The 60,948-nt window shown below is 46.7% G+C and overlaps 1 pseudogene; it reads right to left on the bottom strand.

The window, feature by feature from the left end:
• Positions 1–869: 869 nt before the first annotated feature.
• On the bottom strand, positions 870–8,920 carry LOC148136874 (uncharacterized; annotated as a pseudogene).
• Between the last annotated feature and the right edge of the window lie 52,028 nt (positions 8,921–60,948).

Here is a 60,948-nt window from a genome sequence, read left to right as displayed (position 1 = left end):
CTCTCTGACTCTTTCACTTTCCCTCTGTGTGTTTATCTCTGCTTTTTTTTTCAATGAATGGGAATCAGAAACATCTTTCCAAAAGCTGTCACTGGGGTAAAATAAGAAAGAAGTTCTGAACCACAAATACTGAAGGAGTGACAGTTGAGATGAATAGGGAATGCGATTTCTATGTCTGGGGGTTGTAATCAGCTTGGTTAATCAAACCTACATTGAAAAATGAATCCAGTCATTGGGTTGTATCTGACAAAACTAAAGACGTAGCCTCATTTACCAAATTATCACACCTGCTGTATGTGTCATAGCAGGGTATGAAACCATTCATAGAGAATAGCTGAGTTTTTATTCAGTCATTTAGCAATTAGTCAGGAGAGATAACAGGTTCTGCATTTATATAGAGCTTTCAGGAGAGGCACTGGTGGGGGAGATGGTGGCAATGTCACCAACTAATCTTCCAGGCACCCAGAATAGTCGCCAAGGAAATGTGGGTTTGAACAGAATTCGAATTCAGTGAATAAATCCGGGATTGGAATTGAGTCTCAGCAATGGTGACAGTGACAGGCATCGTCGGTCATTGTTATCAAAAAGAACCCTGTCTGCAGTTAGGGAAGTAAATCTGCCGTCCTTACCTGGTCTGGCCCCCAGATGGCGTGGCCCTCTGAAATAGATGAGCAAGCCATTCCGTTCAGAAGGCAATTAGGGGCATGTAATATGTGCTGGCCTGTGTCGGCAGTCCCTACATACTGAGTTGAGGGATCTTTACTTTCAGTTTAACCATATAGAAGAGGCTTTACTCTGTGCATACCTGTTTGAGGAATGTTTCACAGGAACAGTATAGAGGGAGTTTTACTTTGTATCTAGCACCCATGTTAACCCTGCATTGGAAGTGTTATATGGGGACAGAGCAGAGGGAGCATTACGCTGTATTTAACCCCATGCTGTATCTGTCCTGGGAATATTTGATGGGGGACAGTGTAGAGGAAGCTTTACTCTGTCTTTAACCTCATGCTGTCCCTGTCCTGGGAGTGTTTGATGGGGACAGTGTAGAGAGAGCTTTACTCTGCATCGAACCCCATGCTGTCCCTGTCTTAGGAGTGTTTGATGGGGACAGTGTAGAGAGAGCTTTACTCTGTATTTAACCCCATGCTGTCCCTGTCTTGGGAGTGTTTGACGGGGACAGTGTCGAGAGAGCTTTACTCTGAACCTAACCCCATGCTAACCCTGTCCTGGGAGTGTTTGATGGGGACAGTGTAGAGGGAGCTTTACTCTGAATCTAACCCCATGCTAACCCTGTCCTGAGAGTGTTTGATGTGGACAGTGTAGAGGGAGCTTTATTCTGTATTTGACCCCATGCTGTCCCTGTCCTGGGAATGTTTGATGTGGACAGTGTAGAGAGAGCTTTACTCTGTATTTAACCCCATGCTAACCCTGTCCTAGGAGTGTTTGATGGGGACAGTGTAGAGAGAGCTTTACTCTGTTTCCAACCCCATGCTAACCCTGTCCTAGGAGTGTTTGATGGGGACAGTGTAGAGGGAGCTTTACTCTGTATCTAACCCCATGCTAACCCTGTCCTAGGAGTGTTTGATGGGGACAGTGTAGAGGGAGCTTTACTCTGTATTTGACCCCATGCTGTCCCTGTCCTGGGAGTGTTTGATGGGGACAGTGTAGACAGAGCTTTACTCTGTATTTAACCCCGTACTGTCCCTGTCCTGGGAATGTTTGATGGGGACAGTGTAGAGAGAGCTTTACTCTGTATTTAACCCCGTACTGTCTCTGTCCTGTGAGTGTTTGATGGGGACAGTGTAGAGAGAGTGTTTCGCTGTATTTAACTCCATGCTCTCCCTGCCCTGGGAGCGTTTGATAGGGGACAGTGTAGAGGCAGCTTTACTTGCAGTTTAAAAAAGTCGAATCAGCCTTACTGTCAGATTAAGAGTAGAAGGTGCTATATTTGCAGTTTTAAAGAGTAGAGGGAGACTAACTCTGTATCTAACCCTGTGCTATCTCTGTTCACAGAGAGGGACTGTGTGTTCTTTATAATCAGTGCACGCTCTTAGTAAAATGGAGCAACGCATGGAAAAGGGGATGTGATGCATGATATATGAAAGCAAACAAGGGAAGGGGAGCTGTAAGATTGCTAATAGTCAATCTCTTCATTTAGAAACAGCTCCTCCTAAACAGTAATTAGTGATGAGCTGAAAACTGACTCAACTCCAGGAAATTGGCAGTGGTATTTCGGGGGGAAGAGGACTGAGTCACCCTGAACTGACCAGATGTTCATTGCCAGCGACAAAGGCAGCAACAACAATCTGCATTGACCTAACGCCTTTAATGATGTGGGAGAGGACGTTTTTGAATGTTCAGGGAGATGGGGGAGGCAGATCAAGGATAGGGAAGAGTGGAAAGATGGGTATTAGAATCCAAAGAAATACTGAACTGACTAGCATCACAGCACGCAACAAACAGATGATGTACACACCAGAAGAGGTTTTCCAACAAACAAAGAGACCTTGGAGTGCAGGTTCATAGCTCCTTGGAAGTAGGTAGATAGGATAGTGAAGAAGGTGTTTGGTATGCTTTCCTTTATTGGTCAGAGTACTGAATACAAGAGTTGGGAGGTCATGTTGCAGCTGTACAGGACATTGGTCAGGCTACTGTTGGAATATTGCATGCAGTTCTGGTCTCTCTACTATAGGAAGGATGTTGTGAAACTTGAAAGCGTTCAGAAAAGATTTACAAGGATGTTGCCAGGGTTGGAGGATTTGAGCTACAGGGAGAGGCTGAACAGGCTGGGGCTGTTTTCCCTGGAGCGTCAGAGGCTAAGGGGTGACCTTTCAGAAGTTTATAAAATCATGAGGGGCGTGGATAGACAAGATCTTATTCTCCAGGATAGGGGAGTCCAAAACTAGAGGGATTAGATTTAAGGTGAAAGGGGAAAGATTTAAAAGGGATCTAAGGGACAATATTTCCATGCAGAGGGTGGAACATGTATGGAATGAGCTGCCAGAGGAAGTGGTGGAGGCTGGTACAATGACAACATTTAAAAGGCATCTGGATGAGTACATGAATAAGAAAAGTTTAGAGGGATATGGGCCAAATGCTGGCAAATGGGACTAGGTTAAGTTTGGATATCTGGTCAGCATGGATGAATTGGACTGAACGATTTGTTTCTGTTCTATATAAATCTAAGCGAGAATCTCGAACTAGGGGTCACTGTCTAACAATCAGGGGTCACCCATTCGAAACAGAGACAATGCTGACAGTTTTCTGAGGGTTGAATCTTTGGAAGTCTTTTCCTGGAAGAAGAGACCTTGAATATTTTTTCGGACCCTAGTAAATCGCATCTTGCTAAGCAAGGAGGTGAGAGGTTATCAGGACAGAAAACAGTACTGATTTAAGGTTCCAGTCAGATCAGCCGTGATCTTACTGGATGGAGGAACAGGTTCAAGGGGCTGAATGGTCTAGTCAGGTTCCTTTATTCATACATTTGCGAGGTTATGCTGAATATATTTTTAATTCACTTACGGACGTTGCTGGCTGGGTCAGTATTATTACTCAGCCCTAGTTGCCCCCTTGAGAAGGTGGGGCTGGGAGGGAGTTCCAGGATTCTGACCCAGAGACACTGAGGGAACTGCCGATATATTTCCAAGTCAGGATGGGGGGGACTCAGAGAGGAATTGGTGGTATTACCATGTATCTGTTGCCCCCTTGTCCTTATAGATGGTATTATTTGTACGTTTGGAAAGTACTGTCTAAGGAGCTTTGGTGAGTTTCTGCAGTGCATCTTGTAGCTAGTACAAAGGGTCAGTTAGACTCAAAACGTCAGCTCTTTTCTCTCCTTACAGATACTGCCAGACCCGCTGAGATTTTCCAGCATCTTCTCTTTTGGTTTCAGATTCCAGCATCCGCAGTAATTTGCTTTTATTTGTAGCTAGTACACACTGCTGCTACTGCGAGGGAGTGGATGCGGTGTCAATCAAGTGGGGTCTGCTTTGTCCCTGGATGGTGTCTAGCTCCTTGAGCGCTGTTGGAGCTGCCCCATTCCAGGGCAAGTAGGGAATATTCCCTCGCACTCCTGACCTGTGCCTTGTCGATGGTAGGACAGGCCTTGGGGAGTCAGGAGGGAGTTACTTGCCAGAGGATTTCCAACCTCTGACCTGCTCTTGTAGCCTTGTTCTGCTGTTTGGTCAATCCTTCTTCTTTTGGCTGTGGCTCATTGAGCCACATACATCCCTCTGAGTTGGAAGGTTCAAATGTGCAGAGAACAGGAGTCCACTGCCCCCTGTGCAGATTGAGGAGGTACTGCACTGCATTTACCTCAATCACCCGACCAATAAAAATCATAGAGTCATAGACATGTACAGCACAGAAGCAGACCCTTCGGTCTGACTCGTTCATGCCATCGTAACCTAATCTAGTCCCATTTGCCTACACACGGCCCAAATGCCTCTAAACCCTTCCGATTCAAATACCCATTCAGATGCCTTTTAAATGCTGTCATTGTACCAGCCTCCAACCAATTCCTCTGGCAGCTCATTCCACACACACACCACCTTCTGTGTGAAAAAGTTGCCCTTTAGGTCCCTTTTATATCTTTCCCCTCTCATTCTGAACTTACGCCCTCTAGTCCTAGACTCCCCAACCCCAGGGAAAAGACTTTGCCTATTTATCCTATCCATGCCCCTCATGATTTTATAAACCTCTGTAAGGTCACCCCTCAGCCTCCAACACTTCAGGGAAAACAGCCCCAGCGTATTCAGCCTCTCCCTGTAGTTCAAACCCTCCAACCCTGGCAACATCCTTGTAAATCTTTTCTGAACCCTTTCAAGTTTCACAACATCCTTCCATTAGGAAGGAGATCAGAATTCCCGATCCACCAACTGTTAAGAGCTTAGCATCACATCCTTACTGCATCCCGATGGGCCGAATGGCCTGCTTCCACACTGTAGGGATTCTATTGTTCCAATTCAGCGCTCACCAAACACAGTTCTGCGGCATAGACCTTAAGGAAGTGTTTTATTCTGGGTAAATTACAGCTCCTTGAGCAACCTCAGCTAATTAAAAACACACTTAAGGTATGGACACTGTTAAAATGTGGGAAATCTAGTTGGTGCAGTATATTGACCAAATACAGTTGACTGCAAAAATCTGTGAAGAGGTGACTGTAGGAAATGTAGCCAGATGCAAGGACACGTGCACAAATATTCTGTGACATTTCAGGTCTGGTGTGACTCTTCTTCAGAAATATAAACCATGAGGCTTCTGGAGCAGGGAAGAGGCTGGGAATCCTGCAGCGAGTAACTCCCCTCCTGACTCCCCTAAGCCTGTCCCACCATCAACAATGCACAACTGAGGAATGTGAGAGCTTGCTCCCCACTTGCCCTGCCTGGGGGCAGCTCCGACAACACTCGAGAAGCTCAACGCCATCCAGGGACATGCAGCCCCCCCGGCTTGATTGGCACCACACCCACAGACATCCACTCCCTCCACCACCGACGCTCAATAGCAGTAGAGGAGGGATGAAGCAAGCTACTGGAACATACTGGTCAAACACTTCTCTTTTACTTCAATACAGAACTCCAGTAAGACCAGTATGTTCATTTCCCAGTATTAACATTTTGGTAACTGGACTTTTCCCCACAAGATGCACTGCAGTAACTCACAAAGACTCTTCTAACCACATCTCAAAACCTCAGAGCTCTACAAACTTGAAGGATAAGGGTAGTGGATTGAGTCATTGAGTCATACAGCACGGAAACAGACCCTTCGGCCCAACTCGTCCATGCAGATCAAGTTTCCCAAACTAAGCTAATCCCATTTGCTTGCGTTTGACCCATAACATCAGTCCCTTTCAAGTTTACAGTGGTGTCTACTCCTTAAATCTTTTTTTTGATTGACTAAGGTTGCTCCAGTTGCTGAACCCCTCACCCTCCTGACTTGGAAATACTTCGGCAATTCCTTCATTGTCACTGGATCAAAACCCGTGGAACTACCTCCCTAACGGCGCTGGGTGGGTGTCAAGAAGGCAGCTCACCCACCTTTTCCAGAGGGCAATTTGGGACGGGCACTTCCCGTGAATGAATTCTTTTACAAATCGCTGCTCCTTGAGAAAGACTGAGGACATCTAAGTGAATTCATCCAGGACTCAGGGGGTTAACATGTGAGAAACAAGTCGAAGGACCCGTGCTGTGAGGTAAGACGCCAGGGGGTACTTTCCCAGCTGTAGAGGATGACAGTGTATTGATGCATCGAGCTGAATGCAAAATGGTCTGGTGCCAAGAGACATTTCAATGCCAAGCTGGCAGTCTCTCTCACGGCTTCACACAGGCAGAACTTTCCAGACATTTGACCTCCTGTAGTCATCGTTTACTGACACTTCAAAATCACCAACCAGCAGCTCCCTCATCCGGCCTTTTGTCGAGGCTTTACAGCGTGTTCTATGGGCAGTGTGAGGATCCTGAGAGATGGTCTGATCAATTGAGACCGACCTCTCTGACAGCAAAGACATGTGCTCCTCTAGTTTATCATTAATTCACTCATGGGATGAGGGTGTCGCTGGCTAGGCCCAGCATTTATTGCCCATCGAGGGGGCAGTTAAGAGTCAACCACGTTGCTGTGGGTCTGGAGTCACGTGTAGGCCAGACCAGGTAAGGATGGCAGCTTCCTTCCCTCAAGCACGAGGACATCTGCCCTCAACCTACCCTCCCCCTCACTGCATTGACCCCCCCCCCCCTGCTCCACCCTCGCCAAACATCTCACACCACACCCCACAACCACGGCATGCCTGTCATGAAAGGGTTGGCTTTTGTCTTGGATGGTGTCGAGCTTCTTGGAGCTGCCCCCGTGCAGACAATTTGGGAGTAATCCATCACACTCCCGATGTCAGCTGACAGGGCCCTAACCTCCAGAAAGCCCTCCCTAAAGCCCCCCCCCCACACCCAGGAAGCTAAATATTGGAAGAGAAACAGGCAAACCCCTGAGGGAAAATATAGAGTCATAGAGATATACAGCACAGAAACGCACCCTTCGGTCCAACTCGTCCGTGCCAACCACATATCCTTAATTAATCTAGTTCCATTTGCCAGCATTTGGTCCATACCCCTCTAAACCCTTCCTATCCATATACCCATCCAGATGCCTTTTAAATGCTGTAATTGCACCAGTCTCCACCACTTCCTCTGGCAGCTCATTCCATACACGCACCACCCTCTGTGTGAAAATGTTGCCCTTCAGGTCCCTTTTAAATCTTTCCCCTTTAACCTTAACTGAGCTGAAACTTTATTGCTGGAACAGCACAGCAGGTCAGGCAGCATCTAGGGAACAGAAGATTCGACGTTTCGGGCACATGCCCTTCTTCAGGAATGCAGCAGGAGAAGATAAAAGGTAGGGAGGAGGGACTTGGAGGAGGGGCGTTGGAAATGTGATAGGTGGAAAGAGGTCAAGGTGAGGGTGATAGGTCGGAGTAGGGTGGAGGCGGAGAGGCAGAGAGCTTCTTCAAGGAAGGCATCCTTGTAAGAGGATTCGCAGTAGGTTGAAATCTTCGAGGAGAAAGTGAGGTCTGCAGATGCTGGAGATCAAAGCTGAAACTTTATTGCTGGAACAGCACAGCAGATCAGGCAGCATCTAGGGAACAGAAGATTCGACGTTTCGGGCACATGCCCTTCTTCAGGAATGCAGCAGGAGAAGATAAAAGGTAGGGAGGAGGGTCTTCTCCTGCTGCATTCCTGAAGAAGGGCATGTGCCCGAAACGTCGAATCTTCTGTTCCCTAGATGCTGCCTGACCTGCTGTGCTGTTCCAGCAATAAAGTTTCAGCTTTGATCTCCAGCGTCTGCAGACCTCACTTTCTCCCCTTTAACCTTAAACCTAGTGTTCTGGACTTGCCTGTCCTTGGTAAAGGACCCTGGCTATTCACCCTGTCCATTCCCCTCATGATTTCATTAACCTCTATAACCCCTCAGCCTCCAACACTTCAGAGAAAATTGCCCCAGCCCGTTCAGCCTCTTCCTATAGCTCAAACCCTCCAGCCCTGGCAACATCCTTGTAAATCATTTCTGAACCCTTTCAAGTTTCATAACATCTTACTAGAGCAGGGAGGCTAGAATTGAACGCAGTATTCCAAACATGGTCTGACTAATGCCCTGTACAGCCACAACATGAAAGAGGAAGCAGTACGATCTGCAGACCTACGGGCAGTGGGACTGCCTCAGTCGCTCTTGCTGTAGGCCAGAACCTGCAGGATGGGAAGAACAACCTTCCCTTGGGCCAGAAGAATTATTTTCACATAGAGGGTGGTGCGTATATGGAATGAGCTGCCAGAGGAAATGGTGGAGGCTGGTACAATTACAGCATTTAAAAGGCATCTGGATGGGTATATGAATAGGAAGGGTTTAGAGGGGTATGGACCAAGTGCTGGCAAATGGGAATAGGCTAATTTAGGATATATCATATCATCAAAAGAGGAGTCTAATGGCTCCGTAATGACCTGACTTTGGGAGTAAGTCGATAATTGTTGAAAAAGAGTGTAGGTAGTTTCAGACTGTTGTGTCCAATGCTTTCCTTTAAGGGAATTCTTTACTTCTGCAACAATCTATTTTATTTACAGAATTTGAGCTCTATCTTGTAAAGTTGCTTGTGCCCAGGGAATCCATCCCTGTGTAATGCATGGCCGATTGTCACCTGGGACCCCTGTCCTGCCTTGTCTTGCTGCCTCAGTCTCCTTCGCCTTACCACCACCTCTCCCGAGGCACCCTCAAAGCCATGTTCTTCATCACTAGGAGTTTGGCCACTGCAATTTTCTTTGTTTTTCTTCCCAATCAGGTAAAGATCCAATTCTGTTTTGAACTCGATTGACCCTCCCAACCACACTCCCAGCAGCACACACCAGAGCCGAACCACTTGCTCCACAAAAACGTTTCTCCTCATGTTGCCACTACCTTTTTGGTCAACGAGCTGAAATCAGTGCCCCTTCCAGCTCTCGATCCAACCGATGGGGACAGTTTCTACCTGATTACTCTGTCCAAATCCCTCCCAATTTGGAATAATAAATGTGAGGGGTTGCATTTTGGGATAGGCTTAATGGTACACTTAATGGTAAGATCTTGGGGAGTGTTGCTGAACAAAGAGACCTTGGAGTGCAGGTTCATAGTTCCTTGAAGGTGGAGTTGCAGGCAGATAGGATAATGAAGAAGACATTTGGTTCACTTGCTTTTATTGTTCTGTGCATTGAGTACAGGAGTTGGGAGGTCCTGTTGCGGCTGTACAGGACATTGGTCAGGCCACGTTTGGAATACTCATTTCTGGTCTCCCTGCTATAGGAAAAATGTGGTTAAACTTGAAACGGTGCAAAAAGTTTTATGAGGATGTTCACAGGGTTGGAGGGTTTGAGCTATAGGGAGAGGGTGAATAGGCTGGGGCTGTTTCCCCTGGAGTGTCAGAGGCTGAGGGGTGACCTTATAGAGGTTTACAAAATCATGAGGAGCATGGATAGGGTAAATAGCCAAGGCCTTTTCCCTGGGGTCGGGGAGTCCAGAACTAGAGGGCACAGGTTTAAAGTGAGAGGGGAAAGATGTAAAAGGGATCTAAGGGGTAACTTTTTCACATAGAAGGTGGTGCGTGTATGGAATGAGCTGCCAGTGGAAGTGGTGGAGACTGGTACAATTACAGCGTTTAAAAGGCATCTGGATGGGTATATGAATGAAAAGTGTTTAGAGGGATATGGGCCAAATGCTGGCAAAAAGGATGTTGTGAAACTTGAAAGGGATCAGAAAAGATTTACAAGGATGTTGCCAGGGTTGGAGGGTTTGAGCTACAGGGAGAGGCTGAACAGGCTGGGGCTGTTTTCCCTGGAGCGTCGGAGGCTGAGGGGTGACCTCAGAGAGATTTATAAAATCATGAGGGGCATGGATAGGGTAAATAGGCAAAGACTTTTCCCTGGGGGTGGGAGAGTCCAGAACTAGAGGGCATAGGTTTAGTGTGAGAGGGGAAAGATATAAAAGGAACCTAAGGGGCAACTTTTTCACACAGAAGGTGGTACGTGTATGGAATGAGCTGCCAGAGGATGTGGTGGAGGCTGGTACAATGACAACATTTAAAAGGCATCTGGCTGGGTATATGAATAGGAAGGGTTTTGGGCCAAGTGCTGGTAAATGGGACTAGATTAGGTGAGGATATCTGGGCAGCTTGGACAAATTGGATCAAAAAGTCTGTTTCCGTGCTGTCTATCTCTCTGACTCTATAAATGGGACTAGATTAATTTAAGATATCTGGTCAGCATCGATGTGTTGGACTGAAGGGACTGTTTCTGTCCTGTACATCTCTGCAACTCTATGAAAACGATGAGATGTGCATTATGACAGAGCACCTCAAACGTGGAACACAGAGATTTAATCGGGAACTCATCCACACAGTCATAAAGGAATTAACAGGAACTCAGTATGACTCGAGCAAGACACAGAGGTGAGATAAGGAAGAAAGGATGATAAACAAGTAAACATTGCGATTGCCTATGGCTGGTGTTTTCAGATGTGACAATGTAATCACACAATTCCCTCCAGACCTTTTCCTCACATATATCTTTCAACAATATTTTCAAAAGGAACTTGCATTCTTGAGTGGCCTCACCTTGGTTTCTCTCTATAACCTTGCCATAGATCAAACACAACTCACCTATTCTTAGCCAATAGTCCACTGCAGTTAATTTACTTTGGGGGTAGTGTTGATCGAAGAGTAATTATTGTTCTGGGGATTAGAGATGCAGTCATAGAGTCATACAGCACGGAAACAGACCCTTCAGTCCAACCAGTCCATGCCGATCATTTCCCCAAACTAAACTAGTCCCACCTGCCTGCGCTTGGCCCATGTCCCTTCAAACCTTTCCTATTCATGTACTTACCCAAATATCTTTTAAACATTGTAACTGTCCCCACATCCACCACTTCCTCAGGAAGGTCATTCCACGCGCGAACCACCCTCTGTGTAAAAAAAATGCCCCTCATGTCTTTCTGAAAACTTACTCCTCTCACCCTAAAAATGTGCCCCCTGGTCTTGATATCTCCCACCCTTGGGAAAAGACACCCACCATTCACCTTATCTCTGCCCCTCATGGTTTTATAAACATCTGTCCTCAGCTTCCTATGCTCCAGTGAAAGAAATCACAGCCTCTCCTTATAACCCAAACCCTCCATTCCTGGTAAATCTCTTCTGAGCCCTCTCCAGTTTAATAATATCCTTCCAATAACAGGGTGACCAGAACTGGAGACAGTGCTCCAGAAGAGGCCTCATCAATGTCCTGTCCAAACATGCCCTTGTCTTTTTTTGAAAAGTGTCATGGGGATTTATTTTTATTTTTTTGTGGGATGTGGGCATCGCTGGCTGGGTCAGCATTTGGTGCTCCATCCCTGAATGCTCCCCCCACCCCCGTGAATGTGGGGGTGAGCTGCCTTCTTGACCCGCCACAGCCACGTGTTGTGTAGGGGCACCCACACAGCGCCGTTAGGGAGTGGGCTCCAGGATTCTGACCCAGCGACACTGAGGGAACAGCCGATATATTTGCAAATCAGGATGTTGAGTGCTTACGAGAGGAACTTTCAGTGGGCTGGCGTTCCTGTGTATCTGCTGTTCTTAAACTTCTCGATGGTAGAGGATATGGGTTTGGAAAGTACTGTCTGAGGATCTTCAGTGAATTTCTTGGCAATGGTACAGTGCAGCTACTGAGTGTCAGTGGTGGAGGGAATAGATGTTAAAGGGTGGAGGCAGATACAATTTTAAAAATTTAGTGTCATAGAGTCCTACAGTATGGAGACTGTCCATCCACACTAACCCCATCTCCCTGCACTTGGCCCATATCCTTCTAAACCTTTCCTAGCCATGTATTTGTCCAAATGCCTTTTCGTTTTTGTTAATGAAGCTGCCTCAACCACTTCCACTGGCAGCTCATTCCATAGGTGTACTATCATCTGTGTAAAACAGTTTCCCCTCAGGTTCCCTCCCACGGAGCCACACAGTGGCTCAGTGGTTAGCACTGCTGCCTCACAGCGCCAGAGACCCGGGTTCGATTCCCGCCTCAGGAATCTGTCTGTGTGGAGTTTGCTCATTCTCCCCGTGTCTGCGAGGGTTCCCTCCGGGTACTCCGGTTTCCTCCCACAGTCCAAAAATGTGCAGGTTAGGTGAATTGGCCATGCTAAATTGCCCGTAGTGTTAGGTGAAGGGGTAAATGTAGGGGAATGGGTCTGGGTGGGTTGCACGTTGGAGGGTCAGTGTGGTCTTGTTGGGCTGAAGGGCCTGTTTCCACACTGTATGGAATCTAATCTATTCTATTCTAAAGTGCGGCCTCACCAAAGTCCTGTACAACTGCAACATGACATCTCAACCTCTAAACTCAGTGCCCTGACTGATGAAGGCCACTGTGCCAAAAGCCTACTGCATTGTCCTGAAAATTCACCATCCAACTTGTAGAGCCTCCCCGCTCCATTCCCTTTGAAATAAAGGCCAACAGTGCACTTCCCTTCCCGATGACTTGTTAATCTTGTGTTCGTTGATATAATATATTGAGGGATGTCGTGAATAGGTAGATGTGTCAGTCTGGTGGGTACAAGGTAAGTGGAACAAGGTTATAGTTGCTAAAAGCTTTGGGATCATGCTGATTGCATAATGACATCTTATTGAGAGAGATAATGAGGTAGCATTAATGGAGCAAGGCATAAACTGTGTTTGAATGACTCAGCGTTTTCATTTTCTTTATACAGTCTATAAGATCTTGTAGCTGCAAACAAGATAGGTGTCAGAAAGGAGCTGGGAGATCTGTGTGACACATACCCACCCACCCATTATAAAATAGAATAAATGAAAGCCATTTAGCTTGAGCTGTGCTGTACCATTTCAACGCAGAAGCAGCTCCCTATTTACGAAAAAGCAAGGGGTCTGGCTTCAGAGAGTGACAACATTTGTTCCTGGATAGAGAAACAGACCTTAATCTACAACAGAAAGACGGGCTATTTGACCCATCTGTTTGTTTATATATCATGTTCATGATAATCATTCAATGATCAATCACGCAGGAGGGTTTGACTAATGCCACTGCATTTTAAATTGAAAGCATTGAAACACTTCACAAGTTGAGAAGCAGACGATACTGTGCACCAACTTTGTCCATTTCACGGGAGTTCAGAACTTAGAATTTCTACGCAACAAACTGATTGAAGGAAGTGGTGAGCACAAATGCAATAGGTCAGCCCACTTCAGCCAAATTGGCAGAGAATGCTACTGACGCACATCAGGTCATGTACAACACAGAGCTCCTAACACTTGCATTGTGCTGTTCCCACTTCTAGTGTTGTCAGATATACTTTGGGTGGATTTTTCTTTATTCACTTACAGGATCAGGGCATCACTGGCCAGGCTCAGCATTTATTGCCCAATCCCTAATTGCCCAGAGGGCAGTTAAGAGTCAACTACATTGTGGATCTGGAGTCACATGTAGGCCAGACTAGGTGAGATTGGCAGATTTCCTTCCTTAAAGGTGAACCAGATGGACTTTTCCAACAATCGATTCATGATCATTATTAGACCCTTAGTTCCAGACTTCTTTCTATTGAATTTCTGCCATGGTGGGATTTGAATCAGGGTTCTCAGAATATTAGCTGGATCTCTGGATTAATAATCCAGCGATAATACCTTGAGGTCAGTGCCTACCACTATTTTACCATGGCCAATCTGTCTAACCTGACACTGGGAGGAAACTAGACCACCTGCCAGAAACAGAAGAGAATGTGCAAACTCCACAAAGACCCCCAGTTGTCCGAGGCTGGAATCGAACCCGGGTCCCTGGTGCTGTGAGGCAGCAGTGCTAACCACTGAGACACCCTTCTTCAGAACTAACACAGTGGTCAGCTCCTCCCGGAGCAACCGTCTTTCTCCAGAAGATTTGATCTTATCTTGGGGTGTTAGTAAAGCCTCCCAATCCCTGCCTGCCTTTTCCAGCAATAATGGACACCATAACGCTACGGGACCGTAGGCAAGGCTGTGAAGGAGAGTAAACCTCATGATAACCTCAGCTGGTGTGGGAATTGAACCGACACTGTTCACAGCAGTCTGCATTGCTAAGCAGCCTTCCAGACAACATTTTTCATTTATGGACGTGGGTGTCGCTGGCTAGGCAGCATTAATCGCCCATCCCTAATTGCCCAGGGGGCAGTTAAGAGTGAATCACATTTCAAGTGATGAGGATGGGGCAGATGTTGCTTGGAATTGCTGATTCTCAGCATGCATCATAATCCCCAAGCACCCCTGGGGGATGATGCACATCAAGGGCTGCTAACACGGCCAATATTCTTCTATCCAATCCATTCAACTTTGCGCTGGGAAACAATACCATTTGGCTGCTGCTGCCTGGGACTCGCCTTGGGCCCCTCCCAGGACCTCCACCGCTGCTGCTATTAGAGGCCCACCTCCACCACTGCTGCCTGGGACTAAATTTTGGGGCTGCCTGGGACTTGCCTTGGAGACCCTCCCCAACAGTTCAGCCCCCACCGCTGTGACCAGGGGCCTGCCTGGGACTCGCCTTGGGACCCTCCCAGGACCTCCAATCACTGCAAAAAAACAATAGCATTTGGTTCTATTGTGACAGAAGGAACTCTCTCCTGAGAATAAAAAGCATATATTTCAAAGGCAACATTATTGATTAAAAGCTGAGTGGCAGAGGCATTTTAATTAAAACAAAGCCTCTTCACTTGAGTGGAGACAAGAGACTGAATTGTTCACTGCAACAGGGTTCAATGAAGCTCATTTCTTGATAACAAGGTAATTACATCAGTGAGAAAATCATCTCAGCCACACAAGGCCTTCAAAGAGGAATCATAGCTCCATTGCTGTGAGCGCTGGCAGACAGCAGCCCCTCCTGCATGTCCGAAATTATTCAAGTGGCAATAATCCAAAATAAAATGATAAACTAAACATAATCGCATGATTTGCGCAGAGATCAAACAAATGATCAGGCCGACTTAAACTTTTACTGCCTTGCTTTGCCTCTGCAGGTCTGAGCATGTACCTGACTGCTGAAGTGTGATGCACAAAAGATGAGCTTTGAGATTTTAACAGGCAAGAAGGTGAGAGTGTTACTCCATGGGAACGTGTTTCGCTGCACACCATAGCACAACCCTGATACATTGCCAGCTAAAGTACATCACAGGGTTAGATACAGAGTAAAGCTCCCTCTACACTGTCCCCATCAAACTCTCCTCAGGACAGGGACAGCATGGGGTTAGATACAAAGTAAAGCTCCCTCTACACTGTCCTCCATCAAACTCTCCCAGGACAGGGACAGCACGGGGTTAGATACAGAGTAAAGCTCCCTCGACACTGTCACCTCATCCAACACTCCCAGGGCAGGGACAGCACGGGGTTAGATACAGAGTAAAGCTCCCTCGACACTGTCACCTCATCAAACACTCCCAGGACAGGGACAGCATGCATGTATGGAACGAGCTGCCAGAGGAAGTGATGGGGCTGATACAATTACAGCATTTAAAAGGCATCTGGATGGGTACAAGAATAGGAAAGATACAGAGTAAAGCTCCCTCTACACTGTCCCCCATCAAACACCACCAGGACAGGGACAGCACAGGGTTAGACACAAAGTAAAGCTCCTTCTACACTGTCCCCCATCAAACACTCCCAGGACAGGGACAGCACGAGGTTAGATACAGAGTAAAGCTCCCTCGACACTGTCACCTCATCAAACACTCCCAGGACAGGGACAGCACGGGGTTAGATACAGAGTAAATCTCCCTCTACATTGTTCCCCATCAAACACTCCCAGGACAGGGACAGCACGGGGTTAGATACAGAGTTGAATAGCCAACGTCTTTTTCCCAAAGACAGAGGAATCTAAACCTAAAGGCATTGATTTAAGTGAGTGGGGAAAGATTTAAGAGCTTGAAAAGGCACCTGAGAGGAACTTTTTCACACAGAGGGTGGTGCGTGTATGGAACGAGCTGCCAGAGGAAGTGATGGAGGCTGGTACAATTACAGCATTGAAAAGGCATCTGGATGGGTATATGAATAGGAAAGATTTAGATATAGAGTAAAGCTCCTTCCACACTATCATCATCAACTCCAAGGACATGTGTAGCATAAGTTTAGATACAGAGTAAAGCTTACCCTACTTTTTGACATTGAAAGTAATACCTCCCCTACCTTGTTCACATCAAATACTTCCCAGGACAGGAACAGCATGGGTATTAGATACAGAGTAAAGCTTCCTCTCTTCCCTGACCTATCACCTTCATCCCCTCCCCCACTCACCTATTGTACTCTATGCTACTTTCTCCCCACCCCCACCCTCCCCTAGCTTATCTCTCCACCCTTCAGGCTCTCTGCCTTTATTCCTGATGAAGGGCTTTTGCCCGAAACGTCGATTTCGAAGCTCCTTGGATGCTGCCTGAACTGCTGTGCTCTTCCAGCACCACTAATCCAGAATCTGGTTTCCAGCATCTGCAGTCATTGTTTTTACCTCCTCTACACTGTCCCCATCAAACACTCTGAGGACAGGGACAGCATGGGGTTAGATACAGAGTAAAGCTTCCTCTACACTGTCCCCCATCAAACACTCTCAACACGGAGACAGCACAGGGTTAGATACAGAGTAAAGCTCCCTCTACACTGTCCCTCATCAAACACTCCCAGGACAGGGACAGCATGGGGTTAGATACAGAGTAAAGCTCCCTCTACACTGTCTCCCATCAAACACTCCCAAGATAGGGACAGCACGGGGTTAGATGCAGAGTAAAGCTCCCTCTACAGTGTCCCCATCAAACATCTCCAGGACAGGGACAGCACGGGGTTAGATACAGAGTAAAGCTCCCTCTACAGTGTCCCCATCAAACATCTCCAGGACAGGGACTGTATGTGGTTAGCTACAGAGTAAAGCTCCCTCTATGGTGTCCCTCCATCAAACTCTCCCAGGATAGAGATAGCACGAGGTTACATACAGAGTAAATCTCCCTCTACACTGTCCCCATCAAACACTCTGAGGACAGGGACAGCACGAGGTTAGATACAGAGTAAATCTCCCTCTACACTGTCCCCATCAAACACTCCCAAGACAGGGACAGCACGAGGTTAGATACAGAGTAAAGCTCCCTCTACACTGTCCCCCATCAAACACTCCCAAGACAGGGACAGCACGAGGTTAGATACAGAGTAAATCTCCCTCTACACTGTCCCCATCAAACACTCCCAAGACAGGGACAGCACGAGGTTAGATACAGGGTGAAGCTCCCTCTACACTGTCCCCATCAAACACTCCCAGGACAGGGACAGCACAGGGTTAGATACAGAGTGAAGCTCCTTTTATACTGTCCCCCATCAAATGCTGACAAATTTGACTAGATTAATTTAAGATATCTGGTTGGCATGGACAATTTGAACCGATGGGTCTGTTTCCGTGCTGTACGACTCTGTGAGGTGACTGCAAATTGTGTCCAATTGCAAAGGGAGTGTTTTCCACTCCTTCAGATGTGATGAGATTTCCTGAATATGGTAAATGATTGAATGTAAGTGATCAGTTAAGAGTCTGATGAAGCGATTACGAAAGTTACAGATGACAAGCTTGAGTTTTGGAAGGTCATCAAGGAGTGTTCTGAGAGAGCGTGGAGTGTTGCAAGGCTGCACTCAGAGACAAATCAGGAGAAGTGACAGATTTTTCTAGGGTATGTTAAATCATGTCGAAAAGGTTTAGCACAAAATTTGTTTTGTACAAAAATAGGTTTGCTTCTTTCTTTCTTAGCCAACTCTGTTGTGACCGTAACAGCCTAAGGAATAGGAACAGGAGGAGGCCATTCGGCCCCTTGAGCCTACTCTGCCATTTAATAAGATTAGATTAGATTATTAGATTACATTACAGTGTGGAAACAGGCCCTTCAGCCCAACAAGTCCACACTGACCCGCCGAAGCGCAACCCACCCATACCCCTACATTTACCCCTTACCTAACATTACGGGCAATTTAGCATGGCCAATTCACCTGACCTGCACATCTTTGGACTGTGGGAGGAAACCGGAGCACCCGGAGGAAACCCACGCAGACAAGGCTGATCCAACATTCCTCCACTTTCCTACCTTTTCCCCTTGATTCCCCAACTGATCAGGAACCTCTGTCTCAGCCTTCAATACAATTGCAACATTTAAGAGGCATTTGGATGGGTATATGATTAGGAAGGGTTTGGAGGGATATGGGCCGGGTGGGACTAGATTGAGTTGGGATATCTGGTCGGCATGGACGGGTTAGACCGAAGGGTCTGTTTCCGTGCTGTACAACTCTATGACTCTGCCCCCACAGCTCCCTATGGTGAGGAGTTCCACAGACTCACAACCCTCTGAGAGAGGAAATTCCTCCTCATCCCAGTCTTAAATTGATGCCCGTTATTCTGAGACTGTGCCCTCTGATTCGAGACTCTCCCATCCTCTCAGCATTAACCCCGTAAGAATCCAATATGTTTCAAAGAGATCGCTTCTCATCCTTCTCACCTCCAGGGAGTGGAATCCCAATCTGTTTAGCCTCATAAGACAAGCCCCGACAATCCTCGCGAACCTTCTCCAAAACTGACTCCCATGATTGAAGATAACTTTCTTCCACTCCTGAGGTGACTGAGCAGTCTGATACTGGATTCACACAGCCTGCTGGAGGTGGGTTGGGCGGGATTTGAAGAGGGTTATATAGAAGTGACAGAGAAGTGGAGTTGGGGATTGTCATATCGTTGTAATTTAATTGAATGTTGGGAGCAGTCTCAGTGAGCTGAATAGCCTCCATAAGCTCCCATGTCTCCTCGAATCATAGAGTCACGCGGAAACTGACATTTCGGTCCAACTATTCCATGCGGAGTGAAATCCTAAACCAAACTAGTCCCACCTGCCTGCACTTGGCTCGTATCCCTCCAAACATTGCTTATTCATGAACTTCTCCAAATGTCTTTTAAACATCCACCACTTTCTCAGGAAGCTCATTCTGCGTAAAAAAACGTTGCCCCTCCTGTCCTTTTTAAATCTTTTTCCACTCGCCTGCAAAATATGTCCCTAGTCTTGAGATCTCCCACCCTGGGGAAAAAAAAAGACACCTGCTATTCACCTCAACCATACCCTTCATGATTTTATAAACTTCTATAAGTTCATCCCTCAACCTCCTACACTCCTGTGAGAAAAAGCCCCAGCCTTTTCAGCCTCTCCTTATGACTCAAACCTTCCATACCTGCCGACATCCTGGTAAATCTCTTCTGAAGCTTAATAATATCCTTCATATAACAGGGCAACGAGAACTGGACACACCTCTCCAGAAAAGGCCTCACCAATGTCTTGTACAACCTCAACATGATGTTCCCAACTCCTATAACCAAAGGTCTGAGCAAGGAAGATAATCACGCTAAATGCCTTCTTAACCACCCTGTCTACGTGTGATACAAACTTCAAACAATTATGGACCTGAACCCTGAGGTTTCTCTCTGTTCTACAACGCTACCCAAGGCCCTGTGTTTAATTGCATAAGTGCTGTCCTTATTAATTTACCAAAATACTATATTATGGTGTTCCCCTCTAAATTAAAGTCTTAAAGTATCCGTGTTAGAACTGGAAGTGGTTGTGGGTTGCTTCCTGAGTTTAGAATTATCACTCAGATAAATGATCCCAGCACCTTACTCTTGATCATATAACTCAAAGTTCCCAATACCAACAGGCACATGACACTGCATCTTACTGTAATCAGGACATCTATTGGGAAAACTTACTTATATTTAAGGCCATCTGGGAAATACAGGACAATTTTGAATTATTTAGGCATTCTCTGGAATGAAAAAAAGGTTTTTAACCATGGGATTGCTTGGAAATGTAAAGCCACGAGTTTCAAGTGTGTTGTGGCGTACTTCCTGTTGACAGGAAATCAAGCGACTTTGGAGAAAACAGCCTAGCAAAGCTTTCAAAGAGATAACAGATGGAGTTCATGGGAAAGCCCGGCTTTGAGAGGACTAGGGTGGGGACTGTTTACGATTAGTTGCCTAACAACTTTTTTCTGGTCTTAAAATTTCCATGTTACGGATCCAAAAGTAATGAAGAGGTAAGATGCGACCTTTCCTGTATTTCCTTTCTTAGTTTGAGCTCCAGCAAACCTGATCAAGCTTTCATATACAAATATGGTAAAGCTGGAACAAGTGGGCTGCAACCAACAACTCAACTCCAAGTTGACTAGAATCACGAGGACATCCATTATTAATCTACTGCTTTCAGAAATTTGGCTTTCGTGAACAGGAAAACCTGTGGATGTGAGAAGTCTTTTCCTTTCAACCCTCGGTCCACAAGAGCAGTTTTCTGTTTCCCCATTTTGCCTCTTTTTATTAACGAATTCACCATCTCTGCAGACTTGTATTTTTGTGTTGTGTGAGGGTATCTGTGTGAGAGACTACAGGGGTACAATTTTAATTCCAGAGCACAGTTTAGGCATTAGCTAGTGTTTGCCACTTGCTTTAAGTATAAATTTTGTTCATAATAAAAGGGATTATTTAAGTTTGTTAAAGAGGTTGGTGAAGAAAAAAGGCCGAAGGGCAAATGTGTAGCAATTGGTTATTTTAACGATTGTGACTATCTAGTGACTATCTTGTGGTTTTGTGTCTGATAATGCAACTGTCAGCTCAACATCTGTTGTACTATATAAACCCGCGGCGATCTGCAGCACTTTCAAGTAGCGCTAGACCATACTAAGGAAAGGTATGGTCCCCATGATCTCATGCAATAAAGTTTGTCAATGCTCAAGGTCTGAGTCTGGAGAATTTCTTCAACATAATGCCATGTAGTTGTGTCAATTTGTCAAACTCCAAAAGGACGAACTGAGAAAGTACTTAGCAACCAATACAAAATGGCCGTTCTGTTAACGATCTCTCCGTTCTGCCAGAAATTAGAACTGATAAAAGCTCATTAACTCGAAACCTGAACTCTGTTTTCTTCTCTGTGTCCACACGTTCTCCCGACCTGCTGAGTATTTCCAGCACCTTTTGCCTTCACCTCAAATATTTCATAGTCATAGAGTTGTACAACATGGAAGCTGACCTTCGGCCTATCTCCTCCATGCCGACGGGATATCCCCACTTCATCCAGTCCCATTTGCCAGTACGTGGCCCATACCCCTCTAAACCCTTCCTATCCATATACCCATCCAGATGCCTTTTAAATGCTGTCACTGTAGCAGCCTCCATCACTTCCTCTGGCAGCTCGTTCCATACATGTACCACCCTCTGTGTGAAACCGTTGCCCCTCAGGTCCCTTTTAAATCTTTCCCCTGTCACCCTAAACCTACGCCCTCCAGTTTTGCATTACTTGACTCTGGGAAAAAGACATTGTCTATTTATCCCATCCATGCCCCTCATGATTTTATAAACCTCTATAAGGTCAACCGGCAGCCCTCCGACGCTCCAGGGAAAACAGCCCCAGCCTATTCAGCCTCTCCCTATAGGTAAAAAAATTGACTGCAGATGCTGGAAACCAGAGTCTAGATTAGAGTGGTGCTGGAAAAGCACAGCAGTTCAGGCAGCATCCGAGGAGCAGGAAAATCGATGTTTTGGGCAAAAGCCCTTCATCAGGAATACAAGCAGGGAGCCTGAAGGGTGGAGAGATAAATGAGAGGAGGGTGGGGGTGGAGAGAAAGTATCATAGAGTACAATAGGTGAGTGGGGGAGGGGATGAGGTAATAGGTCAGGGGAGGAGGGTGAAGTGGACAGGTGGGAAGGAAGATAGGCAGGTAGGACAAGTCATGGGGACAGTGCTGAGCTGGAAGTTTGGAACTGGGGTGTGGTGGGGGAAGGGGAAATGAGGAAACTGTTGAAGTCCACATTGATGCCCTGGGGTTGAAGTGTTCCGAGGCGGAAGATGAGGCGTTCTTCCTCCAAGCGTCTGGTGGTGAGGGAGCGGCGGTGAAGGAGGCCCAGGACCTCCATGTCCTCGGCAGAGTGGGAGGGGGAGTTGAAATGTTGGGCCACAGGGCAGTGTGGTTGTTTGGTGCGGGTGTCCCAGAGATGTTCCCTAAAGTGCTCTGCTAGGAGGCGTCCAGTCTCCCCAGTGTAGAGGAGACCGCATCAGGAGCAACAGATACAATAAATGATATTAGTGGATGTGCAGGTAAAACTTTGGTGGATGTGGAAGGCTCCTTTAGGGCTTTGGATGGAGGTGAGGGAGGAGGTGTGGGCGCAGGTTTTACAGTTCCTGCAGTGGCAGGAGAAGGTGCCATGATGGGAGGGTGGATTAAATCTTGTCTGAACCCTCACACTCAAACACACGTACTCACTCGCACACACACTCTCTCACACACACACTCTCACACTCACTCACACACACACTCAAACACAGACACACACACACACTCACATGCGCACACTCATTCTCACACACACTCACTCACACACACACTCTCAGTCACACACACACTCACTCCCTCTCTCACACACACTCACTCTCACACACACACACGCATACACACACATTTGATACAAAAGTAAAAACTTTTTCCCACTTCAAAAGCGGTCTATGCTGACTGATTAAGCATCCTAATCCTATCACATTGACAATATATGACTCAGAGGGTAATGTCCTTGGTTCTAGCTTCAGAGATTCCATGTCAAGACCCACTCCAGGACTTGATACCTGAGCATGGCACATGCCACTAGCAGGAAGTAAGAGAGGGAGAGATTCTGGACGGGTCCATGTGCTGGGAAGAGAATGGGTATGTCTGCCAACACCTCTCGAGTTGTCAGATTGCGTGTAAAGTTGCATACCACCACAGCAACCTGGAGCCCACCTCGAGTGAGCTGCAACATGCCATGATCAGTGTACATCCTAAGCACTGCTTGTGTTTTTATGAAGGTAACATCCAAAATTGGCAATCTGGCAGGTCAACATTTGTTCCCGGAATTCTGCAAGCAGAGAGGAGGTGTCTCAGATCTCTAATTTGTACATCTACTGCACTAATGTCACCAGTGAGGTGAGGAACAACGGTGCTATAAAATCAACAACCTGCTATGGTATCATTGAAGCCAAGCTAACTTCCTTTCATAAGCAATAGCACTTCCTTATATCAAAGCTGTGCTCAAAAGGGGGCACCTTCAGAGCTAACCTTCAATACCACAGTAAGTACATTTTTTCTTTTAGTGAGTCATAGTACAAGGAAGATAGTCCAGTCCAAAAGCTGGCTTCTCAAAACCAGCTCCTTCATGGATGAATTGTAACTGAATATAACCGAACATTGACACAGATGTGAAGATGCAACAGAAACGATTACATTTTCCAAGCCCCGTAACAGAAACGGCTGGAAAAATGACTAGCAAGTCTGGTGATAAAGAAACAGAGATAACGTCAAGTCCTGTAGACAGTAAGGACTGCAGATGCAGGAAGCTAGAGTCAATAGATGTGGAGCTGGAAAAGCACAGCAGGTCAGACAGCATCCGAGGAACAGGAGAGTCGATGTTTCAGGCCAAAACCCTTTGTCAGGACTTTTGTCCAAGCATGTCTCGCAGGAGTCTTACCTTCCTCTCTCTTTTTGTCGGCAGATGTCTCCAGAAACTGCTGAGCTTCTCCTGTTCCTAGAGTTTCCCTGCGTTTTTTTTTGGCTCGTTTATTTTTCCATTTCCCGACCCCTAAGTTTAATGCTTTCATCATCAGGTCACCAAGTGCAAAAAAAATAGAGTGGTTCAACTCCATGCCTCAACGTTTGGAACAGGCTATTGGAAATCCAAATGTCAGCCCATACCCAGGCTTAAGCAACTAAGCAATGACGGATGAGGATGGCAAATTTCCTTCCCTATAGGACATGATTGATTGACTTGATGGACTTTTAGACCTTGCCCCTATGCCGGGTAACTAAGAGGACGGGGGTGGGATTGAAGGTCATCATTTAATGGCTTTACCCCAAAGAAAAACACCAATGACTGTATTGCATATTGTGTTTCATATACCTAGTCAATTTGCTGCAATCCCCAATCATCCTTTCTCTATGCTGAGTTACAAAGTTATAGAGTCATACAGCACGGAAACAGAGACACACACAAGAATTCCTAGAAGCATGGCATTCCAACCGAAACTCTACCAATAAACACATTGACTGGATCCCATTTACCACCCCCTGAGAAAAAGATCAGGAAATGACATCACCATAGGAAATGATATCACCACAGGAAATGACACCACCAATACAAGGAAACCCAAACACATAAATAGAAAGCGGGCTACGTCACCAGTGCTTCATTCGGAGGCTCACTGAAAATGTTACCCAGTATGGTGACAAAACGTCGGAAAATGAACCTTCCAGCTCAGCGAGCAAATCTACATCCAGAACCTCAACCTGAGCTACAAATCTTCTCAAAACCTGCAACCATCAAAGCATTTAGAGATAAACTGGGCTGGGTCTTTCTGGAGATGAGGCATTAGGTATTTTTACTATGTCTTTGAATCTGTATTACAAAGCATTTTTTTTGTTCCCTCTCTACCTTCATTTCTGATGTTAATAAACTTCTGATTTGTTTTGGTGTTAAAACAAAGACCACGAAGATTACACGCATGTGTTTTAGTAAAAATTCACTTACTTAAGAAACAAAATAAAAATAAATTGCACGGTCTTACCAATCTTGCTTTCTGTCAGCAATCTCACAGTCCGGTGCCATCAGCTGGGTTGGAATCACTAGAAATTCACCAAAGATCCTTAGACAGCACTGTACAAAGCCTACTTCCATCTTGAAGGACAATGGCAGCAGATACATGGGAACACCACTCCCTTCAAGTTCCCCTCCGAGCCTTACACCATCCCTGATTGGAAACATATCGCTATTCCTTCACTATCGCTGGGTCAAAATCCTGGAATTCCCTCCCTAGTGATCAACCCTCAACTGGTGGGCATATTGCAGTTCAAAATAGCAGCTCACCACCATCTTCTCAAGGGGCAAATAGGGATGGGCAATAAACACTCACATCCCACAACTGACCCTTTTATACAAATCATAATAGTGCTAACTAAAGTTTAGGAGAATGAGAGGTGATTTTATTTTAAGGTACCGTGGGGGTTTGACCTGAGAACGGTTCCCTTCATGAGAATCCAGAACCAAGGGTACGGATTCAAAATAAAGGATCTCACATTTAAGACAGCAATGAGGAGAAATATTATTCTCTCAGAAGGGCATTAGTGTTTGGAATCTTCTCCCTTCAGAGAGCAGGTGGAGCCACTCTTTTGGCAATAGTGACCATAATTTGGTTGTGTTTACAATAGCAATGCGCAGGGATAGGTATATACCGCAGGGAAAGAGGTATAACTGGAGGAAAGGCAATTGTGATGCAATTAGGCACAATTTAGGATGCACAGGATGGGGAAGGTCACACTTGAAATGTGGAGCTTATTCAAGGAACAGCTAATGTGGGTCCTCGATAAGTATTTACTTATTAGGTGGGGAGGGAGTTGTCGAGAGAAGGAGTCATGGTTTACTAAAGAAGTTGAAGCTCTTGTCAAGAGGAAGAAGAAGACCTATATGAGATGAGGCATGAAGGCTCTGTTAGGGGGCTTAAGAGTTATAAGTTAGCCAGAAAAGATCTAAAGAGAGGGCTAAGAAGAGCCAGGAGGGGACATGAGAAGTTATTGGGGGATAGGGTCAGGGTAAACCCTAAGGCCTTCTATCGGTATATCGGGAATAAAAGAATGACTCGAATAAGATTAGGGCCAATCAAAGGTAGCAGTGAAAATTCGCGTGTGGAATCTGAGGACATGGGGAAGCGCTTAATGAATACTTTTTGTCAGTATTCACATTGGAAAAGGGCAATTATAGTGAGAATACAGAGATACAGGCTACTAGATTAGATGGGATTGAGGTTGACAAAGAAGAGGTTTTAGCAAATTTGGAAGATCTGAAAATAGATAAGATCTCTGGGCCAGAGGGATTTATCTTCAGATTCTCTGGGAAGCCAGGGAGGGGATTGCAGAGCCTTTGGCTTTAATCTTTATGTCATTGTCAATAGGAGTAGTGCCAGAAGACTGGAGGATAGCAATGTTGTGCCCTTGTTTAAGAAGGGGAGTCGGGACAATCCTGGAAATTATAGGCCAGTGAGCCTTATTTCAGTTGTGAGTAGGTAAAAACAGGTAAAAACAGTTGTGGGTAGGATGTTGGAAAAGGTTATAAGAGATAGGATTTATAATCATCTGGAAAGGAATAAGTTGATTAGGGATAGTCAACACGGTTTTGTGAAGGGTAGGTTGTGCCTCACTAACCTTATTGAGTTCTTCCAGAAGATGACAAAACAGGTGGATGAAGGTAAATCAGTTGATGTGTTGTATATGGATTTCAGTAAGGTGTTTGATAAGGTTCCACATGTTAGGCTATTGCACAAAATACGGAGTTTCAGGATTGAAGTTGAGTTAGTGGTTTGGATCAGAAATTGGCTAACTCAAAGAAGACAGAGGATGGTGGTTGATGGGAAATGTTCATCCTGGAGCTCAGTTACCAGTGCTATGCCACAAGGATCTGTTTTGGGGTCACTGCTGTTTGTCATTTTTATAAATGATCTGGATGTGGGCGTAGAAGGATGGGTTAGTAAATTTGCGGATGATGCTAAGGTAGGCAGATTTGTGGATAGTGCCAAAGGATGTTTTGGGTTACAGAGGGACATAGATAAGAAGCAGAGCTGGGCTGAGAAGTGGCAAATGGAGTTTAATACAGAAAAATGTGAGGTAGTCACTTCAGAATAAGTAACAGGAATGCAGAGTACTGGGCTAATGGTAAAATTCTTGACAGAGAGATTCTCGGTGTCCAGAGATCCCTGGAAGGTTGCTACCCAGGTTGATAGAGTTGTTAAGAACACATATGGTGTGTTGGCATTTATTGGTAGGGGGATTGAATTTCAGAGCCACGAGGTCATGCTTCAGCTGTATAAGACACTGGTAAGGCCGCACCTGGAGTATTGTGTACAGTTCTGGTCACCACATTATAGGAAGGACGTGGAAGCTTTGGAAAGGGTTCAGAGGAGATTTACTAGGATGTTGCCTGATATGGAAGGAAGGTCTTACAAGGAAAGGCTGAGGGACTTGAAGCTGTTTTCATTGGAGAGAAGAAAGTTGAGAGGTGACTTAATCGAGAGGTATAAGATAATGAGTGGGTTAGATCGGTGGACAGTGAGACCCTTTTACCTCGGATGGTGAAGGCTAACACGAGGGGACATAGGTTTAAATTGAGGGGTGATAGATTTAGGACAGATATTCGGGGTAGTTTCTTTACTCAGAGAGTAGTAGGGGCTTGGAACGGCCTGCCTGCAACAGTAGTAGAATCGCTGACGTTAAGGGCATTTAAATGGGCATTGGACATACGTATGAATAATAATGGAACAGTGTCGGTTAGATGGGCATCAGATTATTTTCACAGGTTGGTGCAACCTCGAGGGCAGAAGGGCCTGTACTGCGCTATAACGTTCCATGTTCTATCTTCTATGCTGTACGTCACTGAATCTATTCCAGGTCGGGTTAGATAGGTATTTGATCTACAAGAGAATCACTGGCAATAGGTAGAGGGTTAAGGCAGGAGAGTGGAGGTAAAGCCGGATTAGATCAGCCACAATTTTATAAAATGGCAGAATAGAATCAAGGTGCTGAATGGTCTCTATCTGCAGTATTTCCTATCATCAGGATGCCGGGGGAATCTCCTCTGACAAGGCTTGGTTTAGCTCTAGCTAAGAGAGGATACGGAGCCTTCAGTGTCAGCCCAGGTTCAGTGCTCGTGTGTCTGATGTTCCACATAAACTCCCCAGCATTCTGAGTCAGAGGTGTGACTGTCACCTACTGAGGGACAGCTGACTGCCTGTAGTCAAGATATTACAGTAATGGATGGATTGACAATGGGTACCTGGCCTTACTAACTGTCTCTCTCTCTCTCTCTCTGTCTCATTCTCACATATATACTCACACATGTATGCACACAGACACACACACATACACACATGCAGGCACACATACATGCACACAATCTCACACACAGACATACTCACACACACACACATACTCATACACACACACAATCTCACACACAGACATACTCAAGACAAACACACTTACACACAGAGACACACAGAGACACACACTCTCACAGACACAATCATTGACACACATAAACTCTCACACACATACATGCTCACACACTTACACACACAGACACAGGGACATGCACCCTCTCACTCATGCACATACAAATACACATACAAAAACCCAAACTCTCTCTCTCACACACACACACGCACATACTCACTCAAACACATACATAGAGAGACACATACCCACAAACACTCAAGACACTCTAACTCATGCACATACACAGAGACACACACTAACATCCACGCACACTCTTGCTCACATACATACACACAGACAAAGACACATGCACACACCCTCAGTCTCTCACACACACACACACACACACACACCCTCAGTCACACACACACACACACCCTCAGTCACACACACACACACACACAGTTTTGACGTATCTTTGATGTTTACCATCCAAAAGGACATCATTATCATGAAAATGTAAAGACTGAGTGCCCTTTTCTCTTTAATGGACACCTTTCACTTCACAAGCTAATCATTATACATCAGTGACTTCCAGTTGAATACACTCAAGAATCCCATTCGGGGCTCTCATGGCAACTCCACGTCCATTATCAGCTGAGCCTTTGTGTCAGAAGGTTCAATCGCTACCCCAGAGGAGTGAACACAAAGTACTGGACTGAATGATCACAGCACAGAGAGAGGCCATTTAGCCCAGTATCCCTGCATGGCTCACTGATTGAGCAGTGCACATAACCCCGCCTTCGCCCCATCCACACTCTTTCCTTTTAAATAATGACCTGTTTCCTCTTCGCAAGCCTCAATGGAATCTCTTTCCCCCATCACCTTGAGCAGAACATTCCATATCCCAATGTCTCGCTGCATGAAGATATTTACACACCAGTTGATAAAGTCCTTACATCCAACACCTCCCGTTGACCTGCTGACATTTACAGTGTGTTCCTGCAAGAGGTTCTGGATGTGTTTTTCTCGATATTAAACTGAAACTTCACCAAACCTACAGAGGATCCCATACTTTAGAGTCATACAGCATGAAATCAGACCCTTCGGCCCAACTCGTCCGTGCTGGCCAAGGTTCCCAAACTGAACTAGTCCCATTTGCCCGCATTTGGCCCATATCCTTCTGAATCTTTCCCAATAAAGTACCCAACCAGATGCCTTTTAAATGTGATTGTACCAGCCTCCAACATTTCCTCTGGCAGATTGTTCCATACATGCACCACCCTCTGCGTGAAAAAGTTGTCCCTCGGGTCCCTGTTAAGTTTTTCCCTCTCACCTTAAACCTATGCTCCTCTAGTTTTGGACTCCGCTACTCTGGCAAAAGACCTTGGCTAGTCACCTTATCCACACCCCTCATGATTTTGTAAACCTCTATAAGGTCACCCTTCAACCTCTGCTGCTCTAGGGAAAAACATTCCAGCCTAAACTTCTCTCCCTGCATCTCTTTCTCCCAGCCAACATGTTGTGCTGATATGAGTACCGCGACGTTTGAGTAATCACACTTGAAGTTTCCCTGCACTCCCTCGGGGGCAAATCTTGCCCATCCTCAGGCAACGAGACTAAAACTGCGTGGGCAATTCCCTGGAATGGGATCAACTAGTGGAGTTCTCAGCCAGCATTCAGTGAAACTGTTCAGTAACAGTTGCTTAGCACGATTCCAGAGAAAGGGCACTCGACTTGAGTCAGAAAGGCCACAGATTCAAGTTTCATTCAAGCCATGGGATTGCCTCATCCAGGCTGATTCTCCAACAACTACTGCAGAGGGGGTGTGGTGCTGTCCAAGGAGCTGCCTTTCTGGACAGGTCCCATCCACCCTCTCAACTGATTCCTTTCGGCCTGACTGGTATACCCTGCTGTTGTCTTTGCTGACACGTGGCCACTCTGACTGCCTAAATGGATCTTTCCAATCCTCACTCTGGGAAAAGATCACACAAAACGTTTGGAAAGAGAGAGGTGGAATTGTTATATCCCAATGCGCTGGGACAACATTTGCCACCGCTCCCTCCCTGTTAAGCATATCCCAAGCCAGGCACAGCCTTACAAATCCCTGTCTTGTAACTGCCACCCCCAGTATTCAGGCGACGAGACACAAATCCATTATCTGGTCAACTATCATATCACAGAATCTTGCTGTGTTCCATTATGCTGCTCTCGTTCCTACACTACTGAATAATACTGTCAATGCTTGTTAATTAAATTACTGAAGATGCAGAGGGGAAATGATGATGTTCGATTCAGGACTGGGATCGTATAGAGTCATACAGCATGGAAACAGACCCTTCGGCCCAACTCATCCGGCACGGTGGCACAGTGGTTAGCACTGCTGCCTCACAGCGCCAGAGACCCGGGTTCAATTCCCAACTCAGGCGACTGACTGTGTGGAGTTTGCACGTTCTCCCCGTGTCTGCGTGGGTTTCCTCCGGGTGCTCCGGTTTCCTCCCACAGTCCAAAGATGTGCAGGTCAGGTGAATTGGCCATGATAAATTGCCCGTAGTGTTAGGTTTAAGAGGTAAATGTAGGGGAATGGGTGGGTTGCGCTTCGGCGGGTCGGTGTGGGCTTGTTGGGCCGAAGGGCCTGTTTCCACACTGTAAGTAATCTAATCTAATCTAATCTAATCATCCATTCCGACCAGGTTTCCTAAATTGCACTGGCCCCATTTGCCTGCGCTTGTTTCGTATCCCTCTTAAACCTTTCCTATTCATGTCCCTGCCCTTGTAACCGCACACGCCTTAAGCACTTCTCACAGTTCACTCCATGCACAAATCCCCATATAAAGAGATGCGGAAGGTGGAGATGTGTTTATTTCCAACTCCCTAGCTCTCTTTTGCAGTGATATCTTCACTCTGGAGGGAGGCTTGTGACATTGTGGTAATGTCACCAGACCAGTAATCCAGAACCTCAGGCTAATGTCCGAGAAACACAGGTTCAAATCGCACCATAGTGGATGTTGACGTTTGAATTTAGTCAAACGCAGGAATTCAAAAGCTGGCCAATGGCAATCATGTGACCACCGTCAATTGTGGTGAAATCCCAAGAAACCACAGAGAGGCGTGAACACAGCTTGGCCCATCACGCAAAGCAACCTTCCATCTATTGACTCCATCTACACTTCCCACTGCCTCGGGAAGGCAGCCAACATCTTCAAAGACCCCTTCCCACCCCCGTTATAATCTCTTCTGCCGGGCAGAAGATACAGAAGCTTAAACCCATGTACCAACAGATTCAGGAACAGCTTCTTCCCCGCTGTCATTAGACGTCTGAACGGACCTCTCAAATTTAATGCTGATTTCGCTACTTGTGCACCTTCTCTGCAGCTGTAACATAGTAATCCTCATTCTGTTCTATCACCCTAATGCACTTTATACGGTAGGATCGGACTGTATTGCACGCAAAACAAAACTTTTCACTGTTCCGACGTACAAGGGACAATAATAAATCGACTCGAAATATTGCCCTTGAGGCGGGGAAATCTGCATCCCTTACAGTGTCTGGCCTAAATGTGACTCCACACCCTACAGCGGTGTAGTTAACTCTTAACCCCCTTGTCTGAGCAATTAGGGATGGGCAGTAAATGCTGGGCCTAGTCAGCGGTGCCCACATCCCATGATTTAAGGTTTTAAGAGACTCCACTTGGCACAATCTGTCACTGGTGATCACACACTTTTCGGGTGTCCTGAGGATATCAAAGATGCTATAGGAATGCAACTCTTGCTTTCACGTGTGCCCAAGCTCCTATCCTGTGCGAACCAGTTGACTGAGAAGCTGGTTAGGTTCACATAAGGCCACAAAGGTATGTTCTTAAAACAAAAAAAACCTATAAAGGGAGCACTGTCAGGAAAAAAAACATGAACTCCCAAAGGAAATGTCCTGTATCTCAATGCGAGTGTGGTTTTGCAAAGTGATGAGATCCTTTAGCCCACGTGGCCAGTCAGTCAGAGGAGATCGAGAGGAAATCTCTGGATGTTGCTTGTTCCCTCTCCAAATATACCAGGCTCATCTGCTCCCACAGTTACAACATTTAAAAGACAGGGAGATGAAGAGGAAAGGTTTAAGAGGGATATGGAACAAACACAGGCACATGGGACCTGTGGAGTTCAGGAAACCTTTAGTTGCTTAATTAAATAATCAAATAAAGAACAATGTCGTTATGGGATAGCAGTTAAAATAATATTAGAACATAGAACATAGAAAAATACAGCGCAGTACAGGCCCTTTGGCCCTCGATGTTGCGCCGATTCAAGCCCACCTAACCTACACTAGCCCACTATCCTCCATATGCCTATCCAATGCCCGCTTAAATGCCCATAATGAGGGAGAGTCCACCACTGCTACTGGCAGGGCATTCCATGAACACACGACTCGCTGAGTAAAGAACCTACCCCTAACATCGGTCCTATACCTACCACCCCTTAATTTAAAGCTATGCCCCCTCGTAATAGCTAACTCCATACGTGGAAAAAGGTTCTCATGGTCAACCCTATCTAAACCCCTAATCATCTTGTACACCTCTATCAAGTCACCCCTAAACCTTCTTTTCTCCAATGAAAACAGCCCCAAGTGCCTCAGCCTTTCCTCATATGATCTTCCTACCATACCAGGCAACATCCTGGTAAACCTCCTCTGCACCCGTTCCAGTGCCTCCACATCCTTCCTATAGTATGGCGACCAAAACTGCACACAATACTCCAGATGCAGTCGCACCAGAGTCTTATACAACTGTAACATGATCTCAGGACACCGGAACTCAATTCCTCTACCAATAAAAGCCAGTACGCCATATGCCTTCTTCACCACACTATTTACCTGGGTGGCAACTTTCAGAGATCCGTGTACATGGACACCAAGATCCCTCTGCTCATCCACACTACCAAGTATCCGATTACCACTACCAATTAGCCCAGTACCCCATCTTTTTGTTACTCTTACCAAAGTGAATCACCTCACACTTAGCTACATTGAACTCCATTTGCCACCTTTCTGCCCAGCTCTGCAGCTTATCTATATCCCACTGTAACCTGACACATCCTTCCTCACTGTCAACAACTCCACCGACTTTCGTATCATCCGCAAACTTGCTCACCCAACCTTCTAGCCCCTCCTCCAGGTCATTTATAAAAATGACAAACAGCAATGGTCACAAAACAGATCCTTGCGGAACACTACTAGTGACGGCACTCCAAGATGAACCTTTACCATCAACTACTACCCTCTGTCTTCTTCCAGCCAGCCAACTCCTAATCCAAACCTCCAACTCACCCTCAATGCCATACCTCCGTATTTTTTGCAGTAGCCTACCATGGGGAACCTTATCAAATGCCTTACTAAAATCCATATACACCACATCTACCGCTTTCCCCTCGTCTACCTCCTTAGTCACCTTCTCAAAGAATTCAATAAGGTTTGTGAGGCACGACCTGCCCTTCACAAAACCATGCTGACTATCCTTGATCACATTATTCCTATCCAGATATTCATAAATCCTATCCCTTACAATTCTCTCTAAGACTTTGCCCACAACAGAAGTGAGATTCACCGGCCTATAGTTACTAGGGTTATCCCTACTCCCCTTCTTGAACAAGGGAACCACATTTGCTAGCCTCCAATCTTCTGGCACTACTCCTGTAGACAACGAGGACATAAAAATCAAGGCCAATGGCTCTGCAATCTCCTCCCTTGCTTCCCAGAGAATCCTAGGATAAATGCCATCAGGCCCAGGGGACTTATCTATTTTCACCCTTTCCCGAATTTCCAACACCTCTTCCATACTTACCTCAAAGCTGCCCATTCTAATTAATTGTGACTCATTATTCCCATCGGCAACAATGTCCTGTTCCTGAGTGAATACTGACGAAAAGTATTCATTCAGTGTCTCCCCAATCTCTTCAGCCTCCACACACAACTTCCCACTACTATCCTTGACTGGACCTATTCCTACCCTAGTCATTCTTTTATTCCTGACATACCTATAGAAAGCCTTTGGATTTTCCCTAATCCGACCAACTAAGGACTTTTCATGTCCCCTCCTTGCTGCTCTTAGCTCTCTCTTCAGGTCCTTCCTGGCTACCTTATAACTCTCAATCGCCCCAATTGAACCTTCACGCCTCATCTTTACATAGGCCGCCCTCTTCCTTTTAACAAGGGATTCCAATTCCTTATTAAACCACGGCTCCCTCACACGACCCTTTCCTCCCTGCCTGACAGGTACATACTTATCAAGGACACTCAATACTTGCTCCTTGAACAAGCTCCAATTGCACCCTTCCCTTGAAGCCTACTTTTCCAAGCCACGCATCCTAAGTCACGCCTCACCGCATCATAATTTCCCTGCCCCCAGCTATAACTCTTGCCCTGTAGTGCACACTTATCCCTCTCCATCACTAGAGTAAAAGTCACCGAATTGTGCTCACCTACCTCCAATTCTAACACCTGGCCTGGTTCGTTACCCAGAACCAAATCCAGTATGGCCTCATCTCTTGTTGGCCTGTCTACATATTGTGACAGGAAACCCTCCTGCACACATTGGACAAACACTGACCCATCTAACGAACTCGAGCTATAGCTTTCCCAATCAATATCAGGAAAGTTAAAGTACCCCATAATAACCACCTTATTACTTTCACTCTTCTCCTGAATCATCCTCGCAATCCTTTCTTCTACGTCTCTAGGACTAATAGGAGGCCTGTAGAAAACAGGGTGAGCTCACCTTTCCTATTCCTAACCTCAGCCCAAACTACCTCAGATGGCGAGTCTTCATCCATCGTTCTTTCCACCGCTGTAATACTATCTTTAACAAGCAATGCCACACCTCCCCCTCTTTTACCCCCACCTCTGACCTTACTAAAACATTTAAACCCTGGAACCTGCAACAGACAATCCTGTCCCTGTTCTACCCATGTCTCCGTAATAGCCACAACATCGAAATCCCAGGTACCAACCCAAACTGCAAGTTCACCGACCTTATTTCGTATACTTCTTGCATTGAAGTATACACACTTCAAGCCACTTTCCTGTTTACAGGCACCCTCCTTTGAGATTGATGCCATGTTCCTAACCTCCCTACACTCCAGGTCCTGCACCCTAAAGCTACAGTCTAGGTTCCCATGCCCCTGCAGAGTTAGTTTAAACCCCCACCAAGAGCACTAGCAAACCTCCCCCCCAAGGATACTGGTGCCCCTCAGGTTCAGGTGTAGACCATCCTGTTTATAGAGGTCCCACCTTCCCCAGAAAGAACCCCAGTTATCCAGATATTGTTCTCTCTCCCTATTCCTCGACTCTCTATCATGTGGCACGGGTAACAAACCAGAGACAACAACTCTGTTTGTTCTAACTCTGCGCTTCCAACCTAGCTCCCTGAAAGCCTTCCTAACATCCTCAGCCCTCTTCCTACCTATGTCGTTGGTGCCAATGTGGACCACGACTTCAGGCTGCTGCCCCTCCCCCTAAGGACCTGGAAAACACGATCAGAGACGTCACGTACCCTTGCACCTGGGAGGCAACATACCAAACATGAGTCTCTCTCACCCCCACAAAACCGCCTATCTGTGCCCCGAACTATCGAGTCCTCAATAACTATTGCTCTGCTCTTCTCCACCCTTCCCTTCTGAGCAACGGGGACACTTTTGCAAAGTGTCTTAAAGGAGGAAAAGGTGTAAGGGAAAGTGTATTCAGAGCTTGAGAGGATCTCATTGCCAATGGCCTCAAAGCAGTCATTGAGATAAAATCATGAGAGGCATCGATAAGGTGAATAGCTGCAGTCGTTTCCCCCAGGGTAAGCGAGTCCAAAACTAGAGGGGCATAGGTTTATGATGAGGGGGAAAGATTTAAAAGGAACCTGAGGGTTTTTTCACGCAGAGGGTGGTGTGTGTATGGAATGAGCTGCCAGAGGAAATGGTGGAGGCTGGTACAGTTACAGCATTTAAAAGGCATCTGGATGGGTACATGAATAGGAAGGGTCGAGAGGGAACAAAAACAGAAGTTGCTGGAAAAACTCAGCAGGTCTGGCAGCATCTGTGGAGAGAAAGCAGAATTAACATTTTGGGTGCAGTGACCCTTCTTCTGAACTAAGGGTTGGACGGCTATGGGCCAAAAGCAGGTGAATGGGTCTAAGTTTAGTTTGGGAAACCTGGTCGGCACGGATGCGTTGGGCCGAAGGGCCTGTTTCTGTGCTGGATGGCTCTCTGAGAAACAAGGGTGATTTATAAATATCGGCGTCAGCTTTCCATCCTCTCCAGTTCTCGGTAGCTGTCAGACAGTGGGACAGTGATGGATCCAGGAGGTCTGTGAATTAATTGCAGCCAGCATTTTGCATTAACGCAGACTCTGGCAAGTTCAGCAATCAGCTCCACACCACCTGAAGCCTCAGAGTCCCAGGAGGAGGACTTGTCAGTTTCAGTTAGATTTTAGGCCCCCTTTCTCTATCTCATGTCCCAGCCACCACCTGTTGCTCTTGTTTTGGAGGAGTAAGATCCCTGAGGTTAACTGAAGGCCCCACACCCCCTGAAATTGGCATCAGCCTCAGAGCGACAGTACTGTCACGATGACATTCAGGGCAAACTGCATGATGATGGTCTAATCTCTCCTCCCTCTGCCCAGTGCCTAAAAAAAGCCTCAGATTAGTACTTCCACCTTCCACATCTTCCATTACTGTAATAACAGGTCTGCTGACCCTGATGTCAGAGACACTGCATCCATCCCCCCACCCCCCTCCATCCAGGCTGTGACTGATCTGCCTGTGTCAGGGTAGGCAGCTTGCATGGCTAGAGATAGTCCCAGAAAGACAGCAGACACCAGGCGTGACTCCAGACATTTGAAGGAGCAGACATCGAGAAATAGGAGTCTGGCAAAACCACTTAGTCTTTCTCTTGAGTGATACCTGCAGTTTCAACTCCCTCTTTCCTGCCTCATCTCCTCTGTCGATCTCCCCAGAACCTGAAACTTCCGATCAATTTCACCTTCGGATATTGTCGATGAGTGAGCATCTTCAGCCTTCTCTCCCCTCGTTTAAACAATCACCCCATTTAAGAAAGAGATGAGGGCATTTTCTCTCTCTCTCTCTCTCTCAGAGGATTGAGAGTCTTTGGAATTCTCTCCCTCGAAAGGCCAAGGATTCAGAATGTTTCCCTTTTTTTAAGGCAGAGCTAGTAGATTCTTGACGACCGTAGGGGATAAAAGATTATGGGGGATCACACTTGAATTAGCCGTGATCTTAATGAATGGCAGAGCAGGCATGATGGGCCGATTGGCCTACTCTTGTTCCTTAATGGGATATTCGTACAAATTCCAACAACTCACAAACCTCCAAGTGAAGATACTTCTCTTCAAAGTCCGAAGAGCATCCCACGGCTAACCCACCCAGCCTACACATCCCTGGGCACTATGGGACAATTTAGCACGGCCAATCCACCCTGACCTGCACATCCCTGGACACTATGGGACAGGTTATCACGGCCAATCCACCCTAACCTGCACATCCCTGGGCACTATGGGACAATTTAACACGGCCTAGCCACCCTAACCTGCACATCCCTGGGCACTATGGGACAATTTAGCACGGCCAATCCACCCTAACCTGCACATCCCTGGGCACTATGGGACAATTTAGCACGGCCAATCCACCCTAACCTGCATATCCCTGGGCACTATGGGACAATTTAGCACGGCCAATCCACCCTGACCTGCACATCCCTGGACACTATGGGACAGGTTATCACGGCCAATCCACCCTAACCTGCACATCCCTGGGCACTATGGGACAATTTAACACGGCCTAGCCACCCTAACCTGCACATCCCTGGGCACTATGGGACAATTTAGCACGGCCAATCCACCCTAACCTGCACATCCCTGGGCACTATGGGACAATTTAGCACGGCCAATCCACCCTAACCTGCACATCCCTGGGCACTATGGGACAATTTAACACGGCCAATCCACCCTAACCTGCACATCCCTGGGCACTATGGGACAATTTAACACGGCCAATCCACCCTAACCTGCACATCCCTGGGCACTATGGGACAATTTAACACGGCCAATCCACCCTAACCTGCACATCCCTGGGCACTATGGGACAATTTAACACGGCCAATCCACCCTAACCTGCACATCCCTGGGCACTATGGGACAATTTAACACGGCCAATCCACCCTAACCTGCACATCCCTGGGCACTATGGGACAATTTAGCACGGCCAATCCCCCCTAACCTGCACATCCCTGGGCACTATGGGACAATTTAACACGGCCAATCCACCCTAACCTGCACATCCCTGGGCACTATGGGACAATTTAACACGGCCAATCCACCCTAACCTGCACATCCCTGGGCACTATGGGACAATTTAGCACGGCCAATCCACCCTAACCTGCACATCCCTGGGCACTATGGGACAATTTAGCACGGCCAATCCACCCTAACCTGCACATCCCTGGACACTATGGGACAATTTAGCACGGCCAATCCACCCTAACCTGCACATCCCTGGGCACTATGGGACAATTTAGCATGGCCAATCCACTCTAACCTGCACATCCCTGGGCACTATGGGACAATTTAGCACGGCCAATTGACCCTAACCTGCACATCCCTGGGCACTATGGGACAATTTACCACGGCCAACCCACCCTAACCTGCACATCCCTGGGCACTATGGGACAATTTAACACGGCCAATCCACCCTAACCTGCACATCCCTGGGCACTATGGGACAATTTAGCACGGCCAATCCACCCTAACCTGCACATCCCTGGGCACTATGGGACAATTTAACACGGCCAATCCACCCTAACCTGCACATCCCTGGGCACTATGGGACAATTTAGCACGGCCAATCCACCCTAACCTGCACATCCCTGGGCACTATGGGACAATTTAGCACGGCCAAGCCACCCTAACCTGCACATCCCTGGGCACTATGGGACAATTTAGCACGGCCAATCCACCCTAACCTGCACATCCCTGGGCACTATGGGACAATTTAGCACGGCCAAGCCACCCTAACCTGCACATCCCTGGGCACTATGGGACAATTTAGCACGGCCAATCCACCCTAACCTGCACATCCCTGGGCACTATGGGACAATTTAGCACGGCCAATTGACCCTAACCTGCACATCCCTGGGCACTATGGGACAATTTACCACGGCCAACCCACCCTAACCTGCACATCCCTGGGCACTATGGGACAATTTAGCATGGCCAATCCACCCTAACCTGCACATCCCTGGGCACTATGGGACAATTTACCACGGCCAACCCACCCTAACCTGCACATCCCTGGGCACTATGCGACAATTTAGCACGGCCAATCCATCCTAACCTGCACATCCCTGGGCACTATGGGACAATTTAACATGGCCAATCCACCTTAACCTGCACATCCCTGGGCACTATGGAACAATTTAGCACGGCCAATCCACCCTAACCTGCACATCCCTGGACACTATGGGACAATTTAGCACGGCCAATCCCCCCTAACCTGCACATCCCTGGGCACTATGGGACAATTTAGCATGGCCAATCCACCCTAACCTGCACATCCCTGGGCACTATGGGACAATTTAGCACAGCCAATCCACCCTAACCTGCACATCCCTGGGCACTATGGGACAATTTAGTACGGCCAATCCACCCTAACCTGCATATCTTTGGACTGTGGTAGGAAACTAGAGGACCTGGAGGAAACAAGGAGAATGTGCAAAAACCACACAGACAGTCGCCCGAGGCTGGAATCAAACCCGGGTCCCTGGCGCCGTGAGGCAGCAGTGCTAACCACTGAGCCACCACACCAATGCCAATGCACAACTGAGACAAGGCGTCATTCCTCATACCAATGGCCAACATGCGCTGACCTGCTGTGTCTGCTGTGCTGTGAAATTGGTTGGGCATGTGAGCTTATACTCAAATTTGGATTCCATAGCAAATGACATGTAGCTTATTTCCATCTCCAAACCTAATCTACACTGAATATTACTGCAACACCACTGCGCACAGTGAGCTGGCTGAGGGGCATTAGCCTCACAGCACCTCTCCACATTCCTCCTGCCACTCCAACAACTCCTGTTATGAACATCTCGCAAATCCATTGACATTCTGCCCATGTTGAGACAAGATTATTGTCAATTTCTTGTGTCAGGCGGCACAGGAATGGAGAACCGTGCGCTGATGTTATTGACGTGTCAATCTCAGAAGCAAAGACAACAGCCTCTGGGGTTTTGACTCAGGGGCTGGAGGGGGGGGGGGGGGGGGGGGGGGGGCGAGTTCTGACATTAATACAATTTGTCACATGGTCAGAAAGGCTCCAGCAGTGACAAACAGGTCTGTCATAACAGAAGGGAGGTTTGCGTTTCTGTAGCGCCTTTCGTTACCTCAGTCCGTACCAAAGCACTTCCTGCAGACCTTGAAGAACTTTTAAAGTGTGCTCACTGTTGGAGGGAAAGGCAGCAACCAGTTTGTTCAGAGCAACCTTCCATAATGTGACCGTTTGACCATAAGAGTCAAGAGCAGGGTTAGGCCGCCTGACCCCTCGAGCCTGCTCTGTGACTCAATAAGATCACAGCTGATGTGTTCGTGGGCTCAGCTCCACTAACCTTTCATTCCTTTACTGTTCCAAAATGGGTCTACCTTTACCTTCGACGGGGTGGCCTCAACCACTTCCCTGCGCTGGGAATTCCACAGATTCACAAAGCTTTGGTGGAAGAAGTTCCTCCTCAACTCTGTCCCAAATGTGCTCCCCACTTATTTTAAGACCGTGCCCCGTCGTTGTAGTTTCACCCGCCAGTGGATACAGCCTCCCTGCTTCAATCTTATCTATTCCCTTCACCATTTTATATATTTCTATAAGGTCTCCTCCCCCACCCACCCCAATTCTTCTAAATTTCAATTAGTATAGCCCCAGTCGACTCAAACTCTCCTCACCAGCCAATCCTCTCAACTCCGGAATCAACCAAGTGAACCTCCCCTGCACCCCCTCCAGTGCCAGTACATCCTTTCTCAAGTGAGGAGACCAGGACTGTAGACAGTACTCCAGGCGTGGCCTCTCCAGCAGCCTCTCCAGCTACAGCGTAGCCTCCCTGTTTATAAACAGTGGTGTTGAGGGATTGATACTGGCCCCACACACCAGGAGGTCCCCCTTGCTCTTTATCATACAGCTTTGTTAGTTTGCCTCTCACAGAACCATGAAGTAATTTGGATAGAACAGTATCACACAGGTACAGGCCCTTCGGCCCACCATGTCTGTGCTGACAATGAGCCATTCTAAACTAATTCCATCAGCTTGCATCCAGTCCATATCTCTCTATTCCCTGTTGGTTCATATGTCTATCCTAATACCTCTTAAACATTGCTATTATACCTGCTTCTACCTTCCCCCAAACAGCACGCTGCAGACACCTACCACCCTCCGTGTAAAAATCTTTCCCTGCACATATCCTTTAAACTTTCCCACTCTCACCTTAAACCTATGCTGTCTAATGTTAGACATTTCCACCCCGGAAAAGAGATCCCGACTATCCGCCCTATTCATGCCACTTATACTTTTGTACACTTCTATCAGGTCACCTCTCAGTCTCCGACACCAGCAAAAACAATTCAAGTTTGTCCAACCTCTCCTTATAGCAAATACACTCCAATTCAGGCAACGGCCTGAAAAAACTCTCTTGCACCCTTTCCAAAGCCTCCACATTCTTCTTATAGTGCAGCGATTATAACTGCACACAGTACTCCAAACGAGTCCCAGCTAAAGTTTTGTACAGCTGCAACATGACTTGCTGACTTTTATGCTCAATGCCACAACTGATGCAGACAAACGTGCCATATGCCTTCTTTACCACTGTATCCACTAGTCTTGCCCCTTTCAGGGAGCTATGGACTTGGACAAACAGTATATCAGTGTTCCTAAGGGTGCTGCCATTTACTGTATATTTCCCTCCTGAATTTGGCCTCCCAAAATGCATCACCTGACACACGTCCAGATTAAACTCCATCTGCAATTTCTCCGTCCAATTTTCCAACTGGTCACTATCCTGATGTAAACTTTGACAAACTTGACAACCCCACCAATTCTTATGTTGTCTACTGACTACTCAGACCACCTGCATTTCCATTCAATCATTTGTATCTTTACAAACAACAGAGGTCCCAGCACAGTTCCTTGTGGAACACCATTAGTCACGGTCCACCAATCAGAACATCGCCCATTCATGACCACCCTCTGTCTTCTATGACCATGCCAATTTTGTAACCAACTGACTGTGGATGGCATGTGATGTAATCTTCTGGGCCCAGCTTACCATGAGGAACCTTGTCAAATGCTTTAATAAACCTCATGGCAAGATTCATGTCCTACCCTCTATCATCAGCTTTGTCATGTCCTCAAAAAACTCAATCAAATTTGTGAGACAAGACCTCCTCCACCATTCTGACCATCCTGCAAGTAAATCCTGTCCCTAAGAATCTTCTCCAATAATTTCCCTACCACTGATGTAAGGTTCAACAGCGTATAATTCCCTGGATAATCCCTGTTGCCCTCCTTAAACATAGGAACAATGCTGGCTATTTTCCAATCTTCAGGGCCCTTGTCTGTGGCTAGCGAGGATACAAAGATCTCTGTCAAGGCCACAGCAATCTCTTCCCTTGCCTCCCTCAATATCCTAGGATAGATCCCGTCAGGCCCTGGAGACTTATCTACTTTAGCATTTTTCAAGACACCCAACACCTCCTCCTCCTTCTTAGTATCAGCATATCCCTTTCTAAACTTACCATCCACCATGTCCTTCTCCCTTGTGAATGCTGATGCAAAGTATTTATTAAGGACCTCAGTCACTTCTCTGGCTCCACACACAAATTCCCTCCTTTGTCCTTGAGAGGAGCTTCCCTTTTCCTAGCTACCCTCTTGTTCCTAATATAAGTATAAAATGTTTAGGGATTTTCCTTAATCCCACTTGCCAAGGACATTTCATAGCTCCTTTTAGCCCTCCTAGTTCCTTGTTTAAATTCTTAGCTGCTTCCTTTATTCTCCTCAAGGGTCTTGCGTGATTTCAGTTTCCTAATCCTTACATCTGCTTCCTTTTACTCTTTGACTTAACTGAGCTGAAAATGTGTTGCTGGAAAAGCGCAGCAGGTCAGGCAGCATCCAAGGAACAGGAGAATCGACATTTCGGGCATAAGCCCGTCTGATTCCTGAAGAAGGGCTTATGCCCGAAACATCGATTCTCCTGTTCCTTGGATGCTGCCTGACCTGCTGCGCTTTTCCAGCAATACATTTTCAGCTCTGATCTCCAGCATCTGCAGTCCTCACTTTCTCCTCTTTGACTTAACTGTCAATATCTCTTGTTATCCGAATCTTACCATCCTTAACTTTCATCCTCACAGGAACATATTGGCCCTGAGCTCTGATCCAAGGCCTTTAAACGACTCCCACATCTCAAATGTGCATTTACCTTCAAACAGCCGGATCGTATCCAATCTCTCCAGTTGACTCATAATAATTTTATAATTAGCCTTCCCCCAGTTTAGCACTTCAACTCGAAGATCAGTCATATCCTTATCCGTAACCATTTTAAAATTTACAAAGTTATGATCACTGTTCCCCAAATGCTCCCCCCCTTACACAATCAGTACTGCTGGCCTATACTTTGAGCCTTCTTGCTATACACCAGAGCCAGTTCGTGGTGCCACTGATCTGGCTGCTGCTGTTTCTTTCCTGAGGGGCCAACCCCCTCTAACAGGTACACCCTGATTGTGAGAGGAATAGCAACAGGGGACTCCTGCCTGCTCCTCCTGGGGGGTAGGGGTGGGTGGGGGGGAGGCAGGGGGGTCACCCATCAAACTAGCTGAACCTTTGATGTGACCACATCCCTGAAACTCCGGTCGATAAAGCGACTTCTTGAGTGCTCTTCAGCGAATGCAGCTGGTGCTCCAATTGACCCGTGTGGTCTGAGACAATGGACACTAGTTGTCAGGGACTGTATGTGACATCTGCCAGGGCCATCTGATCCCACTGGGAGACTGGACACAGCCCAGGATCCAAACTCTGATAAATAAATGAGATCTCTCGCTGACTTAACAGGATTGGACAGCACGGGGTGACAACGAGTTTCATCAGATATCCAACCAGAATATCACACAATCGTCACACTGCAGAAACATGTTCCCGTCACAATCAGCCATCAAAACGTCACAGAGTCAGACAGCACAGAAACAGATCCTTCGGCCCAACACGTCCATACCGACCATAAGTAAACATCAATCACGAGATATTGGTTTTAAGTTTTGGTGAAGAAGGGCTTATGTCCGAAACGTCGATTCTCCTGTTCCTTGGATGCTGCCTGACCTGCTGCGCTTTTCCAGCAACACATTTTCAGCTCTGATCTCCAGCATCTGCAGCCCGCACTTTCTCTTAAACACATCCACTGTCAATTGGAGGACACTTGCAAAGGGAAGGCATAGCGTATCTGACCCTTCAGTCCAACTCTTCCATGCTGACCTGGTTTCCTAAACTAATTTAGTTCTTAATTATTTAATTTGTTCCGTTGCAAAAGAACGCAAGTGACAGTATCGCATTAAGACATTGTTATCTAATTTGTTTCCTTATTTGATTTGACATAAAAGAGTTTCTAAAGGAGGAGATAAATTTGAATGTCCTTCGAGAGGGAGCAGACAATATCCAATAAGGTCTTCCATAACTGACTGGCACCCACAGGAACAATTATCAAACAACCGTTTAACAATGAGTCACAAAAGGCTTGATCAAAGGTGTAGATGGCAGGGACCATTTGAAAAGAATTTTGAAGAATGAGAGGGAGCAGGCAATGTCCACATGTAAGTTTGAGGTCTGTCATGACTGACTGGCCACAAGGACTGTAGGATATCATCACTCTGCAAACTCCCACTTTAATTTAAAGCAAAATCCCTCTCCCTCTGCATGAGAAGTGCACAACACTTAAAAACTCTGCCAATAACAAAGAACCAGGGCAGGACTTACACAGTTAGTGGCAGGTCCCTGGGGAATGTTGCTGAAAAGAGAGACGTAAGGGGTGCACGTATATAGTTCCCTGAAAGTGGCGTCACAGGTAGACAAGGTGATGAAGAAGGCATTTGGCATGCTTGTCTTCATCGGTCAGAGCACTGAGTGTACAGGAGTTGTACAAGACATTGGTAAGGCCACCTTTGGGAGTACCGTGCACAATTCTGGTCGCCCTGCAATAGGAAGGAAATGATTAAACTGAAAAAGGTGCAAAAAAGATTTATAAGAATGTTACTGAGACTGGACAGTTTGAGTTATAAGGAGCGGTTTAGGAGGCTGAAGGCTGACCTTATAGAGGTTCATAAAATCATGAGGGACACGGATAGGGTAAATATACAGGGTTTTCTCCTTAGGGTAGGGGAATCCAAAACTATAGGGCACAGGTTTAAGGTGAGAGGGATTTAAAAGGGAACTGAGGGGCAACATTTCCACACAGAGGGGTGTGTACAGAACAAGTTGCCAGAGGAGGTGGTAGAGGCTGGCACAATTTCAACATTGAAAAGACATTTGGACAGGTACATGGATAAAAACAGGGAGATAGGTCAAATGCAGGCAAATGGGATTGGTTCAGTTTCGGCAATCTGGTCGGTATGGACAAGTTGGACTGAAGGGCCTGTTTACATGCTGTCTGACTCTCTGTACAAGTTTTCATTGGGCACTACTTTTTGCCACGTTGCCTCTTTATCGGTTTTTTAGAGCAGTCACAAACCATGCCTACTTGGTTGAAGATTGCTGACAAAGGAATGGTATGGTGCATGGTACTCAGGAAGTCTGAGGTGCTCACTTTTATTTAACATGTTGCGGCCCGGGACTACAAACAGTGATAGTGGAGGTTCCAACGTTTATTCCAGTACAGAGCCAGCAAGGTAACATAGAACATAGATAGAACATAGAACAATACAGCGCAGAACAGGCCCTTCGGCCCACGATGTTGTGCCGAACATTTGTCCTAGCTTAAGCACCCATCCATGTACCTATCCAATTGCCGCTTAAAGGTCACCAAAGATTCTGACTCTACCACTCCCACAGGCAGCGCATTCCATGCCCCCACCACTCTCTGGGTAAAGAACCCACCCCTGACATCTCCCCTATACCTTCCACCCTTCACCTTAAATTTATGTCCCCTTGTAACACTCTCTTGAACCCGGGGAAAAAGTTTCTGACTGTCTACTCTATCTAGTCCTCTGATCATCTTATAAACCTCTATCAAGTCACCCCTCATCCTTCGCCGTTCCAATGAGAAAAGGCCTAGCACTCTCAACCTATCAATAACATTATTCATGTGTTTTAGAGGCTGTGAAGATTAAAGAACAGGCTTTCATTTCCTATTAGACAGAAGTGGGTACTGCAGATGCTGGAGATTTAAGAGTAGTGCTGGAAAAGCACAGCAGGTCAGGCAGCATCTGAGGAGCAGGAAAATCCAGCACCACTCTAATCTTGGCTTCCATTTTCCATTCCATATTAGAAAAACAGAATTAATCAAAGGTGATTTGGGGATAAAAAGGCTAAAGTTATGGAAAAAGAATGAAATGATTTTAAAAATTGGTCAGTAAAAGTAAAACCAAAGTCTCCATTCTGTTTTTCACTGTCGATCTGAATTGCAACAATTACAAATTAAATTGACGTAGCTCCTTTAACACAGTGAAAGACTCTCTGGCACCCACAGGAACAATTATCAAACAATGTTTAACAATGAGTCACAAAAGGTTTGGTCTAAGCTGTAGCTGGCAGGGACCATTTGAAAAGAATTTCGAAGAATGAGAGGTGGTCTCAATGAAACATATAGGATTTTACAGGGTTCAACAGGGTCAATACTGAGAGGGTGTTTCCCCCTCATGGGAGAGTCTAGGAACAGAGAACACAGTCTCAGAATAAAGAGCTGCCAATTTAAGATTGCGATGAGGAGGAATCTCTTCTCTCAGAGTCTTTGGAACTCTTTGGCACAGACAGCTGTAGGGGCAGAGTCCTTGTGTATGTTGAAGACTGAGATAGATAGATTCTTGGTCAGTTGGGGACTCAAGGATCACAGGGAAAGCACAGGAAAATGGACAGCCATGATCCTACTGAACGTGGAGCAGGTTCGAATGGCCAAATGGCCTCGTCCTGTTCTTTTCTTTTGTGGTTCTTAGAAGGAAGAGGACAGGGAGAGTTAGAGAGGAGATTTCAAGTCTGTGGCTCACTACATGCTGACAACTGCATGGTCACTTTTGCTTGTACCAGTTTTATTTTAAAAAAAAAATTTAACAGCCACATTGAAGGACCTAAGAATAAAGTGTGCTGTCTGGAGAATAAAGTATGTTTTTGTGAGAAAAAGTATTGCTATTTGCAGATTCTCTTTAAATTTCTGGAGTTGTGACATCCATGCATCCTACGCTCCTCTCAGCTAAAGGTCAATTCATTCTTTTAGCTCAATGCTGCCAGCTACTGGCTGACATGTGGCACTGCAGCAGCTCCAACACACCTCTGAATGACTGAAAATGTGAAACAACTAGAGGCAGGGAGTGAAGGAAATCCATCTTCCAGTTACAGCTGCAGCCCCACGGAGACAGCAAGCCATCAGGGGGCAGATGTTAGACCAAAGCCCTTTGTCAAGGGGTCCACCTGGGGCAAAGAGTAAAACAACACGGGGAAGTAGAGTCTAGAGACGTGGGTGGTCAGATCAAATGCAGGAACACGAGAACCTGGGACTACAGGCATCCAGACCCTCGGAATCAAGGCATGCAGAAAACCCGCATACAACTGGAGCTGAATGATGGCAGGGTTGGACGGGTGGGCTGGGGGCGAGGCGGCTGGATGGAAAGTGTGGAGTATCGGAGTTGGGAAGTCATGTTGCAGCTGTACAGGGCATGGGTTGGGCCACTTCTGGAATACTGCGTGCAATTCTGGTCTCCCTGCTACAGGAACAATGGTGCTAGACTTGAAATCGTGCAGAAAATATTTGCATGATTTTTACAGTCGTTCTCTGCCCCTCTCCAGTCGAAGAACGAGGATCTTTCTCCTGAGGGATAGTACTCTTTGCTGTTCTTGTGAATGTTCACCAGCAAACAGGGTGGGTCACAACGGTGGGTTCCAATGTTTGCCAGTTGGAGGTGTGGAGGGGGTCATCGGGTGTGCTTGTTCCTGCTGACCCAGTGATGAAGCAATGTCTCTCCCTCAGCAGCTCTTCGTGGCAAGTGAAGCAGGTTATAAGCAGGAGTGACAGTGAAGTGATCATCTCATCCTGAAAGTAATCCCCAAAAGCCAAGAAAGGAAGTGGGTTCTTGTTCGACTTTGGGCTTCCCGAACACATTTGTCCCAATTGCCTTTGTGATAGCCCTGTCCCCGGATTCACTATCTCTTTTGGATGACGTTCTCCCTGCGATCACCCCGAACAGTTGATTTGATTGATTATTGTCCCATTGCATCTAGGTACAGTGAAATGTTCAGTTTTGCGTACAGTACAGGCAGATCATACCATACAAAAGGCATAAGGGGGATAAAACAGAATGAGGAATACAATGTTAATGGCTGCAGGGAAAGGTGCATAGGGAGCAAGATCAACATTACGTTTAAAATTTGAGAGGTCCATTCAGAGGTCTATTAACAGCAGGGAAGAAGCTGTTCCTGAATCTGTTGGTGCGAGTTTTGTATTTTCTGCCTGATGGAAGAGGTTGGAGAGGATTGTAAAAGAGGTGGGAGGGGTCTTTGATGATGTTGGCTGCCTTTCTGAGGAAGCAGGAAGTGTAGCTGAAGTCAATGGATGGAAGGTGAGTTAGTGTGGATGGACTGGGCTGTGCTCACAACTCTCTGTAGTTTTAGATTAAATTATTTTTTAGATTACCTTACAGCGTGGAAACAGGCCCTTCGGCCCAACAAGTCCACACCGCCCCGCCGAAGCGCAACCCACCCATGCCCCTACATTTACCCCTTACCTAACCTAATTTAACATGGCCAATTCACCTGACCTGCACATCTTTGGACTGTGGGAGGAAACTGGAGCACCCGGAGGAAACCCACGCAGACACGGGGAGAATGTGCAAACTCCACACAGTCAGTCGCCTGAGGCGGGAATTGAACCCGGGTCTCAGGCGCTGTGAGGCAGCAGTGCTAACCACTGTGCCACCGTGCCGCCCGTTTCTTACAGTCTTGAGCAGATGACCACATTCCTTCCCCTAACAAAAGCTGAGTGATGGTGAGAGCTGACTGTTTCCTTATTGTAAACACTGCAGCTGGCTGTGCACCATTACAAAGAGCTATCCATCGATTAATTGTGGTATAATGTCTTATTTCCCCTTCCATTTTCAGCAAGTCCCCACCCTTCTCCCTCACCTTTGATGGGCGGGTTGGACTGTAGGGTCAGTTTCTGGGCTGTATGACTCCATATGACTCTGCGCTCTGTTGGTGATCTACCCACTGCACAAAGAGGGCCATTTGGAGGGGTCAGAAGCAATATCATCAGAAAGCTGGAAAGGCAGCTGCGGACGCTCGCTCAGAGAAACAGAAGCAGTTCGACCACCCTCTCGATGAGATGCTTTGTGCCAATACTGAGTTCAGATCTGTTTTCCTGATCAGTCTGATGCAGCTAACTACAGAGCAATGCATGCCTCTGCTCCCAGCAGGAAACAGTCAGCTCTCACCATCACTCAGCTTTTGTGAATCAGCTGGGACTTGGGTCAATCGATTGGGCAAGTAAAAGTCAGCCAAAAGATAAGGCGCTGATTGCAGAGCTGATGAACTCTTTGTTCCCTTCCCCCAGCTGGTAGGCCCCAGTCTGCCCAACCCTTCAGAATCCAGGGACAATAATCCTGTGCTGGTGTTGGAGGGAGGTCCAGAGGAGTTTCACAAGAATGATCCTGGGATGAAGGGCTTGTCACATGGGGAGTGGTGGAGGACTCTGGTGTAGTTTAGAAGGATGGGGTGGGGAGGTGGTGGGGGGAACTGATTGAAACTTACAGAATACCGAGAGGCCTGGATAGAGTAGGCATGGGGAAGATGTTTCCACCGGTCAGAGAGACTAGGGTCTGAGAGAGAGAGAGAGAGAGACTGAGAGACATCATCCTCTCAGATTGAAGAGACAGCTCTTCAGAACTGAGATGAGGGGGGTATTTCTTCAGCCAGAGGATGGTGCCTCTGTGGAACTCATTGCCGCAGAGGGCTGTGGGGGCCAAGTCATTGAGACAGAGAGAGATAGGTTCCTGATTAGTGAGGGGGATCAAGTGTTATGGGGAGAAGGCAGGAGAATGAGGTTGATAAACATATCAGCCATGATTGAATGGTGGAGCAGACCTGATGGGCCGAATGGTCTAATTCTGTTCCTATATTTTATGGTTTTATTGTAAGCTGGATAATTCTGTCTCTGTGGCTAAGGGGTGGAGGATGATGGGTCTGAGGAACACATTTCGAACAAATAAGCCATTTGGCCTTTCCTCAGGATCATGGCTGATTTGTTTGTGTTTTTAATTACACCTTCCCATTTGCCCGAGTAATCTTTACTTTACCTGCCGAACAGCAATCGATTTAATAAACACCTCAGAAATATCAAATGGCACAATGTCCACTGAATGTTTCAAATCATGGACCTCCTTGAACGCTTAAAAAAGCCAGGTTTAGTTGTGGGGAGACTTTAAGCACCGACACACGATGGGAAGGTAGAAAACGCACGCCCCAAAATCAAGAACAAGAATGTGCTGCAATGGTTTCTCCATCAGCACTTCCATATTCACTTGCCTCTCAGTCCCGTCCCTCTCTCTCTCTCTCTCTCTCTCTCTCTCAAGGAGATATCTGCACACTGACTGGTGTCTCTCAGATCCCCCTCTCTAAGGGAGATATTTCCAGACCGACTGGTGTCTCTCAATCCCCCCTCTCTCAGGGGGATATCTGTGCACTGACTGGTGTCTCTCAGTCCCCTCTCTCTCAGGGAGATATCTGTGCACTGACTGGTGTCTCTCAGTCCCCTCTCTCTCAGGGAGATATCTGTACACTGACTGGTGTCTCTCAGTCCCTCTCTCTCAGGGAGATATCTGTGTACTGACTGGTGTCTCTCAGTCCCTCTCTCTCAGGTAGATATCTGTGCACTGACTGGTGTCTCTCAGTCCCCTCTCAGGGAGATATCTGTGCACTGACTGGTGTCTCTCAGTCCCCTCTCTCTCAGGGAGATATCTGTACACTGACTGGTGTCTCTCAGTCCCTCTCTCTCAGGGAGATATCTGTGTACTGACTGGTGTCTCTCAGTCCCCCTCTCTCAGGGGGATATCTGTGCACTGATTGGTGTCTCTCAGTCCCCTCTCTCTCAGGGGGATATCTGTGCACTGATTGGTGTCTCTCAGTCCCCTCTCTCTCAGGGAGATATCTGTGCACTGATTGGTGTCTCTCAGTCCCCTCTCTCTCAGGGAGATATCTGTGCACTGATTGGTGTCTCTCAGTCACCTCTCTCAGGGGGATATCTGTGCACTGACTGGTGTCTCTCAGTCCCTTCTCTCTCAGGGAGATATCTGCACACTGACTGGTGTCTCTCAGTCCCCTCTCTCTCAGGGTGATATCTGTGCACTGATTGGTGTCTCTCAGTCCCTTCTCTCTCAGGGAGATATCTGTGCACTGATTGGTGTCTCTCAGTCCCCTCTCTCTCAGGGAGATATCTGTGCACTGATTGGTGTCTCTCAGTCACCTCTCTCAGGGAGATATCTGTGCACTGACTGGTGTCTCTCAGTCACCTCTCTCAGGGGGATATCTGTCCACTGAGCGGTGCCTCTCAGTCCCCTCTCTCTCAGGGAGATAGTTGTACACTGACTGGTGTCTCTCAGTCTCCTCTCTCTCTCAGGGGGATATCTGTTCACTGATTGATATCTCTCAGTCCCCTCTGTCTCAGGGATATATCTGTGCACTGACTGGTGTCTCTCAGTCCCCTCTGTCTCAGGGATATATCTGTACACTGACTGGTGTCTCTCAGTCCCCTCTCTCTCAGAGAGATATCTGTATACCAATTGGTATCTCTCATAGTAAAGCCTCCTCTACACTGCCACCATCAAAACCTCCCACGATATGACAGCACAAGATTAGACTGGAAGTAAAGTTCCCCCTATAGCGTTCCCCATCAAACTCTCCCAGGACAGGGACAGCATGGGGTTAAATAGAGTAAAGCTGCCTCTATACTGTCTCCCATCAATCAAACCCTGGACAGGGACAGCACAGTGTTAGATACAGTGTAAAGCTCCTCTGCACTGTCTCCCATCAAACACACCCAGGACAGGGACAGTATGGGGTTAGATACAGAGTAAAGGTCCTTCTACAGCGTCCCCTTAAGAGTGATCGTTATTTTGATGAGGCAACTGTTAAACTGTCGAACAATTTAAATGGTAACAACATGGTCTCAAATACGTCAAGGAGATGACGCATCGACCTGTGTGGTTGTAACTTGGTGTGGGGTGATCACTAATGTCAGCCAGAGGAAATTTACACCTTTCTCAATTTTGGAAGGCATCAGTATTGGGATGGAGCAGTTGTGGTTTTGTAGGCTGTCTCACACAGAGGGCTTACATTGTTTCTCACGCCTGAAATTACCTCTCAACACACTCTCCAAACACAGCCAGTTTCTCAAAGGTCCCGGCATAGAAAAGCAACAGAAATGTCAAGTTGCAATGACTGAAAAGAATCAAAAGGCCTGCATTTTTATTGCTTCTTAAGGTACACCTGGAAATAGTCAACTGTAGATTCCCCTGGATTAAAATCTTTACATTGAGCTGCTGTGGAAACAAAACCATCAGCATTCACAGCAGGGAATCAGATGGAGATTCACATTCTGAACTCATTCTGGCCAGATGTAGTTGCAGGAACTGCCATTTGCAAAATATGAATTCTTGTCTGTGAATGACAAGAATTGGGCGGCATGGTGGCACAGTGGTTAGCACTGCTGCCTCACAGCGCCGGTAGACCCGGGTTCAATTCCCTCCTCGGGCCACTGACAGTGTGGAGTTTGCACATTCTCCCCGTGTCTGCGTGGGTTTCCTCCGGGTGCTCCGGTTTCCTCCCACAGTCCAAAGATGTGCAGGGTCAGGTGAATTGGCCATGCTAAATTGCCCGTAGTGTTAGGTAAGGGGTAAATGTAGGGGTATGGGTGGGTTGCGCTTCGGCGGGTTGGTTGGGCCGAAGGGCCTGTTTCCACACTGTAATGTAATCTAATCTAAAAATGAGAGTGTACAACAACAGACTGTCTGTTCCTACCTGCTCTGATTCCTGCCACCAGCAGCATATCCAGGGGCTTCCAGGCTGCATTGTATGTTATGCCTCTCAGTGATTTTCCCTCACTGCCCTGCCCATGAATCAGCTTCTCTGGCAGATTGGCCAACGGGTCAATCAACAGGCGATGAAATGTCAGCCAAAAGATAAGGCATTGGCCGCAGAGCAGAGGATCCTGGGAATCTTTTCCCAGCCAGCAATCGCAGGCTATGCACCCTTCACAATGTCAGGAGCTAACCCCAGAAACCAGACTCATGTAGAAGGTGAGGGATAGCAGAGGGGTCTGTTTCTGTGGTTGAGGGAGACAGGACGATGGGTCTACACAGTCAGGGAATTGGTCAGAGTTTTGACAGAAACTTGTTAACCTCTGAGGGCAGTTTTAACCCCCGTCTCTTTCAACTCGTCAGCATCTCCGCCCTTGTTAAAAACTGAAACCTCACAGCCATTTAATCCTTTAACTAATCCCTCTATCCTGGGCACAAACTGCTTTCACGATCCCAAATTAGGTGCACACCACCTTTTACTGCCCTTTGTGTTTCAGGAGAAGATCTTTAGATCACTCTTCTGGAGCGACCAGTCTGTCTTTGTTTCCCCTCCTGCATTCCTCTACTAGCTCAGTTGGTTGAAGGGCTGGTTTGTAAATGCAGAATGATGCAGACTGAACAATGTGGCCTCAGTTCCTACATGGGGCTGAGGTTACCCTGAAGGACTGTCCTTCTCAACCTCTCCCCTTGTCTGGGGTGTGTTGACCTCAATGCGATTTTGTTGAAAGCTCATCATTGGCTTCAAGCCCCAGAATGCACGCTGTCCCTGCTTGATCTCCTTCTTCAAGGATACCACGTCAGATGTTGGTAAGTTTTCCCCCCCTTGCCAACACCCGTAAGTATGAGCATCTGGTTCCCAACACTCTCCACCGCTGAGGTTTCCCTCACCCCATGTCTGGCTCAGTGGGAGACTCATCAATGGCCATGATTGGTGAACACCTCTGGACCAATCAGGAGAGGTTGGGCAAACCTGGATTGTTTTCACTGGAGTGTTGGAGGCCAAGGGGTGACCTGATAGAAGTCTATACAATTATGAGGGGCATGGATAGGTTGGATGGTCAGTGTCTCTTTCCTCAGAGTGGAAATGTCAAATACTAGGGGGCACAGGTTGAAGTTCAGAGGGGGAAAGTTTAAGGGAGATGTGCCAGGCTGTTTTTTTTTACACAGAGGGCAGTAGGTGCCTGGAATGAGCTGCCAGGGGAGGAGGGGAGAAGCAGATATAATAGCAACGTTTGAGAGGGATTTCGACAGAGGCATAAACAGGCCGGGAACAGAGGCATACGGAACATGTGCTGGCAGCTGGTGGGAGTTGAGGATGGCATCATGGTGGACACGGACATGGTGGGCTGAAGGGCCTGTTCCTGTGCTGCAATGTCCTGTGTTCTATGTTCTAGGACAAATCCCTGGATGTGTGGGGATCTCAGTTTTGTACATCTCTGGTTTGGTGAAGGAAATGTTTCTGAAAGGGTTGAAATCCCTCCATGATATTGGCTTGACCCATCATACTGAAGTCATGCACAGTCCTGTCAGTGGAAACATAGGTGGAATCTAGCAGGAGTCCCAACCGCTATCGGGTGAGGTGAGATGGAGGGGGAAAACATCAAGCTGTTCATTTTGTAAAGGAGGGCCAAAGAACAAATCATTATTCCAATGGGAAGAACCTGCAGAAAGCCGCGACCGCAAAGGGGCTTTGGTTGGAGTGGGGGGAGTCCTGTGCATAAAACACAGAAAGCTAGCATTCAGGGGCAGCAGGGAGTCAGGAAGGGTCATGGAATGTCGGCCCTTATTTCAAAGGGGGTTCGAGTATAAGAGTAGGGAAGTCTTACTGCAAGGTGCTGGTGAGATAGTATGTGGAGCACTGTGAGCAGTTGTGCCCCCCCCCTTACTTAATAAAGATACCATTTCATTGTAGGCAGTTCAGAGAGAAGGTTCACTAGGATGATCCCCGGGATGGAGGGAGCATCTTATGAGCAAATGCTAAACAGGTTGGGAAGCTATTCACTGGGGTTGAGGAGAATGAGAGGGTAATTGCATTGGAACATAATCGGAATCTTCAGGGCCATGATAGGGGCAATATGAAAAGGATGCTTCCCCCTCATGGGGGAGCCCAGGAGCAGAGGGCACAGTCTCAGAATAAAGGAGAGAGTGCGATTTCAGACTGAGATGAAGAGGAATTTCCTCTCTGAGAGGGTTGTGAGTCTTTGGAACTGCTTGCCACAGAGGGCTGTGGGGGCAGAGTCCTTGACTACATTTAAGGCTGAGATAGATTCTTGATCAGTCAGGGAATCGAGGGTTATGGGGAAAGGGCAGAAAAGTGGACACGAGGAACATCGGATCAGCCATTATCCTATTGAATGAGGGAACAGGCTCGAGGGGCTGAATGGCCTTCTCCTTTTCCTGTTTCTTACAGTCTGTTTGAGTTGACATTACGAGCACTCCTCCTACCAGGGTGGGTGGTTTCCAGCATGTGCCAATCCCACAGGAGCTGCATTCGCTGGCAGCTTTAAATGTTAACTCACATTGCAGGGCGCACGGGCAAAGAGGACATGTATACCACCTTCAACTGATGTATGAGGAGAGATTGAGTCAGCTAAGATTGTACTGACTGGAGTTTGGCAGAATGAGGGGGGGGGGGAGGCGGGATCTCAGGGAAACCTATAAAATTCGACCAGAGTGAGATGATTAATGAGTGAGTGAGAGTGAGTGAATGAGGTAGTTAGTCAGTGAGTGTACAAGTGAGTGAGGTTCTGAGTGAGTGAGATAGTTGGTAGATGGATGAGTGGATGAGGAATGTTAGGTAGTGAGTGGGTGAGTGAATTAGGTAATTAGTTAACTAGTGAGTTAATGCATGAGTTAAACAGTGAATGGATTTGTAAGTGAACATGGGAGTCAGTCAGTCACTTTAACAATGTTCCTGAGAGTCATTGTAACATTCAGGGTAAATGGCTTACAGATGCAGTCAAAAGAGAGAAGCTGTTCTCTGATAATCTGTGAGATATCAATGAATGATAACAAGGTTGTGGCACTCAATCAGCTCCTTTATCCCATCTTTGCCAAGGTACATCCTGCAATGTGACCCATTGGCAGTGCCAGCTGGCAAGGTGGGAAAGGGGGAATGTGTGGGGAGTTGGAGAGGAACAGGTAAGTCTGGTTCCCAATGCTCTCCACCACTGAGGGTCTCAGTGTCTGGCTCAGTGGGAGATTCATCGATGGCCATGATTGGTGAACACCTCCTCCCCCAACAACAAAACCAGGAGGTGGAGATCATGTTTCAGTACATCCTGGACTCTGAAAGGTTGGGTGATTGGGAGATGGGACAGGAGGTGGCCAGGGGGGTCTGGAAGTGATTCTGGCCTGGAAACATTCGCAGGACTGTAGTCAGTGCCTTATCTACTCATCTCCATCTGATGTTTCATTGATTGCTGTTGGACCCTTTGTAATGTTGCCAGACAAACACGGTGAGAAAAAAAATCCACCAGTGAGAAACAGCGCCAGATGCTGCTCAGCAAGGTCCAGGAAGCAGGTCAGAAACTGTATATAAATCGTTGCACACAAACCACCACATCTACAGGCAAACAACTCAACGTGAGACACCCGACTCACCAGAACCATGAAGCATCTCTGACTGTTCTTTCTGGTCAGCCTGATGACAGTGGTCATGGCATATATAGAGCAGTGTGTTGTCCCACTGATCCCCTGATGGAAATCAGCTTTTTAATGTCATTCCTGCTCTCGCAACCTCTGGATAGAGCTCCGAGTGTCCAGTGTAGACCATGGACAGAGCTCACAGCCTCTGGACGGAGCTCCGAGTGTCCAGTGTAGACCATGGACAGAGCTCACAGTCTCTGGACGGAGCTCCGAGTGTCCAGTGTAGACCATGGACAGAGCTCACAGTCTCTGGACGGAGCTCCGAGTGTCCAGTGTAAATCATTGAAAGAGCTCACAGCCTCTGGACGGAGCTCCGAGTGTCCAGTGTAGACCATGGACAGAGCTCACAGTCTCTGGACGGAACTCCGAGTGTCCAGTGTAGACTATGGACAGAGCTCACAGCCTCTGGACGGAGCTCCGAGTGTCCAGTGTAGACCATGCTCATAGCCTCTGGACAGAGCTTTGTCACTTCAAGGAGGGTGCCAAATGCTGGGAGTGTCCAGCCTGGCTCTGTCACTACTCCTCATCCCCAAAGTGCAGCAGTTGGAAATGGGGCACAGTGACAAACTGTTTGCCTCAACTTTCCAGAGGTCTTTGCATGGTTTTGCCGAGGTTCCAACCGAGAAGTGGGGGACAGAAATCCAAATCTTAAAAGAAACTTGCCATCTTTCGTCTGTGCGGTTAACTCTCTGCGGACAACATGAACACAATTCTGTTTTCTTTCACAGCCCCTCGTCAATTTAAAGGTAAGAGATATCTTCAGTTTAATTTGGAGAGTGTATTGGCTTGAATATCTGGGTGCTTCGATCACCGAATCAGTCACCACAAGTAGGTAACATGGTGGAAGATGCCAAAAGAGGGACGGGTTTAGGTTCAGATTAACCTTGGACATGGCAAACCAGCACCTCAGTCTAAGATTCCGCCACCTCCTGCTAAATCAGTTCAACAATCTGGCTGGTACATTGGAACTAATACCACTCTGAGTCCCAATCTTTGTAATAGCCAAAGGGATAGAATAGAATCATTGAAACATACAAGCTAAGAGCAGGTGTAGGCGATTCAACCCCTTGAGCCTACTCCACCATTCAATATGATCATGGCTGATCATCAAGCTTTATGTCCCAATCCCGCCTTCCTCTCATATCCCTCCATCCCTTTCGCCACAAGATTTTTATCTACTAACCAAAAGAAAGAACTCTGGATGGTGACAAACTGAAATGAAAACAGGAATTGCTGGAGAAATTCGGCAGTGCCCCTAGAGAGAAAGCACGGTTAACCTTTGGGGTACTGTGACCCTTACTCAGAACTGGGGCTTTATCTAACTTCTTCTTGAAAACTCTCAATGTTTTGGCTTCAACTGCTTTCTGTGATCGTGAATTCCACAGGCTCCCCCCTCTATAAGTGAAGTCATTTCTCCTCATCTCTGTCCTGAAAGGATTACCCTTTATCCTTCAACAGTGACCCTGGTTTTGGACTCTCCCACTATCAGGAACACTCTTCCTGCAGCTAATTCTTAGAATGTTATCAGTTAGAACCCCCTCATTCTTCTAAACCCTAATCCTAACCGACTCAATCTCTCCTCATAAATCAGACGTGTCATCCCAGGAATCAGTCTGATAAATCTTTCTTTCTAAAGCCAGGTCACCCTTCCTCAGATAAGGAGACAAAACTGAACACAAAATTTCACAATAATTGGTGCTGGCAGGGCAGGATATCGAGTTGCCCATTTTCAAGCTCTGTTCCATCATCATTCTTGGGCATTGATGCCCACCCTCAACTCAATAGGTAGTGCTAGCCATCTCTGAGTTATGGGACTCAGTCCCCTTTCAAAACCTGCTCAAAATATCCAGGCAGCCATATGCAGGGAGCGCTATGCTGCCAGAGGTGTTGTTTCATTTCATTTGTTGATGGGATGGGGACAGCATTGGCTGGACCAGCTTTTATTGCCTCAGCTGAGTTGATCTTGAAAAACTGATGGTGATTGCACTGCAATCCCATATGGTGTACAGACACCCACACAGCGCCATTGTGGAGGGAGTTCCAGTGACATGGAAGGAATAGCCAATGTATTTCCAAGTCCGGATGGGGAGTGGCTCGGAGGGGAACTTGCAAGGGGTGGACGTCCTATGTATCTGCTACCCTAGGCAGTAGAGGTCACGGGTTTGGAGGTGTTATCTGCAATGTTTTTGAGAAGATATTAAACTGGGTGTTCAGCCACTGATGTTAAAAGGGAGAGATCCCAGAGCCATTGTAAAGGAGTGCTCCCCAGTGTCTGGGGCCATTGTTGAATCCCGAATCAATCTCATTTCACAACTGATGTATGGTCAGTGCTGCTTGAAAGATCATGTGTGCCAGCTGATTGCTGCGTTTTCCACCATTACAGGAGTGAGTACTCTTCACAATTGGACTTGCAAAGGGATCAGAGCAGCTCCTAACCGGGAAATATCCCATTGCCCGCTGGAGCATCTGAATAAATGATCCAAAGAACAGGAATTTTAAACTCTGCCTGTGGCTGTTTATGAATGTAGGTTCAGCATCATTAAAATAAACTGATATTGGAACCTGTGGGATGGTCATGCAACTGGTTTACTGCTGTCCTTGAGGGAAATGAAATCTTGAGTATCCTCCCGTCACAGTACTGAAGGAGAGCCTCATTGTTAGGGTTCCTGCTTTCCGGATGAGATAATGTCCTGTGGGGAAGGGAATCTGTTGTCCGTACTCTAACTGTTGAATGTTCTCCATTCGCAAATATCGCTGGTTCTCATTGACCTTTCAGGCTGCCCAGCAATTCGATGGTGTTTGAAAGCCCCACACCAATCCTGAACCCTTGCCATACTCAATGTTTCAGCTTCTGAATCCATTGTGGGGGGGGAAATGTGAATCTCCCTCTCGATTCTCTGCAGACAATACCAACATAATCCTGTTTTTCATCCACAGGCAGCTGACGTGTGCATTTAATTTAGAGAATTTATTATTGAGTGTTTGCACCGTTAATCACAATCACTAATACCGACACACTGGGTGAAACCATCCACAATGCCCAAGCACAGACCCCCATCATCCCCATCATTAACTGCTTGATTTCAGTTAGCTTTACTGGCATACATACTCAAATGCGTACAGTGAAAGGTTTGTAAGTCACCACTTAGGTGCACCATCTAGTGGACAAGATACCTAGGTACAGATTCTTCAGTACAAGTTTGTAGGGAAAAACTATTACCAAATATACTCGTGTAAAAGTTAATCTCAAGTAAAAGCTGACCCTCTGCTTGTGGCCCAAAAAATAACGAATTTTTCATATACTTCTTGTAAAAGTCGACCCGAGTTTTTCGGCGCTCTCTTCCTGACTATATATGCAGCCTTAAAGGGCAAGGTACTTGGATACTACCAGAACATACCGTACAGTTATCTCAAAATTTTATTACCATTATAAGAAAACTTGAAGAGCTGGTATTTACCAATAAACTACAGAACTAAGCTGTGTATACGGTAAGAGTTTTAATATGATGAAGCAAGCCACGGTAAATGCGTACACTCTATGGTAAACGTTTGATGATTGTGCTCCCAAACACCAGTAGGCTACTGGTAAATTATGGCACTAATTTATGTGCTGTCCTGACCACCTGCTGGTATGCCCATTAACATTTGTACATATGTGTAGACCTACATGCACTTTACTGGTAACTGGAATGCAGTACGGCCGTACCATTCTAGCGTAACATGCAGAATGGAGACAGTTATTTTGCAGGTAAATAGTCAAAAATGGCCATAATTCTTTTTCCTTTTGTTGATTATTATTTTATATAGAGGTCTGGCTCTTGTTTGTCCATTTTCTGACTCATACCAAGCATGAATTTAATTCCCTCAAAAACAATACTCATGTCATAGTCAACTGCCTTATTTAAGC

This window comes from Chiloscyllium plagiosum, unplaced genomic scaffold (assembly GCF_037043375.1).
Source record: "Chiloscyllium plagiosum isolate Xiang-an unplaced genomic scaffold, Cpla_swu_hap1 HiC_scaffold_44, whole genome shotgun sequence".
Classification (NCBI taxonomy): Eukaryota; Metazoa; Chordata; class Chondrichthyes; order Orectolobiformes; family Hemiscylliidae; genus Chiloscyllium; species Chiloscyllium plagiosum.
Note: the sequence above shows the minus strand (reverse complement) of the source record. Positions and strands in the feature narration are given on the sequence as shown.